The sequence below is a fragment of the Aythya marila genome, assembly GCF_965140915.1.
Source record: "Aythya marila genome assembly, chromosome: Z".
Taxonomy (NCBI): Eukaryota; Metazoa; Chordata; class Aves; order Anseriformes; family Anatidae; genus Aythya; species Aythya marila.
Window position 1 is genome coordinate 22,369,872 of NC_139080.1, and position 72,089 is coordinate 22,441,960.

General features: G+C 36.4%; 1 protein-coding gene across 1 annotated transcript; it reads left to right on the forward strand.

Annotated features, from left to right (window-relative positions):
- Nucleotides 1-19,746: 19,746 nt before the first annotated feature.
- Nucleotides 19,747-59,906, forward strand: LOC309889789 (spliceosome-associated protein CWC27 homolog; the record flags this gene model as incomplete). Its single annotated transcript, XM_082782817.1, has 5 exons — nt 19,747-19,766; nt 23,436-23,533; nt 36,429-36,538; nt 39,374-39,477; nt 59,497-59,906. 5 exons carry the CDS (start codon nt 19,747-19,749, stop codon nt 59,657-59,659), a joined length of 495 nt encoding a protein of 164 aa, XP_082638943.1. The 3' UTR covers nt 59,660-59,906.
- Nucleotides 59,907-72,089: the final 12,183 nt, after the last annotated feature.

Genomic DNA, 72,089 nt, shown 5'->3' on the forward strand with positions numbered 1-72,089 from the left:
TGTATGTATTGCTTGCTTTGTTGTTGAAGTTTTGTTTAACAGCTTGGTTTTACTAATTGTGAAATTTCCTGCAATATAAATCTCAGTAATATAAATCAATATTTATCTTTCCTTTCTATGTTTTGTTCTTTTAAGACTTACTTTAAACAAAATGTGCTGTGGTTCATGACTGTTTGGTCATTTCTGAGAATAGATATGCAAGTGAGATTATTCTTTTGTATATGGCATTTAGAAAATATATATAATATTTTACTGGTGAAACAATTATAGGCTTTTAAGTCTGTTTATTAACACAGTACTTCAGAATACCATGAGCACTACCCACTTTCCCCACCTAAATTATATGAAATACGAACACTAGGTTTGTTTTGGAAGTCAGGATTTTAAAGATGTGATGGGCGTAAATCATGAACTCATTTAAGAGTATGTTTTGAAAGGCTATGAAATATTCATATTTCATATTTTTTCATATTTTCATATGAAAATTAAACAGGTGCTCCCAGAGTACTAGACTTAAGGATATGTAACAGTCTTTTTACGGTCTTTGTCTTCCAATATGCAGAAGCAGCCAGTTGTAGATCATAAACGTTACTTTTTTATTCTTTAGAAATATTAATCACTTCATAATCTCATGAAAATAGCTATCTAACTTTTCTTTGCAAAGTGCATTTTTAATTGATTTTTTTTCCTTCTTTAAAATTACCTTCTAAAGGATGAGGAAACCTCAAAAGGAGACAGTTGTCCGTTAGAATTTTTGAGAGTATTTGAGTGCTAATCTAAAAATGGGTTTGGAAAGTGCTTATGTATCTTTTGTATCTCTTAGATTCCACTATGGTCAGAAATACAATTGAATGTAATATTAACCAAACACATTTTATATATCTTGGCATACAAAAAAAATATTAAGTAAATTAATATGGTGCAACTACAAGATTAATTACTGCTGAGCAGCTATAGTTGACATTTTAATTGCATTTTAATCTAATACACTTTATTTTGTATTTGTCATTGCCTGGGACTGTATACAGTTCTGATTGGTCTGTGGATACACCATCACTTCAAAAGATTTAGTATCTACTCATGTCTGAGGGTATAAATAGCATGTTATTTATCAGAGTTTTTAAAGAACAAGAGCAGAAGGAACAGAAGAGATTTAGGGTGGTAAAAAGAGAGGGGAATCAAAGTATTTGAAATGGATATCAGAAATATTTTCCAAATTATGAAACATAAGGAAATGATTGTTTCAGATGCTTAACCTAAGGGTACCAAAAAAAAAAAGGCACTATATATCTTGTAGAAACAAGGAAGCAGATAAACTGAATAACCTACTACATCTTTTCCATTTTCTTCTAGTTTAGAAAATTGCTTCCACAAATTTTGAAGTATTCTTTTTTAGCTATTCCAAAAATCAGTTGAACATTTGTCATATCATTCTTTACAGTGAAATTTCAGCCAAGACTGTTATGACCAGAATATTAATTTCACAAAAAATTTAAAGGGAACTGTGAATATAGCCACAATGCTGGCTTTAATTAGGTTTGTTTGCATTGTCTGTGGGTTTCATATTACTACTTGGTTCTTCCCATTGACTATCTGTACTTTTAACTATTTTTCCCAGATGTTTTTTCTTACACTTTTCAAGACGGACTTCATTTCTGCCCATATTTTAATTTTTATAAGTCTGTTAATGCATTTCTGTTTTCTTACTGGAGATGACAACTATTTAGTGTCTGCAGATTTTATTAATGTGCTGTTTACTGTCTGATTCATAATTTAGCCAAGTCAGTTCACCCATTTCTAATAGCTAATAAAGAAAGAGAGTGATGAGCAATTGTAACAAATTCAAAATACGGATTATTACTGAAAGGTATGATTTGTGATACTAAAAGCATGGCAAACTGTGTAAAAAAGCGGGGGGAAGGGTGGGCGGGGGGCAAAACCAAATATTTCTGAAGTGATCTGGCCACATGGAACAAGCTTATCTCATGTGTGTTGCATCAGTATAACTCCAGCTCAGTCATAATGTGAAATGAAACACTTTTTACATGAATAGTATTTAGTCTGAGCATAAATGTAATTCAGTTTGTGGAAGTGCAATGCATCTGTATTAACAGACACACAATGATTTAAAAAAAAAAAAAAAAACAAAAAACCTTCTGCTAGCAGATGGTGTCCAACAAAGACCACTATTGTTTCAGCATGAGATGCTTCAAATGTTCTGGGCATTTAGCCCAGACATAGTCATTTTCCTATAGTATGTGACCAGGCAATAACAAAAAGAATGAAAATAGAGGTGTCAGTCCATATAAAAATATTTTTATAACTTAATATATCTAACAAGTCAGTGGCAATGATTAAACCAAGTTAAATTAACAAAACTGATAAGATCATTCATTTTACATTTTCATGTCTGTCCAAACAGTTATTTGGCATTCTACCTTCTAGGAAAAATGAGTTTGGAAAGTTAAGCTACCTGCTGGTACAGTTTAAATGCCCACAGATAACATAACTCAAGCTGCCTGGTGCCTGAAAGTGAGTGTTAGGGCAATCAACAGGAACAATAAAAATCTGTTCAAACAGAAAATCCACAAATCCCAAGGATTTGGAGCCTCCCTATGGATTTTCCACAAATTTTGCTGTTTTCAGCAGAATCTAAGCTTTTATTTTAAAGGTGAACTGCAAAGCTGAAAAGAAAATTGAGTTAATAAAATATGTGCTGAATCCCTTGCTCTCCTTTTGCAGCCTGCTAACTGGGGCCCTCTACCACATATGTTTTAAGTTTTTCTTAAAAAAAAAAAAAAAAAAATTCCCTTTTTGACTATCATCTAATACTTACTGGTTAACTTCAGGAATAAACTACCATTATTCTCAATAGTCTATTAACTCTGAAGTGAGCATTTCTTAAATTCATAATCCTTTTCTTCAAGTCAAGCGATTGCCCTCAATTTTCTTTAGTCTTACTCACTTTCTCTGTCTGTGTTTAGGTCTGTAGGATGTGAACTCATGTCCATACATTCTGATTACTGGCATCCTTTTTAAAAAACAAATTAATTGTGTTCTTGGGAAAATGCATGGATATTACAGATAGAAAATATATTTAGGATGATATTTTGTTACAGATAGATGGCTGTCATTCCTAATTCCAACTATTTTTAAACAGATGAACTCTCTATTCATCATTTAAAAATAGATGAACTGTCACATCTGTTTTGTGAGAATTTGACTTATGGTGACTTAAAGCCATGAGAAAAAGCTTTACATAAAATTTCAACTGACATTCCTTATTTCACAATATTAAATTATCATCGTTAGTAGTAGAGTGAAAATAGGAATATGATTTTACTGACTAATCAACAAATGAAAACCAGACATCAGAATGCTAACAGTGATAAAGGAAAAGTAACTAATATTCCTAATATTAACTAATAGCTATGAATCTTAAAGGAAAAAAAAAATCTGTATATTTATTATTTATTGTTTTATTATGTGTGCATTTTATGCTAAAAAGGAGAGCTGCTGTTTAAATACTTATCTTTTGTTTATTTGTTTTGCATAAAGAAGTATTGTTGAAGACTATGGGACCCCTTTGCTGTGTTCCAGTAATCTTTGTTTATTCTAGCAGCAAATAACAGGTGTATTATTAAAAATATGACAATCTAAAACTAAATTCTAAAAATTTAGTATTCTAAATTCTATATATATAAATTCTACACTAGAAGACACACCCTAGTAAAAAGTATTGACAAACTTGTTATTACACACTGTTATAGTAGGACTACTCTTTGCTATGATCTCTTGATCATTTTTTCTTCATTGTATTATTTTTCTTCATTAGTGTTGGCCAGCAATAAAAGTTCTCTGCCAGTAATTTTAGTAAGAAAAAGAAAACTTACAGAATTACATGCAAAGCAAAGTAGAAAAAATCAGGTCTGGAGTCTGTACTTATAAGGGAAATGATTAATTGGTTAATTATGCCAATCAGCTCTGTATATAGTAAGTAGAATAAAAGATAATGATGAATATCATAAAACATGTTTGAAACAAGTAATATTCAGTATTATTCAATTACCTGCTTTGCTCTTTAAATTGGAAAAAGTGTTTTAAATTACATCTGGGAGTAAGATGATCATCTGAAGTGGCGTTTTATTAGATCATATGATTCAGGTCAGTTTGAGATCTGCAGCAAAAATAAAACATCTTTTCAATTTTATTTGAATTTTTTTAAGACTTTCTTTAGCTCAATTTGAAAATACTTTTTATTCAGTCTAAAGAGATGCCAAAATGTTTGTTCTGGCTCTCATGTGCTCCATGCTTAATTGATGTGCAGATGTGAGATAATAATGTGAGAGGCATTTTGGAGCCATTCTTTCTTCAGGTGAGAGGGGAATGAGTAAAGGAAGAGATTAGAGTTGGAGCTACTTCATAAGAATGTGAAATCCATCTGGTGTAAGGAGCAGATCAGCTCAAATATTCTACCATAAAATAAGCTAGAGGTCAGGTTGTGTTTCTTACTTAAGAATAAAAAATCTTCCTGTGAAATATTTTTTTATTCATTTATATCTCTGAGTTAATGAACCTTACTTTTTGTTCTTCACCGATGTCATAGATTTTAGTAGCTGCTATAGGGAATGATCACTTTAATTTGCTGAATTCTTTTTTACTAGTCTGCTAGTGTGAAGCTGATAGTTTGGTGATTCTTGTGATTAATTTAATAGTTGAAATAAATACACTAGATGCACACACCAGAATATGCTAGGCACACTGGAATACATGGTTGATGCACTGTGGGAGTCTGGGGCAGTTTTTCTGACTGTGACTGCATCAGTGTAATTAATTCTGTTGTCCAGGCATTCACTGGAGAGCTCTGCATCAGCTATGGCATAACTGTCACATGTTAACTGCTCAGTGGAAGAGCTCCACAGGCGCTAATACTGGGTCAGGTACTGATTGTGTTTGAAAATACACCTAGTGTCTATTAAATTCCTTCCTTATTTAACCATCCATGCATTACATAATTAGAAATTTATTTTTGTTTTTATTTTAACTTTACATATCCCACAGCTGTTGCTTCAAAGTTTTACCAAGGTTTTCCAGTTACATTAAAAAGACACCCTTTTTTAGAGCTGTGCAAATGCCTACTTTCTCACCCTTCAAAAACATAAAATGCCATGTAATTTTCTCTGAGAAATATTTTTGCATAAGAGATATTTCACCCAAAAATAAATTAAGAAAAAAAAAGTATTCGTACACCTATAGAAAAGGATCTCTCCAATACGGAAAATCACTCCAAGCTTATGTGCTGCTAATAATAAGTAAAAAAAAAAGTCAGAGTTTTAGAATTCATCACTGATTTAAGAATAAACTGTGCTGGATTAGATCAAAGATCCATTTAACCAAATATTCTGTCTCTGATAGTGATCAGAAACAGGGTAGGTCTAGGATTCCTTAGTAGGAGGGTTGGAATTAGGTGATCTTCAAGGTCTCTTCCAACCCAAACCATTCTACTAGGATACTACTAGGGAGCTTTCCCTGTTTCCAGAATCTAAAGTTTAAGCCTTATTTAGTCAAAAAAAAAAAAAAAAAAAAAAAAAAAATGTCTGTTGCTAATGGTCTTTGTTGCATTTTAATTCTGTGAATATATCTAGCTGCTCTGAACCCAGTCTTTTGGGCTCTGTAATCATGTGGCATTCCTGAATTTAATTTTAAATAGTGTGGACAATATTTGCTTTTGCTTATTTTAAATCTGCTGTCTTACAGTTTCATTTAACACCTTCAGGTGCTTTTCATATGAAAAATAGTGAGTAACTTCCGTGGCTTATCACAGAATTGTAGGGGTTGAAAGGGACCTCGAGAGATCATCGGGTCCAATCCCCCTGCCAAAGCAGGTTTATTGAAGCATGTTTAAAGCAGGTTTATTGTTCTGTTGAAGACATTTCTGTCCCATATTTGATTCGGTATCATTTTCAGTCTGTTGCAAATCCCTTTTTAAGTTCTGATTTGCCTTCCATGTGATATTTCCATATCCAGCATCTCTAATTGCTGGATTCTGAATCATGAACACACTTTGGAATTGATGAAATATGAGGGATCTCCTCTTTCACAGGACAGCCGGAGGGGCTTGATTGCCCATTCTCAGTTGGGCAATCTCAATAGGATATGGTCTACTCCTGTCAACGTGTTTAGATAGAAGTGATCATAAAAATAATTCAAGGGGTTCTTAAAATGTCCTCTTAATCACTTTTGGGTTCTGAGATGTATGCAATTGGAGACTGAGCTATGGTGCTTGACTGGAAAGTAAGCAACAAAGTTTTAACAGAGATAGAGAATGACTATAGACAGTAATCCTTTTCTGTGATATTACTTGGCCTATTGTGAATGTGTTGTAGAGTACATTTTTGAAGATTAATTCTCTGAAGTGCTGCATTTCCTGTGCGTGCCTACATTTTCCTGCCATAAACAGGAAAAGGAAAACAAAGAATAGGTTTCTGCTACCAGAGCATATCATGCAGCACACACGTAGCACTCTCTGTCTTAGGGAACCCCTCATACCTGGACAAGACCTATAATGTGGGCCAGAAAAAATTGTTCTGACAACGGAACTCCTAGCTTTTGACTTTCTCTGACAGTTCTGCATCCTTCCCCCATCGCATCATGTGCATGTGGTCCCTTCATGTGACAAAAGAGGGCTTGGGGAAGGCAGTGCTCCAGCTAGGTTCTTTTCTTGCTGCCAGAAAAATTCTTTCCAGTCTGCTCTCCCTTGTCTGGATCAGAGGAGCCCCTAGGAGAAGGGGCAGCCAGGAAGGATCCTCAGGCTGGATGAATCACCCTGTTGGATCCTTTGAGACTAAAATTGTAAGGAAAGAGGCAGTTTTTGCTAACTGGAGGCTCAGTGATTGCTTCTAGAATTGAAACATTCTGCAAATCAGTCCTTAAACTGACATTAAATTGATGACACTTTTATATACAGAAAAGTAATTTTATATAATGTTGAGGTTTTAGAAGAATTAAGTTACATTGTTTCTCTTCAGCGATCTGTTCATTTTGAGCCTATATCTGTATTTACTTCAGGAAGTGAATAGGTAGATCCAGTAGAATGTTTAACTGATATTCCAGTCAATATGGCACAGATCTTGCAAGTACTTCAGCATGTGCTTAACTTTGAGCCTTTTCTAAAGTTAGTAGAACTACTGTATACTCAGACCTAGCTCTCAGTAGTAGTTTGCAGTAGCAGAGCATTTGAATATGATTTGTTTAAAGTATGCATTATATAGAGATTGCAGAGCAGACTCATTTGGGAATACTGTTGTAGTTTCATAATAGGGAAGGATGCTAAAATCTAAAAATGTCTAGGCCAGCTTACTATGAAATATTTTTGGCAAGATTTTCTTTTTTGAATCTGCCTTTTGAATATAATTACAAATTAAGTAAAGCTGACCATTTGTTTTATTTGAGGCTGCTTGCATGGCAGAACTTAGGATTTTGTGTAGACAGGTGATACAGCAGGTCAGAAAAGGATTCTGTATGTCTGTGGTTGACTGTATTTTACAGTGTCTGATAGGTTTTTATGGAAGCCATTTGGTGATCTCATCAACAACAAGTCTATTGTTTCATTACTATCAGATTCAGTGTGTTTGTGATTAAATCAGCAGAATAGAGAACATGAAGGGAGTGCTGTTCACTTTGCAATCATTTCCATCTGTTATAAATTTTTATCAGATGTTGGGTAACAGCAGGCAAGAGTCAGAGCAAGTGTTTTATCCAGTTTCCAAGAAACAGTGATATGTAATTGGCATCTATTGTGCTCTTAGTTTAATCTGTCCATTTAGATATTTAAAACGTCCTAGAGTATACAGGTATTACAAAGCAAATAAAAACTTATTTCCATCTTTCCTCACATTTATTTTCTTTTGAAGGCTCTGATGCTGATATAAATGTTTTGGTACTTGGTAATTATGACCACTGATGACACTTTCATAAAATGGTGGGTCAGAGTGAGACTTGGAGAGGAGAATCTCCATTAGGCATATGCTGCTGTCCTATGTGGTTTTCGATTGATGATGTAGAAATTGGCAAGTAGAATTGGCTGGCCAGTGGCCAGCATCATTTGCCTTACAGAAGTGGGAGAGGGATCTATCAGCAATAGGCGTAAGCTGACGTGTAATTAGATGGTCCCAAGGAATGAAATCGTACATTTCTTATGAAATTAATTTTTAGCATTAATTATTCTAAAAAGATGTTCCAGTTTTCAATTTAAATGTCTGAGATGCTTTTCATCATCTGAAGAGTTTTGGTGCAAAGTAATAATGTGCAAAAGAGTTGTCTGGTCTCATCTGAAAAGATGGAAAATATTTTATTAATATAATTTACTGAGATTTTATCGAATGTATCCTTGACTCAGATATTAGACCTCTGCAGTATTTGTTTACCCCTTTTTATGTAGAAAAGTCTCACTTTCTTTCTGAAATTAATAATTCCATTCTTTAGGTCAGAGGAAATTTTTAATGGTGGGAATAATCTTTGTCATCCTTTCTGGAACGTTTTATATGACCATGTTGACCATTGTGATGTGGGTTGTCCAATGTTTTATATAGTATTCTCAAATGAGCCATATTGTTGTTTCTTTTAGAGCCACTGTAATACTTGTTGCATTATTCTCCTTAAAAGTATATTTTAACACTTAATGCATTTTATGGTTTTATTTTCCACAACTACATAACTGTTCTTCACTGAGTCTGTTGCTCAGAGTCTTTTCATGACACTGTTCTGAAATATTAGAGCTTTGTAAGGCATAAAAACAGCCTCTGGAGAGTTTCCTTCAATTTTGTAAGGGAATTTCATAAGAATTTCTGAGAAGCTGATTGTGACCATTTATTCCATTCTCTATTCGTCAGCTAAAACAGTAGGAAATCAGCATATTTTTTCTAGGCTTGATTGGCCTCCTGGTTGGATATCCCAGATATGTTGCTATCAAGTACCTCATTCCAGTTTTACAGTATTTACCTTGAATTATTACCTTTTGCCATATTGAAAAGTATCTGCTTATTCTTGTCTAAGATTAGCTGTTGTTTTTTTTTTTTACTGTGTAAATCTATTCCTATTTTCAATCTATTTCCTACCATTTGTCTTCTCTAATAGTACTTCAATAGACCCTTGTTAAAAGATTTTTTGAATATCTAAAGCTCTTCATGTTGTTGTCCATTACTCTGTTCATCCACACTTTCATTTTGATGCAACTACTAGAGTAGTGAAACAGCATACAGACTCCCTATTTCAGATGGTGTTTTTTATTTATTGTTATTTGAAACTATTCACAAGAAATTTTTACTGTGCTTTCCTGGGCTTAAGTTGCAGCAAGGGTGTTTTAGGTTGGATCTTAGGAAGAACTTCTTTACCGAAAGGGTTGTTAGACATTGGAACGGGCTGCCCAGGGAAGTGGTGGAATCACCATCCCTGGAGGTCTTTAAAAGACATTTAGATGTAGAGCTTAGGGATATGGTTTAGTGGGGACTGTTAGCGTTAAGTCAGAGGTTGGACTCGATGATCTTGAGGTCTCTTCCAACCTAGAAATTCTGTTATTCTGTGATTCCTTGGTCATCTCTTTTGTTGTAAAGGTATGGTATTTGTAATTATCAGATCATTTGATAGAACATTGTTTTTAAGGTGAGTATAGGTGTTCTTGAGTTCCTTCCAGAGGATGTTCTCTGAATCTTTATCATGTTTTAATTGGTTGATAACTCTTCTTCTGATACCTCTGGCTCTGGTAGTGTCTCATCTTTATCTCCGTATCAGATCAAGTTCTTAGAGAGTTATCTCCCTAGCATCTTCTCTTGAGAAAGCTGACACAAATAAGTCTTATCAGCAGTGGTTTTGTTTTGCTTTATTATTCCCTTTAATCCCATGTGACCTAGTGACCTCTTATTTCTTTTATGTTTTGTTGTTTTAGTTAATTCAATCATTTTAGCATTAATACCTTCATCTGTTTTCTCTTTAAATCTCATCATAGGCCCTTTTATACATCTTCTAATATATGACCTTCCACAATTTATTCTGACAGGCATAGGTTTAAGTTTACAGATATAAAATTATTTGGTTTAAATAACCTCTTAAACTTTGTTGTTTAGTCATACTAATTCCTTGCCTTTTTTTTATGAGCTTTGCATTACATCTAAGACTTCTGTTGTTTTTACAGGAAGCATGTGTGTTATTTCTAAAGCATTTAGTACTTTTATCTAAGATATTAGGACTTCTCTGACTCATCTGTGGAAACCATCCTAAATTTTCAGAATGAATGATGAATTTGGTTTGCTTTTTCCAAGACCGAACAATATAATATAATGTTCTAGAGTTGTCAGTAAGAATAACTAAATACAAAGATTAGTGGCTAATAGAAAAATATGCTGAATTGGTTTGCTAAAGGAGATTATACCAGACTAATTTGTTTCTAGGACCTTTCTGATCAAAAGTAGTATTTTGTTTCTTTTTTCCTTTTTTTTTTTTCCTGTAGGCTAAGTATTTGATAAAACTTATCTCTAGATTAAGAGGAAATTATTAAAATGAGGGAGAAAAAAAAAATAGAAAAAGAACTGTAAAACAGGTAAGGAGCTAGTTTAAGAAGAAAAGCAGCTATTGTTTAAAGTCAGATTTATTAGTATAGTCCCTAATTTATGTTTTCAGTAACAGTCTAAATGTGGGGGACAGGAACCAACAATTTTGGCTAAATGAAACTTCTAGATAGCATAAGGCTGGAAATTAACGTTAATAATGTAGAAGTAAGTTAGATGTGAATGCCCTAATGGAAGAATGAATTATCTCAAAAGGTTGATTGATAGAAATAGGGTGAAGTTTAACAGTTTTAAGATTATACCATAGGGGACTAAAACAAGAATTCTTAATGGGAGCCATCATTTAGAAGTGACAGATGAGGGCAATATCCTGTTAATCACAACTGTGAGTGACCAATGTGTCACTGTGTGACAACAAAGAAAAAAAGGCAAATGCAATTTTATCACACATGAAGCTATGCATTTGCAATAGACATAGATATACCGTTGTTCTGGATGAGTGATGTTGGCAGTCTCCTCCAGTTTTTTTGCTTATTCTTTTTAGTTTAACAATGTTACGTTGGCCTATCCTACATTAGCCAAAGGTAGGATCTTCTTTTACATTGGGAAAAGATAGGTTCTTATGTCTGTTCCAGAATCTGCTGTGAAAATTGAAGTAGAGATAGTGTACAAAATCAGCCTTAAGATAAAACTATGATAAATGCTTCTATACATGCCTTAATGTATATATTTGTAGTTTCTGGCAGCATAACTGGTGGCTGAACAATACAAGTGAAGCAAGCCTTGTAGGGAAAACTAATACCTTTTATTAAGCTAACTGTGAAAGAAAAATAAACTAGCTGAAGAAGAGTTCGTGTGCTCTGAAACTTGTGTGTTTTTTTTTTTCCTCCCCAGCTGTCTTAGTTGCCCTAATGAAATATATTGCTGTTCCCTTAATACCTTTCTTCTTGCACATGTTTATACTTCATGCTCAGTTTGTAGGCCTGGCTGTTCTGTTAAGCTTCTTCCAACAGAGTAAAATGATAACGTTCTTCATCAATCTCAGCCTATGAGAATTCATTGCTCAGTACCGAGACTACTAACATAAAAAGCAGTTTATAGTCCAGCATGCATAATTACATTAAAATAAAGGTTCAGACAATGTGTATTCTAATTATGTGATCCACTTATTTATACTCAGGTTTATGGGAATGTAAAGACAGCAATGTTTGCCAGTGTAGCCTCTAATAAACAAGCCAATCATATCAGACTTCAGTTTTGAAATTATTCAATAGTCCTACGTAAAATACATATAAATACTGGTAATTCATCCATAAACTCTTTCAGTGAAGAAGTTTTTTAAACAAAGAGTTATAGTGCTAATTGCAAACTGTAATATAGCAAGTATTGTTAAAGTCAAGAAACAACATAAACTGTTAGCATTAGTGTTAGCACAGGTGTCCATGCACGGCCCAGCACTTACATCAAAATATTTAGTTTACAGGTTTCTAATGTCAAGACCTGCTGAATGTCTTCTGCTATTTTTATATCACCTTGTTATGCGAGATATGACTGTGATGTACCATCTGCAGAAGACAGATAGACATCTGTCTGACTCCTGCAGCAAAACCAGGCTGGCAAAAAGACAAGGTGTATATTCCAAACCCATAATTTTCAATTTTCATTCTCATTTTTCAGTTGTAAAATTCTTGCAGCGCCAGAGATGAACCGTAACATAATCCATATAAAACAGGATTCTTGAACCCTAGAAAAGCCTTAGATCTGTATGCCAAATGGGGAATTTGCTGTGCATTCCAAGAATTGAATGTTCTGCAGGTACCCCAAAGGGCAGAAAAGGGAGTATCAGAAAAGACTAAAGTTGTGACATTATAGAATAGTCATTTCCCTTGATCCTTCCTCACGTGCTACCTATCAGTTAGTTGTACAAACATGATATTTTATATTGCTTTCATTTGTCATTAGAGATCTCAATTTGGAAACTCTATTTGTATTTTAAGTTAGAGTTGAAATTCTTAAACAGGAAGTTATGCATTTTTTAAGAGTATGTAGCAGAAATCAAAAGCTAACACCTTAACAGGGATTCTGCTTCATTGTCCCTGATATTACTGAGATGTCAGTTCTAGAGTGACCTTTCATGGCTACTATTGCTATAATAAGCATTGAAAATTATCATTAATAAATATAAGAGCTTATGGAATTTTGGAAATTTTGGAAAAGGAATGTGGCTGCCTGTAAGAGGATGGAATTTAATCCAGAACCTCTTTCCAGATTGTTAGCTTACATTAGAATCATTTAAGTTGGAAATGAAGAGTTAATATTGTACTACTGCTTAATTTTGTTTTTGTCTAAGCAAAATTAACATAATTATTCCTGCTATGAAATTCACATGAGCAGTGTTAGAGTACTTTAGTATTGATTTTATTATATAGGTATGCTTACATAATTTCTAGAATAGCTTGCTTTGGAAATCAGTGTAAGGAAAAATTTAAACTGACAGAAGATGTTAAAGAATGGTGTTCATGCAAACACTACACTTTTATGTTACAATCTCCACATGCCTATATTATTTATAACATTTTAAAAGGACTTTTTAAACATATTTTTTTTCTTGTTGTGGTATGTTTACTTTGAGCAGCAGTTACTAAATAATTTTATCATTTATGTATAGCCAGTTAGTAATTGTCCTCTGCTGCTACTGAATGAAAAGCTAGCACAAACACGTGACAGGAAATGGACTTTAAAAAATAAAAACAATGTGATTATAATATCATAAGAATAGGAAAGGAACATCTTATGTCATCAAACATAATAATTTAATACTGATTACTACAAAAAACAGCACTTACCCAAATTCATGCTTCAGCTAAAGCACACCTTTTAGAGAAATACCAAATCCATCAATGGAAAATACACCATCATCTTGTTTCAGTTGTTCAGTCACTAAGTATTTACGTCACTATAAATTCACAAATTTCTGAGTGAATCCTGACTGTAAGACTATTTATATATTTTCAACACCAGCTGAGCACTTGAGTTTTGAAAGAAAGTGGCCTCATTTAATGTTGTACCAAGATCAGTGAATGGCTGTGTGCTAAACTAACCTCAAGCAATTGGGGGCCCTCTGGGAACTTAGGTGGAATTTAGAGCGTCCCCCACGGGTGGGCGGCAGCTCCCCCCAGACCCCTGCTCCTGCGTGGGCTCCTCTCCACGGGCTGCAGCTCCGGCCCGGGGCCTGCTCCTGCGGGGGCTCTCCATGGGCCGCAGCCTCCTCCAGGCCACATCCACCTGCTCCACCGGGGGCTCCTCCACCCGTGGGGGGGCTGCAGCGTGGAGATCTGCTCCATGTGGGACCCATGGGCTGCAGGGGGACAGCCTGCTCCACCAGGGGCCCCTCCACAGGCCACAGGGGAGCTGCTGCTGCCTCCCTGGAGCACCTCCTGCCCTCCTGCTGCACTCACCTGGGGGCTGCAGGGCTGCTTCTCCACTCTCCCTGCTGCTATAGCACAGCAGGCTTATTACCCCTTTCTTCAATCTGCTGTCCCAGCAGCCCAGCCAGCACTGCTGCCTGGCTCAGCTCTGGCCAGCAGTGGGTCTCTTTTGGAGCTGGCTCTGATCTGACATGGGGCAGCTGCTGGGCTCTGCTCACAGAGGCCACCCCTACAGCACCCCTGCTACCAAAACTTTGCCATGTAAACCTAATACAGTGTACCAAATATATTTTATTTGTTACAGATTTTATATAGTCAGTTATTATAATTTATATACATGTCTGCATGAGCATACAAGTACAAATAGATACACACATATATAGAAAGAGAGGTCGTTTTGTATTTGTGCTTAGCAAGTATAATCCAATGGTTACACCAATATCACAATTATTTACTTCTGTAATCAGTTGCCTTTTCTTATGCCGAAGTGAAGTTGAATATATAACTTGGTTTTGATTTAGGAAGTTGATCAGTAAGGTCAGAAGACACCTTAGTATTTTTTGCAAGACACCTTCAGTATTTGACACTTAGAAACAAGTTTATTCATTTAACTTACAATATTTAGGTAAATTCCCAATTGGTTATATTCCTTATTAATGAAATGTTTATCCCTAGCATTATAAAATACAAAAGAAAAAGATAGATTTATTAGAAAGCAGAAGCATGGACTGTATCATGATTTAAAGATAACTGTATAAAACCCTGTTATTGAGATAAAAGTTCATTGAAATATAAAGCTTTAATACTAATTCAGCTTTAATACAGCTGAATGCTCAGAGATGGAAGATGTCATATGTAAGCAATACAAGTGAGGCTTTTAACCAAGCCAGAAAACAACTACGATTGAAATGAAAGGGCTAAGGTACCAAAACTCCATACCACTGCCATAACATCATGAGTTTTTGGAGCTGCGCTTGGTCACAGCTCTTCAGCTAAGGGCGTGGTATAGCAAGTGTGTATTTACCATTTGGGGGGCAGATCCTTTGTGCAGAAGCAAGTTATGTTTTTAACTTTTAGTCTGGTGTTCAGTCTGCTGGTTCTTGTTGCATTTCATGAGGATGGAATCTTGATCCAACAAAATACAGCAAAATTTCTTTCAAATTCAGTGGGAGGATTACAGGAGGTCAGACAATATCCATTCAGTTGTTCATGGATTCTATCCAGACATATGGATGATTAAGTTTGTAGGGTATTCTTAATTCATGTGACTTGTGACACAAATCTCTGAAACAATCTTAGACTTGGAGTCGAGAAACTTATGCAATTTTTGTATTAAGACAGTCAATGAAAAGAATCTTTTCACCTTGCAATCATAGAATACAGAGGAACATTGAAAGATTTTCCAGTATTCCTGCACGTACATGGCCTGCTTCGCTACACAGTATATAGAACTGCAAGGCGCTTCTGCTGTGCTGAAGCACAAAAAGCTACTTAGTAATTAGGTGCAAACTGAATTGTTCAAAATAAGTTGATCTTCTTTATTGCTGGCTTAGAGGTTAGCAGTCCAATTGAGTTCATGATTGGATTTCATTTAATTTATACAACACAGTTGGAAAATTAAAGACAGAATAGTGTTACCGAAATATAACAATTGTTCAGAGATGCCCAATTTGGTTGTGGAATAAAGTCACACTGGGGAAGAAACAATCTGGTTTAAAAGAAATACGAAATCAGTGAAAAAGCAAAAGGATATAGCAAAGAATGTTTCAAATTAAAACCAACTAAAAAGGCCAAAAGAGTCGGGGGAATATTGATGAAATCACCATCAGTCTTAAAGCAAGCAAACAGGTATTTGTGAAACAGTTTATATTAAAAGGGCAGGGAAAAAAATTTGAGGTAGGTTATGTATAGTCATCTGCTATACAGAATCATAGAATTGTCTAGGTTCAAAAAGACTTTTAAGGTCATAAAGTCCAGATATCAACCTTACCTAAGTCCCATCACTAAATCTTTTCCCTTACCACCATGTCTCTTAAATACCTCCAGGGATGGGGTATATCTCCACTTCCCTGGGCAGACTGTTCCAATGCTTGACCACCATCTCCATGAAGAAATGCTTCCTAAGTCACACTTGGCACAATTTGAGGCCATTTCCTCATGTCATATCACTTGTCATGCAAGAAAAGACACCTACACCCTACTCACTTCAACATCATCTTAGTTGTAGAAAGTGATGAGGTCTCCCTTAAGCCTCCTCTTCTCCAGACTAAACAATGCCGATTCTTTTGTCTGCTCCTCATAAGTCTTGTTTTCTAGTCCATTCACCAATTTTGTTGCTGTTTTCTTAAAACATTCCACCATCTCAACATCCTTCTTGTAGTGAGGGTCCTAAAACACAATATTCAAGGTGCGGTCTTACCACTGCCTTGTACAAGGAGGCAATCCCTTCCCTAGGTCACAGCAGTGTAGCTGGCCACACTATTTCTGGTGCAGGCCAGGATGGCATTGACTTTCTTGGCCACCTGGGCACACTGCTGGATCAAGTTCAGCTGGCCATTAAAGTGGCAAAATCATTATATAGAAAACTAAAAAGATATTCAATAAGTGTTTATGTTCTAGGTGTGGAAAGTAGTGCATGCATTATGTGAGTAGAATAAAAAGTTCAGGTACACTGTCAAGGGAGAAGATGGGCAACATCTTTTAAAATTAAACATTTACAGACAAGAGGCCTAGCTAACTTAAATGCAAGGACTTTGGTGAAAAATTGAATGCTTTCTGTTCTACAAATGTTAGTTTTTAGTAAATACAGGAAAATTAAAGAGATTACAAAGAATTGGAGAACAGCCATTTCATAATCTAAAAATGGCAAAAGGTATGCTGTGACAGGGTTACAGCACTGGTGGATAGGGGAAGAGCAACTGTCATCATCTAACTGGACTTGTACAAAGTGTTTGACACTGTCCTCCGTAATATCCTTGTCTTTAAATTGGAGAGACATAGATTTGACGTATGGACCACTCAGTGGGTAAGGAATTAGCTGGATGGTCACACTCAAAGAGTTGCAGTCAATGGCTCAATGTCCAGATGGTGTTCTTCAGAGGTCAGTATTGGGATGGGCGCTGTTTAACATCTTTGTCAGTGACATGGACAGTGGAATAGAGTACACCCGTACACCCTCAGCAAGTTTGCTAATGACACTAAGCTGTGTGGTGCGGTTGACATGCTGGAAGGAAGGGATGCCATCCAGAGGGACCAGGGCAGTCTTGAGAGGTGGGTCTCTGCAAACATCATGCAGTTCAACAAGGCTAAGTGCAAGGTCCTGCTCCTGGATCAGGGCAATCCCAAGCACCGATACAGGCTGGGCAGAGAATGGATTGAGAGCAGCCCTGAGGAAAAGGACCTGGGGGTGTTGGTTAATGAGAAGCTCAACATGAGCCAGTAGCGTGTGCTTGCAGCCCAGAAAGCCAACCACATATATGTACCCTGGGATGCATCAAGAGAAGCATGGCCAGCAGATGGAAGGAGGTGATTCTCCCTGTCTATTCTGCTCTCGTGAGACCATCTGGTGTGCTGCATTCAGTTCTGGGGGCAGCACAAGAAGGAAATGGGCTTATTAAAATAAGACCCACAAGAATGATCAAGGGGCTGGAGCACCTCTCCTGTGAAAGGCAGGGAGAGCTGGGGCCGTCCAGCCTACAGAAGAGAAGGCTCCAGGGTGACCTCATTGCAGCTTTTCAAAATCTAGAGGGGAACTTATAAAGAAGACGGAGATAAACTTTTTGCTCAGACAGACAATCTCAGTACAAGGCAGAATGGGTTTACATTACAAGAGTGTTGGTTTGGATTAGATATTAGGAAGAATTTATTTTCACAGAGGCACTAGAACAGGTTGCCCAGAGAACTTGTGGATCCTTGGAGGTGTTCAAGACCAAGTTGGATGGGGCTTTGAGCAACTTGGTCTGGTGTGTAGCATCCCTGCCCATGCAGAGGGGTTGGAACTGGATGATATTTAAGGACCCTTCCAACCCAAGCTGTTCTGTGATATGATCTATATGGGACAGAATGCTTTGTTCGGTACACTCATCAGGAAAAAAATAGACTAAAGTTATAAACAGTGCTGGTTAGTATAATTTTGTAATTAGTAGATTAACTATGTTGCCTTTTGGAGAAAGTGGAGGGATGGGACAATACTGTTTTAAAGAGTTGACCTTTTTTTTTTATTTATAAAAATAACTGAGTTAGTACAGTGTTTGTAGTACAGGCAGATTTGTACCAAGGATTACTTTACGATCCACTGCTGTTCTTGTGTTTATTTAAAAAGAGAAAAAGTCTTTATAAGAAAATATTAGGGTACAGGAGGACAAACTGTTGCAAATAATTTGAATCAAATTAATTGTGTTATAAACTGGCTGGGTAGCTGGGCCCAGAGTAGAATGGATTTAAATCCAGTTGGAGGCCAGTCACTATTGGAGTCCCCCAGGGCTCGGTGCTGGGGTCGGTCCTCTTTAATATCTTCATCGATGATCTGGACGAGGGCATCGAGTGCACCCTCAGTAAGTTCGCAGATGACACCAAGTTAGGTGCGTGTGTCGATCTGCTTGAGGGTAGGAAAGCTCTGCAGGAGGATCTGCATAGGCTGCACCGATGGGCTGAGGCCAACTGCATGAAGTTCAACAAGGCCAAGTGCCGGGTCCTGCACCTGGGGCACAACAACCCCAAGCAGAGCTACAGGCTGGGAGAGGAGTGGTTGGAAAGCTGCCAGGCAGAGAAGGACCTGGGAGTGATGGTGGATAGTCGGCTGAATATGAGCCAGCAGTGTGCTCAGGTGGCCAAGAAGGCCAACAGCAGCCTGGCTTGCATAAGAAACGGTGTGGCCAGCAGGGTGAGAGAAGTGATTGTTCCCCTGTACTCAGCTCTGGTGAGGCCGCACCTCGAGTACTGTGTTCAGTTTTGGGCCTCTTGCTACAAGAAGGACATCAAGGTGCTCAGAAGAGTCCAGAGAAGGGCAACAAAGCTGGTGAGGGGTCTGGAGCAGCTGAGGGAGCTGGGATTGTTCAGCCTGGAGGAGTCTCAGGGGCAACCTTATCTCACTCTACAGGTACCTTAAAGGAGGCTGTAGCGAGGTGGGGGTTGGTCTGTTCTCCCACGTGCCTGGTGACAGGACAGGGGGGAATGGGCTAAAGTTGCGCCAGGGAGGTTTAGGTTGTATATTATGAAGAACTTCTTTGCTGAGAGGGTTGTTAGGCATTATTGGAATGGGCTGCCTAGGGAAGTGATTGAGTCACCATCCCTGGAGGTCTTTAAAAGACGTTTAGATGTAGAGCTTAGTGATATGGTTTAGTGGAGGACTTGTTAGTGTTAGGTCAGAGGTTGGACTCGGTGATTTTGGAGGTCTCTTCCAACCTAGATGATTCTGTGTGATTCTGTGAATAGCAAGTGGTCAGAATGCAACAAAAATCTTAAAATGCAACTAAATGCCAGGTTATACAGTTGGAAATCATAAATGTATCTGCTGCATAGTAAAACCTCTGAGTGACATCTTGGAAATAATTGGATAAGAGATGGATTTAGAGTCACTTGGGGAAATAATGTGAGTGCTCAGTGAAGCCATGACATTGTATTCTTCTGTATTTCATTGTATTCCATTGTGAGTTAAAGCTAAGGTACCAAGTATGCGATTAGCAGAGCGCTACCGGAATGTTAGCACCCCTCGATGTGTCTAATTTTGAAGTCTGTGTTCCAACAGGATTCTGGAAATGGTGCAGGAAGTTCTGAGGTAAAGAGAAGTGATTAAAGTTAGGAAAATATCATTTCTTTTAACTTGAAGAAATATAAATTACTTAGCTTGCTGAAGAGAAACCTGAGTAGTGACTGAGGTAACTGTAGGAAAGATGATAGTTTCCCCATGCATGGTGTCTTAAAGGTGAAATAAGAGATCAACCTGCAGTGCCCCAAGTTTTCATAGTATCTAGATTGTGGAGTTCCCATCAGTCAAATTGATACGAATCCACAGTTGAGCCAAGAATTAAAATGAATTCCTAGACTTGATCCCTTTAAGATTTTCTAGATAAAACAATTTAATTCTTTTTCAGGAAGTCAACTAAGAATTCTGGAGTTACACATTTTCTTCTGAAACTGTTTTCCTTAATTTTCTGCAGATATTTTTTTTCTCATAGTGCTTCTTCGAGCTAACTTTCCTAGAGAGTTTTGGTAATGTTGGAGAAAATAAATACTGTCTATAATTCTTGTTTTCAGAAACATTCAATATATAATTTATTACACATATGCATGCATATATACACATGTACACATATACAGTTATTTTTTGCTTGATCTCGAATATGGAACAGATGGTTGAGATAGTTGATGACCATTATGCTTGGCCGTAGAATAGTATAAGCCTTTTGTAAAGTTGTTTAACAGCTGTTATCTTTCAGGACTTCAGTCAGAAAAAGATACTGAGGGTTATGTAGACAAGAGATTGTAGTAATTTGAGAAAAATACTTAGGCTAAGCAACTTCAGATAAAAGGTTAAAAGCTGTTGTTTACATATAAGCTAGTGCTAGCCAGTATTTCAGAAGTTATGGAAAGTTACGGCTTTTATTTACTGTAAAATGTACTTCACATCCAAAAGCAATAAAAATCACTGCTATTTGGAAATTTGCTCCATGTTTAGAAGGAGTATCTCCAAGCCAGAATCCAGCTTGGTACTTAAGCAATTTTATTGAACTGCTCTTTGCAAAATATGGAGATAAAAGATTAGAATTTTGAAAGAATGAGTTGCATTTCAAAATTTCAAAAAATGAAATTTGGGGAGGAAATGATTTGTATGTAACACTTGTACTGCCACTTAAGGAAGCAAAAATGAAGTTGTGTTTTATTTCGTTGCATTCCATTTGTGGATGAGGGGATGAGTAGGCTAGGGAAGTGATTGCACATGTTTTGGAAGTCTGTGCTGAGGGAGGGAGGAAACATTACAGACTACAGGAAGGGGAAAGAAGAGGAAGAAGAATGAGTGAGAGCAAGAGAAAAGTCTGTAGCATAACAGTGGGATCAAGAAGGCAGTGAGAAGAGCCTACACCAGACACAGCTATGCCTCTGCAGTGACAGAAACTTTCCAGTGACAAGAGGCAACAGTGCAGTGCCTACAAGCTGAGAAATGCGAAGGTATATAAAATGTCAGCAAATTTACTGCACAGAAAGACCTATGCTTCAAATATGAAGTGTGCAGGTACAGGCTGATTTGTAGTCCCTTATTTTGATTATGCTGTACTTCATCAATTTAATGGTTTTCCATTTCAAGAAGTTGGTTATTTCTCATTCTACACCAGTAAGTCTGGCTTCTGGCTTTCCTATTAATCAGTTCTTGGGGCTTCCTCCTTCGCATGTAGGTTTTTTGAATCGCCTCTCTCACCTACCTAACTTTGTGAAGTGACCCTAGAAATAAAAAATGTAGGAAGTTCAGAGTCTATACTCTTGAAGCCAAATATCAAAGTCGTATTTTGACCTAGTACTGATCATAGAGGGAGCTTGAAAAATTACTTTATAATTAGGCTGTAAAGGAATTAGGACCTTCTGTGTTCTGTACAGAAACCTCTTTCCACTGGAAAAACAAAAGGGAGATAGGAAGGCTGAATAGTTATCAAGACATAGGTTCTTCTTCTTCCACATACTTTAAGATAACTGAGAGTGTGTCCCTCTTACAGAAAGCCTTTTGATGTGCTGGACTGTTGTATTATAAGTGCCATTTGTAATGCACTCTTGCTGAGTTGCAAAGAAGAATTAGTTTCTTCCAGGAGGAAGAGAGAGAGCAGAGTTGTATTGTACCTGGCAGCATACTATATACATAGAAATACAGAGAAGAAATCCTATAGTTACCAGGCACCTGGGATATCTTCACAAGCTTTTTGCTGCCACTTTTAATGAGAACTGAATAATCTTTTTAATTTTTATTGCTATAAATATTTCAGATGTGTAATTTTAATTGATACGTATGTTATTTTGCCAGGATTCTGTAAGAAATACCTTCTTGTAATATACTAGATTGGTGTAGTGATACAGCTTGCTTACTGCATTATCCAAAATTTACATAAATGTTAGAGAGTAATTTGGGTTTACAAAGTCTCCTAACACTTCCCTTGTTTTTTGTTTTTGTTTTTTAAATCAGGATAGAAAAGTACAGCTGTATTCTCATGTAAAAGTTGTTAAACTTCCTCAGTATCATTTCTGCCAATTAAAAATTAAGATTTACTGCTGTGGTTGATTTTTTGAGTACCTTTGCAATGACAGACTTCTAGTACTTTTCACAAGCTCTGTCTTTGTACATACACAAATGAAAATAAAATTTGAAAGAAGTCATTATCCCATAGTACCAAGTCTTTGCTTAAGGAAAGTAACATTGTAATAACGGAGCTGCAGGAAGGTGCTTGCATGGCATATTCCTGCATTGTAGCTATTTTTGTTATGCACTGACTTTGAATACTAAATAAATGAAAACTTACATTTTGGAAAAAGTGGAAAATACAGGTTCTGACACAGAAAAACTTGAAGCAGTTACCAGTTCTTTCATACTGGTAACCAGTATGAACAGCATAAATAGACATGAACTGAAATTCAAGAAATTCCACTTAAATGTACAAAAAAAGCTTTTTCACACTGAGGGTGGTCAAGCAGTGGAACAGGTTACCCAGAGAGGTTGTGGAGACTCCATCTCTGGATATTTGAAGTCCTGACTGGACAGCGCCCTAAGCAATCTGCATTGATTGGCCCTGCTTTGAGAAGGTCACTTGGACTGGATGGTGTTCAGACATCCATTCCAACCTCAGCTATCTTGTGATTCAGTGAAGACAGACATTGTATTTGATGTTAATACACAGTCTTGCAAACTTTTGGTTTCTTCTTTCTAGTTATTTCTGGTTATTTGTTGTAACATTTTAAAACTAAATTAATTTTCATATATAATATTTTTTCCTGGCATACTTGTCATGTCTTTGGTATGTAGCAACTGCATTGTCTGTCCATCTAAGAAACCCAGGATGCTAGAATTTATTACTTCAGGAAACTGAATTAGAGAATACATGTAATATTTATTTGGCACTGCCTCTCTTTCAAAATCTCTTTGTGTGGTTCTTATAGCTTAATATTACAATATTAAATTAAAAATACAGATGGGAGTTCTTTGTTTTATTATTCATATCCTTGACATATTTCTAATGGGCTCTTAAAATAAGTCATCTGTTATGTTCTTTTGTTGTCTTTGCTGATGAAAATATGAACTTTTCTAGGTTCTAATTGATTTTTAAGCCATCTTCCTAGCATCAGTGAGTCAGTACATTCTCTTTGTTTATATCAGAGATTTACTGCCCATTAATTTTGATTCTGTTTCTCCTGAGTGGCTTTACATTCCTAAAAGATTAAATTCTTGTAAATATTTTTCCCTTTGCAGTGAGGAGCTACGGAAAGAAGCACGACAGCTGAAACGTGAACTGCTGGAGGCAAAGCAAAAAAAAGAAGAGCAAGCTTTAAAACCCAAAGAAAAGGAAGGTAAGATTATAATATAGCAGGTGTTGTGTGGATCTCCAGTTAACAATACAGTTTTAAAGTTGTTTAATAGTTTTGTGTTTCAGATGGATATATTGTTGAAATGTTGTGGTTTTTTTCCCCCATAAAATTAGTTTTCCTTAAGAATGAACGGATACTGGTATATAAATAAATTAGACAGGTAGCATTTGTTCTTTTCAAATGTTCTTCAGTTACATATGTATAGTTGGGCAGGCTTCTGTATTTGAAATAATTTTTTTCAGATAACTGATTTAATTCTTTAATGGGGACCTACCTATTCTGACCTCCAAAATGGAAAGTATTCCTGACTGTCCAACTTGGAAAGGTACTTAAAGGTACACACGATTAACTCTGAACTCAAAGATATTGACTTCAAACTTCTGTACCTCTTCCGAATGATAGCAAGGGAACTTAAAATCAAGTCAGTTACATGTTTGTTTTTCATAAACCTTAGCAAAATGGGATCTTCGGATGCCCACTTTTTATCAGAATAATTTTACATTCCATTTCTTACTAAATGCACACAGATTGTTAAGTATATAATGGGTAAATTGCATTTTTAGTGAATAAGGATTTAACACTTCGTTAGCTGAACTGAAAAAAAAAACAAAAAAAACAGGCAACTCTGGAGTTGCTATACACATTTCTGGAGTGGGTTCTTAGTCCAGTTCTCAAACAACATAAAAAATCTGAAAGAAAATGTGAAGTCATTGCCAGAAAAATTTCCATTACTCTACTCTGTATCGTTTATCATATCATTTTTTATACAAATTCGAAAGTAGGAAGCATAACAATTGTTAGGAAATGTTATGGATTCTCTTGAATCTCTGAGCTTGATCAATAACCAGTTTGGCAAATTAAAAAATACAGTATCTGGAACTTGTATATGAAATCTGTCACCATATTATACAAAGTAGTGGCTCTGAAAAGCTTCTAGGAATCATACTGTCACTAAATAAATATAAGCTCTTGTTGGCAAGACACTGAATGCAGTCATTGGACACGTTAAAAAAGGAACTGCAAGTGGAAGTGTAGAAAAGAGAGTAGTTCTTATGTACATATATGATAAATGATAAAGAGTAGTGCCATGTATGGCAATTGTAATACCATTGCTTAAACATTATCCCTGTTCTGGTGCCAGTTACGTCAGAGGACTTACTGTAGAATAATTTGAGGAAATCCACTTTACGGTGACAGACTAAATTAATACTTGGATACCACTGGTAGATACAACTGTGGCACAATATTGAATGATACCTTTTATTCAAGGACAGGTATGGGATGGGGAAAGAAGGAATGGGGGCTTTATGTATCAGCTGTTTGGCGGGGGTTGTTGTGTGTGTATGTGTGTGTGTTTTTTTTATTTCATTGAATTAAATAGCAGGTACGAGATTAACCTGTTGAAGAACTGTAGGTAAGAATTAATGGTAAAAATAGTCCTTGTTTTCCTTTTTGTGAGTACTGTCAGAGCATAAGTATTTGTCTGTTTCAGTACCTGTTGAAAAAGATATATGGCAGGAAAGAAACTATTCAGAGGGTTCTTGGAGTACCTAAGTGAAAATTATGAAAATAAACATATTCTAAAATTGAAGACAAAATGAAGAAGATGTTAAATGAGATGCAAATAGTGAAGGGCAAAATGATTAATGAAAATACAGTAACAAGAGAAGAATAAGCAAGAAAAGAGTTGGTTTTCTTTGGCAAAACAAGAAGGAACTGAGCTTGAATGCTTCTTTTAATTCAGTCCTTAGCATAGCAGTCAGCTTTGTTCGTATGCTTACATACGATCAGTGACATAAAGGAAGTATTTGGGTACAGAAAAAGCAAACTAGAGACTACTTAGATAAATCAGATGCATTAAAATCATTCAAACTTGATGGAATTCAGTGAAGCATACCAGAATTGGCTCAAGCAGTCCCGGAGACATTAACATTAATAAAATATTAAAAGAATTCTTTAAGAGAATTGTTTGTAATCAAACTGGAAAGCAGGATTCCCAGGAATCTGTTTATCAGTGGTCTGGAGAAGACAGCAGATTACCTTTATTCAATTTTCTGGACTAAAAAAACATATTGGTCAGGGAAGGGGAAGACAAAAGGAAAATAAGAAAAAATGCAAATTTAAGCACTAACTATGTATTTTCACATGCAGTTGTCAAAATGAAGAGCTGGATGGCTGTCTTCCCTTGCACTAGCCCTGGTCTGTGTTGAAGCTTTTACTGACATGATTTGGTTTGTTAAGTTGGAAGAAAGCTGTTCCTTTTTTGTTCCAATTTTGTATTGGATTAGTAGATTGAATTAGTTCATAGAAGATTAAAACCACGTAAAGGTAAATGGAATATGTGCTTAAGAAAGGGGGAGGTCTGGTGGAAAAAAATGATAGTAAGTGGCTTGTGTCTCTCTTAGAAATGATCAGTTGTATAAATTCAAGATGTTAGGTAGCACTTATGCAACTTATAAACTAATAAATATAGTGCCATGCTATTGAAAAAGACTCAAAAAACAACATAAAATGTGTAAAGTAGCATGTTGTATGCCAGAGAGACTCGTTCAATCTGAGCAAGTCTTCATCTCTAATATATTGCTCAGTTTTGGCCATTCCACTTGGAAAAAAAAGATATTGAGATTTATTAAAGGAACAAAGAAGAGAGTAACATCAGTGACGATCTGGAAAGCATAACATTTGAACACTGTAGGAAGAGTGGCTGTTTAGTTTAGAGCAGAGATGACTTTGTAAAGGAAGCCATGTTAAATACCTTCAAGAATGTTAAAGGCTACCATGGAGAGGAAATTATTCTTTGTAATTCCAGTGGAGAAGACAAGAGATAATAGGTTTCAATTACAGCTAAAGGGATTTAGGTTAAATGTTAGGGAAAACTTCTATTGGACTTGATGACCTACAGAGTGGAACTCTGCAACAGAAGATTAGGCAAATACTTCTTAAGACTAGTTTAAAAAAGGTTGAGCCTGTCTTGTGGGTGGGATGGGCTTAGATGTTGTGTTTCTAGATTCTGTGAAGAACAACTTCTTAATAAATCAAAAGAAATATAAGATGTGACTTGGAAGAAGGTTTTGTGGGGGAGGAGAAGCTAAGCATCTTGCTAACAGTGATGGTAGTTAGGTGGAAGCACTAGGGAAGGTATTGTGTTTAGCATCACTGTTTAAATCATGCAGTTAAAATAAACTCTTGGTTGTAGGTCTGCCAAAATTATTGAGTAAGGTATTACTGTCCTTGTTTTGTTGCTTGTACTGGTACTCAATATAAACTCAATACTCAATATACTCATAGCTTATACTGATACTCAAGTGAGTTATCTACATCCTGAAACAAGCAGGTCAAGATCCTAATACTGTTTTCTTTTTTGATGAAGTGTTACACAAAGAAGTGTAATTCATCATATGATCAAAGGAAGTAAATATTCCTGATGGTAGAGAAACTGCTGTTACAAGATGCACACCAAAAGAGTAAATGAGATTCATTAGAGACTCATAATGAGACTCAAACGAGACTGATTAGACATGCTTGATATGGTCTTGCAGAGGAGTTTAAAATGGCCAATTTTCACTTCCATAGTCTACCCACTGCTTTTTCAAAATCCTTCTTTAAATGTCATTCACATGCCTAGCAATTTGTTGTCACTTGAATCATACAAAACTTATAATCTGCATGGAAAGAGCAAGTACAGTTGTGTGATAGCTAAGTTTCTGGTAATAGGTGAAAGAGCTTGTGTACTTCAAGAACAGCAGGGAAGAGTTGAAATTTTAATAGGAATATTAGCTAAAACACAGATCTACACAGTGTCTTTACCACAGACCAGATGTGTGCTTTTGGATGATGCCACAGTGGAAGCTGTGTTCCAGGAGCACACCTGATGAGTTCCAACTGGTAGTCCAAAATGAAACAGTCCAAAGAGTATGTATTGAGCTGATCAGGGTCTCAGCAAAACTGTTTTGTTCCTGTTTCACAGTGTTATTTGCTAAAATTGAAATACCCAAGGTTTTACTGTCTTTCATGAGTTTCATCATTACAACAACAGGTGACCTAAAGACACAAAGTGATTCAGATCTAACTCTCTGAATTAAAAAAAAATGTTTTTAATGTCTTTAAATGTCTTTACTCAAAAGAAAACTTCTGTTTCCATCCTGGAGCGAAAAGCAGTTTTTCTGAAGTTTCCCATTTCCACTCTAGCCAAATACTCGCATTATCTCTAAAGTCTTTTAGAACATTTGAGTTCTAAAGCATCCGTTTTAAACAAGATGCTGGTTAAAATTTTGAATTTATGTTAGAAATCTAAGTACCAGCCTGTGACTGCAAACCTAATGCTACTGCCTTGCAGTAATATTGTAATAGAAATTTAAGAAGTGTGATATCATTGAGCAAAGACCTCTAAACTTGCTTAATTATATTAATTGTGGAAACACTTGGAGTTGTTTGTAAGGTTTTATAATACTAGCATGATGTAATATCTTAAAATAAAACTTTGTTCTGTGTAACATCATCTCAGTCATAATTTATGGATGGTATGTATTAAATTAAAACAGGATTGAGTATTCACACTGGATCCTATGACTATTGGGAAAGCATTATTAGAAAACTGAATTTGTTAATCATCAACAAACAAAAGTGAATGTCACTAATGATTTTAGTACAGGAAGTACTAGATTAGGGAAGGGGAAAAAGATGTGAAAAATGACACTGAAAATTGAGAGTCATATTGAAGTTTTAATATTTCTTTAAAGAAAAATAATTTCACAAGTTTAATAAATTGGGAGAACCATGGTGGTGTAAACTGTTTCAGGTTTATACTAGAAAAAAATGGGCATGAATTTGTATGTGATGCAGCTGTGATCTTGTTGCTACAAAGGTGTTAATTGTAAAAGAACAGTTATATTACTGCACTTGGTTCCAAGTATCATACCACCAAAAAAATGTGGAGCAATTAGATACAAACAGAAAAAGAAGACAGCGGAAGGCAAGATTAACTCATTAGGAGTTATTCAAAGATGTATGGAGTTTAGGTAGGCTGTTGTGGAATCTTAAGTATTTACAATGGTAAATACAAGGAATTAAGAAAGATACTTTACTGTATACAACCATTTACAATTTAAGGATAGCACAAAAGAATCGTGAAACACTTAGCTTGAATAAAATCTAAGAGCAGTAAAACACAGTGTAGTACCTGAGCAAATAATTTTGCCCCCAAATTTTGGGGGGACGTTTATCTCATTAAAAGCATTTATCTTAGTTCACTTGGTGAATTTTTAATCAACCTGAGCTTTCATCAGCAAAGTAGAGCTCTCAAGAGCAAGATTATTTACCAAATGTGTAAAAGTTTACCTATTCTGCATTAGTTTACATTCAAGAAATTGCATATATTTAAAACAGTCTACTGTCAAGCAGTGACTGAGCGAATGATTGGTCCTTTGGCGACCCAGGAGTTGGACTCGATCCTTGTGGTTCCCTTCCAACTTGGGATGCTCTATGATTCTGTGACCATAGCAAGAGATTTTTCCACTGTTTCTTTCCCTGTCCTCTTGGGGGAGTGTGGAATGGAGAATGAGTTGTGACATGCTGGATCAGGTATGTCTATGCAGATGATGCAGACACTTACGCAGTGTCTGCTTATGTTCTGAGCTGGCTTCTTTAGGAAAAAAATACTAGTTCAGAAGCTATGCAACTGCATTAATATGGTATTCTGCTTGATTAATAAACACTGCATCTCAGCCAAAATTTGCAAGCGTACGGATAGAAATTAACTGAAGAGCACAAAACAGGATGAGAGTGAGGCCTAGGTCATACTGGACCTTTTACAGGATCAGGGCTAAAACTGAGGTTAAGGTACTGGCTGATGAATGGATCGAGAAAAGACACATCCACTGGCAGATTAGTATTGGTATCACATCTTTAAATTGTTCTTTTTACATACTATGTTTTGTTCTTTTTTTTTTTTTCCAAATTCAGAGCATTAGACTAATTAAGGAGGATTGTGGGGTGAAAATTTAAGTGTTTACATTGTTTCAAGAGGATAGAGATTTAAAAAAAAAAAAAAAAAAACTAATTCCCCCCTTACATGTTTGATTATAACCAGCCTTCCAGTCTGTGAATAAGATTGTTGACTATGCCAGACTGCTGTCAAGACCTTAGTTTAAATAAGATATTTTTCTTTTATGTGACATTTGCTGCATTGATGCCAGAAATTACATCAAACATTTTAATTTGAGTGCTGAATTACTTCAGCATTTTGAAGTACTTAATCAAGTATTTGAAAAAAGATATACTTAAAAGTTATATTGTGTAAACCTGTGAATATACTTGAAATTTGCTTTAGAGAAATACCATCTGTTTTTTAACTACATGTTGGTTTTAAATAGTTTTAAAGTAGTATTTTAATTTTTCTTATTAGAATATTTTTTGTAAACTCTGTGATAATCTTTAGATGAAAAAATTTAATTATCACATATGAGAAAACAAAAAAGTCACAGAATAATACCCTAACAACTAATATAAAAAAACAACACTTAAATGTAAGAATCCTACTGGGGCACAAAATATTTTCTACTTTGTTTTTAATTGTAGTAGTTGAATTGAATGCTTGAAGTGTTCAGAAAACTCTACAAAGCTAGCAAGGATACCAGTTTAAGATTATGTTTTATTTCTGTTTTATTATTAACTTTGGGTAATGTCAGTGGTACTTAAAGAATTGTTTTAAGTCCTGTCAAGATGCTTTCTTGAGGTCTGAGACTTTAAGAGAGTCATGCACCCTTAAAAACACTGTGAAAACTGCAAATTTTTTTGGTTTGGCAATTCTGTGGCATAAATGTGTTAGATATTAAGATTTCATGGTATATACATGTACAGTGTATCTGCATTATATCAAAGTGTACATCCTGAGTATGTCACTACTGCAAACGTTTTTGTTTTCTTTCACTATTTCCATTTCTATTTTTTCTCATTTTATCTGTCCTAAAATAATACGCAGCATCCATATTCTGTCTCTTGTCTGCCAAAGTAAATGCTTCTCCCTCTTCTTTCGCTGCTTGCTAAAGAAAAGAGGACAAAAATCTCACTGTAAGCCAACTTTGACTTCAGTAGTAATCTTCAGTGGCTCTTCAGGATTTTAACAAGGCCAGAACTGTAATGACAATAACTGAATAACAGTTTAAGGTGTGAAGGAAACCACAAGTAAAATCAGACAGTTATTATCAGAAACATACCGTAGAGTATGTTATAAATACTTTCAAGCATAATAATATTAATTCACATTGTATATTCCAGAATATTTATTTTTATGTTACTTTACAATAAATTAATGTTATTTTTCTCATAGACACTATTTAATGCTGGAAGAAAAATTCTTCCTGGGTTCTGGAAGAAGTGTATTATCCCTCTTAGGTCTTAATTATAGAAGTGGGCTTTGTGTTCTGCATCCATCACTTCTGGTAGGAATTCCATTTGAATTCCTGAAATATTAAGAAATATCAGATTTTTTGATTTTTTTATATATATTTTTTTTTTTTTTTGTAATTTGTAAGGATTTTTTTTTGTAAGTCCTATTTTCTGGAAGAAAAAATATCAAGATTTAACTCTCATTCATTATTTTTTAAAATCAACACTTCATGCCTCTATCATTTCAGAAGAATGCAATGTAAGTTGACTTCTGAAAAGCTGAAATTTCAGTGCTGTAAAACCAATGTGTTTTAGGCCTTGTATTTTAAGGCACAAAAACATTCAGTCATAACTTTCAGTTCAAACAAGAAATTGGCCAGGGTTTTTCAGTTTTCTCTTCTCCCATTTAGTGTTTAGTCTAGCTATACCATGCATTCATTGTATTTACATCCAATTGGTCTTCTAAAAAACAAAATGTTTTATCCAAGTTAAATGTGAATACAGCTGAGATGCTGTCAAATGTTAACTGATTTGCCTCTGATTGTTTTGTGCACTTTCCTTGTTATCTTACCTTGGTTATGCATGAACTAATAATTCTAAATGCTAAATGCATCACAAGAGTTAATGGGATTAGTTTTGTCAGAAATGTTTTGTAATGTAAGATACTTATGCCTAGTTGTCTAAAAATCTTCATATTAGCTGTACCTTATCAAGCGAAAAACATCAAAATTCTTTCATTGGCTCTCGTCAGCATGGAAGGTGTTTTTTTGTGAGTTGGTGTGCTGACATTAAACCTTAAGAAACAGCATGCATTTTTCTCTGTCACAATACATCATTTCTTCCCTTCTGAAGATCAGTGTGTTTCTGGTAATACTTGCAGCAAATGAAACTGATTTTCATTCCAACAAATGTTTTATGCATAGCTTCATTATCTCTCCCTTAATAAGGGAATAAAATCTCTGGGTCTTACATGGGTTCTGCTTCCTTTATTACAAGGACAGATGTTTTTACAAGTTGTTTTTCTAACACTGATACAAATAACAAAATTGTAAAGAACCGAAGTACTGTGGACATTTGTATGCATACGGTCAGTAAAGGATTTGGCTGAAAAATACTGGTACCTTACCATGCACATCAGCAACTGTTGTGCATGTAAAGACAATGTTTCCTACGTTAACGACAGAATTTGAATCTTGGTAAGTGAACATCAAGCTGAGAAATGAATGTCAGCTTAAAAAAGGATCATATTTTTCTGATCTACCACAGTTAGCAGGCCTAGAACTAATATTTACTGTTTATTGTAAAGTGGAAGGTAAAATTCAGTTACAGTTTGTGAAATTGAAGTTGTCTGATGCAACTTCTGTTGAGTGTTTACTACACTATTTGATTTACCAGGTGCTGTAGGAATGAATTTTAAAACTTTTTTATCAAGCTTTGTCTTTTGCTCCACTTCCTGTTCTGAACTGACTGGCATTCAGTTCACCACCCTTAGAACAAGTTCTCAGGTCTTTGTTATACTTTTGCAATTTTGTATTTAGAAACTGACATCATTTGAACTGTTCCTAATTTAAATGTGATAAAAATAAACCCTTCTGTATTTTTTTTTAAATCAATCTCGTCATTTCTGGTTTAAAAACTTATGAATCTCATCTTTAGTTTCAGGCTATCATTGGAAACCATGGCTTAAAAACAAACTATGAGGATAGATTACATCATCATGTTGGCATCTGTTATTCCCTAAAGGAATATTTCGGGATAGAAGCATCTACCTGAAAAAAATATAAATTACACAAATGCTGAAGTTTATGTCACAGGAGAATGAAGGGTTTCTTGGTGGTAATTCAGGCTAGCTAAGAGACAGTAGCAATATACTTAGAAATTATATATATATTTTTTTACTATTAATATATATATGGTATGCATTTTATGTGTAATATACTTAGAAATATACCTAAGAATGAAGTGTATTTTCAGTAAAGAAAGTGTTGTGGGTTTTTTTCTTTTTGTTTTCCCTAACTTTCCCTAGAATCATAGAATCATTAAGGTTGGAAAAGATCTCCAAGATCATCTGGTCCAACCATCCTACTACCAATGTCACCCACAAAACCATGTCCTAAGCACCATGTCCAAACTTTCCTTAAACACCCCCGGGGACAGTGACTCCACCATCTCCCTGGGCAACCCATTCCAATTCCTGACTACTCCTTCTGAGAAGAAATGTCTCCTCATTTCCAACCTCAACTTCCCCTGGCACAACTTAAGACCATTCCCTTGTGTCCTATCACTCGTTATCTGCAAGAAGAGGCCAGCCCACAGCTCCCAACTCCTTCATTCCCCCATTGAAGCTACCTTCATTTCAGGTAGTTGTAGAGAGCCGTAAGGTCTCCCCTGAGCCTTCTCTTCTCCACACTAAACACCCCCAGTACCCTCAGCTGCTCCCCATGGGACTTGTGTTCCAGGCCCTTCACCAGCTTCATAGCCCTGCTCTGGACACACTACAGGGCCTTGATGCCCTTCTTGCAGTGAGGGGCCCAAAGCTGAACACAGCACTGAAGGTGCGGTCTCACCAGAGCAGAGCACAGGGGGACGATCACCTCCCTGGTCCCGCTGGCTGCACTATTCCTGACACAAGCCAGGATGCCGCTGGCCTTCTTGGCCACCTGGGCACACTGACGGCTCGTGTTCAGGTGAGCTTTGATTAACACCCCCAGATCCCTTTTCTCTGCAGAGCTTTCCAGCCACTCTGCCCCAAACCTGTAGCACTGCATGGGGTTGTTGTGGTCAAAGTGTAGGACTTGGCACATAGCCAAGTTGAACCTCATCCCATTGGCTCTGTCCATTGACCCATCTTGTCCAGGTCCCACTGCAGGGACTTCCTACCCTCCAGCAGAGCAACCTAATGATGTAATATACACATAATTTTATTTAAACTAAAGAAAAAAATCTTTCTTTGCCTGATGCAATTTACACATCCTGATTTGATGGCTGTAAGGCACATGTGCAAATTCTCTCTAACTTAAACTACTATTTTCTGCATCCTACACTACTTAAATAAGACATTTTTATGTTATTTCATCACAGTGCCTTCATGTCGTTGTTTCATTCAGTTTTATCTGAATAAATGCTCTTAGATTAAGGAGTTTGAAGCTTAAATATATTAAAGCTAATGTAATGATCTTTATACTTTGGATCAACAAGCTGGTCCTAAATTTACCCTGCTCAATGTGAAGGTGTAGTCCATCTATAACGCTGTGGTTCCTCTTTTTTCAACTCAAATATGAAAGATTTGGATTGGCTGTGGGATGCTGACTAGCAGAAATGAAATAGTAGCTGTGCAATCTGCTTTTGCATTTTGAAACCGTATTTTACACTTTAAAATGGTACTTTCAACCAACAACTCTCTTCCAGACACTTTCTTTTCTTTGGTAGTTACCTGAGTTTGTTCATGCAGACACAAAATATTTTTTTCAAAGACTCACTACTTATGAAAGCTGAATATTTTGTTTATATTAACAAATAGACAGTGTTTATGGTTGTGAGTTGTTTTAAAATGTGTTAGAAACCCGTTGTTTTAACAGCTATTGAAAATCCTTCCTGTTATGTTACTTGCTTTTAATGTGGAGTAATAAGTTCTAAGGCCTCATGGAAAAATGCAAGCATATCTTTAAGTTTTTGTAACAAAAGGTACAAAAATATGATGCATACAAGTGCATAACAGTTTTGGTTGACTCACTCTGAAGTTAGTAGTTAGTTCAGGTGGATCTGATTATTGTTCGTCTGACTTGTGAAAAGGCTTTCCTAGGAGGCAGAGTAAATGAAATTGAGGATTATAAAAATTATGACAGACAAAGACCCAAGAAACAATCATCTTAAGAGAAAGCTTAAACTGAAATTTAAATCATTTGTGTTAACAGTAAGTGACAACCATATGAGGGTGATAAAAATACACAAACACATACTTCAGGGGAATTTAACCTATATGTATGAGAATTATATTTGAGCTCTACTAGATTAAATTAAAATCTTATTCAAAAGACATGTGTGACTAAGAATCGTGACTTTAATTTCAGCATATGTATACTAAAATTTGGATCACAGCACTATAATGTTTATTGCCAGGTTGAGACTGGTATTTTCAAGAACACTCTTCCCATATTTTTCACTTGTCATAACTGAACAATTATAATTACTATGGGGTAGACAGGATTCTTTTCAAAACACCCCTTTAGGTAAATGTCACCTGAAAGGTTGTTTTCTATAGGAAATCTCATGGATTTTAGGTATCTAGCTAATATTTTCACTAATATTTAGTCTCTATTTATGTAGCAATATAGTATATGTATATATAAGGCAGTATATTGTTTTCCCACAGTCAACAAGTTTGATTTGATACACACATCTATGCATAAACTAGTGTTCACAAGGGGTTGGTCTTGAATTAAGAATATATTTTAGTAATTAGTAGAAAAGTTTGACACAAAGGGGGTAAAGATGAATCTGAGCCATTATGACTTGTAGTTTTATACTGTACTTTGTTATCCTCTTTAGTTCCTCCAATATTATGCTGCATGAGATTTTACAGTAGATTTTATTTCATTCATTCAGCTGTTTAACCATCCCCAAACGTCTGTGTATATGCATTTGTCTTGTTTGGTCCTTATAGAAGATGACATTTCTTTCTTTCTTCACTAATTCTCTGTCTGCTCCTCATTATATCCAAGCTGTCAAGAGGAAAACGGGGAAAAAGCAGTTTTTTGTATATTTGATGGAAATGTTTTGCCAGTTACTCTTCAAATATATGCATGCAACATACAAATTAGGATAACAAAGAAATAAGAGATTCTATTTATAGGGATATGTAAACAAATATATTTGATATGTAGATACAACTACTACAAATTTATTCCCTCTTATTATGACATGCTGCATTTAGACTTTATAGAAAACTTATAGAGACTTTATAGAAAACTTTAGAAGTGAGAGGGAAATTTATTATGGAAATAGAAATCATCTCTGTGTAGCTGTCAGCTATCATCTAAATATCAAGGGTTTGATTTATAGATTTTTCAACCTACAAAACAGAAAAACTAGCAATTTTTCCATAGCTCCAGAACATTAATACAACATACCAGTTTGGCTGCTCCGTGAAAAGTGTTCAGAAACAATGGTAAATTTGTTAAAGGAATTTCAGCAAGTTCTTATTTCTCATCTTACCATCAGAGTATTTATTTTTGTTACCCTCCTTTCCCTGGCTCGGTGGTAAAATAAAATTGAAACAAAAATTTTTGGACTCATTCTCTGCCCAATACAGTGTTTTGTTTTTCATTTCAGCAAGTAGCAAATCATTCTATTTGCTGAGAAAGCAATACAGCTGAAACATTTTATGGAAGTGTTGTGCTTGGTATTTCAGAAGTCACAAATGTTCTCCAAAATGCTACTAAATTATAAACGTAAATTTATTTTGTTTAACCATATATGTTTCCTTATTCAGAAGAGGAACCTGCTCCAAATAGTGTTGTTGAAGAATACCTTCAGGAGAAGAGAAAATATGAAGACAAGCGGAAGCAGCAGCCAAAGAAAGGCGTTTCTCGTGAAGATCAGGTAATTGTTTGAAAAACTACGGAATAAGATTCCAGAAAGAGTTCTGAAAACTATTATTTCTTCACTTGTGTAAAAATGAAGATTAAAAATCCCATGTTTCTTTTTCTATAAAAAGAATTTGTCTATTCCCAAACAATAATAAGTATACCTGTATGAGTGTGTACTCTGATCACCTATAGATTACCCAGATACACTGATAAACGAAGTTTTTATGTATTTTTGAAAGTATAATCAGTTTAGTCACTAAAATATTCCAGAAGGAAAAGCTACCCACACAGAGGTATCTTTGATGATGTTTACGAGAGTTTGCATTTCTCTACAATGCTTTCCTTGGCTCTGTAGCTTGCTGTAAGATAGGACTGGGACAGAAGTTTGCTTATTTGGCATCTCTCCAAAGTGCTGTTTTTTTTTACAGTTTATATAATGTTTTATAGATCAAATTCATCCATCACATTAGGCATTTTGAAGTGAAAAAAAAAAGTTTTTAACTGAACTATAAAAAGAAAACCATTTTTAAATATAATTAAAAATATTTTGCAGTCAACATGTATATAGACTTCAGTATGCAAATGTAATCAACTTAAAGTTTGACATAAATATTTGTGTTTATTTTTCTAAAATAGACAAGTTTGAAACGGTTAAATATATGAAAATACCTCTGAAGATTTTACATTAATGTAAAATCTATGCGGTGCGTCAGATGCATGGGTCTTTAAGTGCGTGTCAATTCAGTTACAAAGATGTTCGTATTCAATTGTTGAAGCCAGAGAGATTGGAAACTTGAGGCTTAAAAACTTCAAAGCAGTGGCTGGCAAATCTTTATATTTGCAGCAAGCTGATTTAGCTCTAAACTAAGAACTTTGTGGAAACTTTGTACATTTAGAAGTCTGTTCACTTCATTAAAGAGTACTAAAGATCGGTTGGCAAAGTGGATCAAGGAATTTAAAACCACTTCTAGTGAATTTGGATCAGCCCTTTCCTGGACATCCTAGGAAAACAAGATAAGTTGACAAGATATTTTAGTCATCTTAATTTTTATTTATGTAGCCTTGTTAGAAACTATTCATCAATAATCAGTCATCTGGTCATCAACATCATTGACTCTTCAATAATTAATAATCAAGTTCTCGTATGCCATTTCATTTGTGGTGGGCCTCTTCTAGCCTTGCAAACCTCCTACCTGGTCCTACAATGCAGTTCTATCTTCTGTCTTCTGTACAAGAGTAGGAGAAGATAGGGAAAGTATGTGTCTCTTTAAAATAGCAGACATTGCACATCCTGACCTTATAATTTTGCAAGGGTCAATTTATGAAGTTACATGATCCACCTTATGGCATCTAATCATTCACTGCAAAAAATGCCTTCTAAGACACTTTGAAATTATTTTTATTGACAGGTCTACTTACAAAAATGCTGGCACCAGAGTAAATTAGGCAAGACACAAGGAATGTGGTTTTGATTGGTCACAATTTCATGTAAAAAGGGTTAGTTTGTTTTCATCTGATGGCCTGAGCAGAGATTTGCTCTTTCAGATGTTGTAAGCATTTGTCTGCAGTAACGTGTAAAACTGCAGAACTTGAATGATTCACAGACTCAAGTATTTTATAAATTTTCCTCTCTCCTATCTTAAACAGAAGATTAAACAGAAAATAAAGAAAACAAATGCAAACAAAAAAAAAAATCCAAAACCTGCCTTTGGCAGTGTTAAAATGTGTTTTTGAAAGAATTCAAAAGCCAGGAAACTCCTAAAGTTAAGATTGCTCCCAGAAGGAAATTTGATTCCAGTGAACACTTCTGGTATTTCCTATTTCTGTTTTCTATTCTTGTTTAGTTTTTATTCTTTTAAATTTGAAAAACTTGACCAAACAAAACTAAATAGCCATACAGAGGTGTTTTACAACATAGGTGGCCAACCTATCACCTACAGATCAAATGTAGTTTACCACATAAATTCAGTCAAGCACTTATTCCCTGACGCTTTCCTTTCCAGGAATGTCTCAAATATCAGCAAGAAATAAGCTGCGGATTGTGCAAATTATTCTTATGGTCTGCCCTTTTTATGAAGAGCCCTGTGACCCCTCTACCACTGCAAAGCTTAGGCACACAATTCTTGTGTAATCGACATCTCTCAAGTGATCAGAAACAAGACCTGTGATACGATCTTCAGATGTCACCTGAACGTCAGTGACATTTTGTAGCTGAAAGACTGGGCAATGTCAGCTGGAGAATAAAATACCAAATATAAATCAGTACGAGCTTAATGTATGTAGCATAAGGATCTGTATCTGTAGAAGAAGTTAAGGTGGTTCATTGTATTCAAGTCTAAAGCTTTGAATTTTTTTTATGTCAGTACAAAATTATAAAGATCAGCAATGTAAAAGTATGTAAGTATCGACCAAGCTAGGTCTTCAATACATAAGTCATCTGTAATTTATGCAATGTTTTGCTTTACTAGATTAAAATGGCAGGTTCAAGCAGTAAAATTTGTTGTCAGTGGTTAGTGTTGTTTAATCAGAGGTTTGTATTCTGTAAGTATAACCACAATATTTTTTTTCCTTAAATATGCATGTTGATTTCATTAGATGGCCATGCAAGTGCTCTCAAATATGTATCCCCAGCACTGCACACTCTCTCACCGTTGGTGCTCTCACTTGTGGTGTCTCTGACTCTCTCGCTTGTCTCTGTCTGCAGTGTTTGTTTTCAGTTCATAGAACAGTTCTTTCTTCCATCTTATTGTACTGTGTCTCAAAATGATAATAGTTTGAAGATGTTTTATATACCTATTGTTATTTATAGATCTATGTAACTTCCTTAAAACTATGTATTTAATTTCAGACACTGGCACTATTGGACCGGTTCAAATCAAAGTTAACCCAGGCAATTGAAGAAACTCCTGAAAATGAGATTTCTGAACCTGAAGTAGATAATGATGAAGGCTGGTAAGTTTTATGGATTTGGATTTCTGTGTTTATTACTGGTTGGATCTGAGTGAGGAATAATCACACTCTTCGTTTTTCAATTGTTTTACAAACCAGTCTCTTCTTTCGATTTAATGAATCCTTTTTCTTTCATATCCCTCTTACTACCATTTTACTTTTTAGTGGTACATTTAGTTACTTGTTTCTTTGCCTTATTTCTTCTTCATTACATCATTATGAGGAAAGAAGATAGCATGCTTTCTGTGCCAGTTATCTCCAGCAGGAATAAGTTATGAAAGGAGTTAGCACCATCTCCCACCTTTGAATTTACTCAGTTTATCACCTCTAGCTAAACTTCTCTATGTGTTCTGAAACCCTACTGCACTAGCATGGTCTTACTGTTAAGCCTAAATTTAAGGAGTAGCAGAAACACCAGATGTGTTTCTGCATCAAAGAGTTGATGCATCAGGAGTCAGCTAAAACATACTGGTTTAGTACTCTGGAAAATAATGCAGGACAGTAGGAAACGTTTTGCCTTGTACAGTCTTAAGTCCTAGAAAACTGTGGAGTGGTAAGTATTTTAAAGACTGATGGATAAGATAGACTCACCTGAAATGGAGGGTGACCCCAACAAAGCAGGGTAGCACTGGAGTTGATGAAGTGCTGCAGAAGTTGTGACCTCCACAGTCAAAGAAGCAACCTGTACCATGTTTACTCATGTTAATCTTTCATCCAAAGAACCCACATTAAGTAGGGAATGGGAAAAATCCTTATGATTTGAATTGTGATCCTGCAATCTTAGACAGGAAGCTTTTCAATGATAATAAAAAATGCTTTCATGGAATAGTTATAAAGAAGTTTTTTTTTAGAAAATGTTTTATACAAACTGGTCGTGTTTTTTATAAGCCTGGCAATACAGTTGGTCCAATATAATATCTCTGCCTACAACATTTTCCTTAGTTGTACACATAAGCTATCACAGCCACAACAGAACTACCACTAAAATAGAAAATTGAACAATGATCCTGGCGAGTGTTTTAAAACACCCAGAATTTCTATATCTCAAATAACTTGAAATGAGTAAGTGAAAATATGTCATATGTCCATTTATGATCTTCGTAAAGCTTCCCATCTTGGGAGTAGGAAACCAATCAGATACCTACATCTTCCAAACCCCAAACTAGTACCAGTAACTAGAAAACAAAATTGAATTACTGTAAGACAAACTAAAATGTACAAAGATGTTCTAAAGTACATTAGAAATCCTTTTTAAATAGGAAATAAATGATATAACTAATTGTTATTAAAGGACCCTATGTATGTTTGAGAAGACTTACACAAAACAGAAAGATAAGCATGCTAATGAAGTGCTTTTTAAGCATTGGGAGGAAATGCAGACCGTCTAAATAAGTTAGATTTACTGCCATTTTGTGAATGAAAAAGATGTGCATACTGATCTGAGAAAAGACAACATAAAAAAGAGTGGGAGGGAATATAATGTATGGGAGGCAAAATGTTTTTGTTTTGTTTTGTTTTGTTTTTACATTTTATTTCATATTTTTTGTTCTACGTGTTAATAAATGAAAATAAATTTTTCATCTGGAAGTAACAGGTCAAATTACAATAATCTATAATATAAAAATGGTAATTTTTATACATTAAATCAGAAAATCTTAGACTATCTGTTTAAAGATACATTCCAAAGAAATTTAACAGAAAAAAAAAAAAAAAGACGGTAGGTAATAAAAAGCTGAATTGCAAATTATGAGGCCTAAATGGTCTCATAATGGATGATACTAAAATTTTAGATAAGTCAGCTCACTTCTTCATTTTTATTTCTATCATATGAATGAATCATTGCTTATTTTTAATTTAGTAAGATAAATAAAAGCTGCACAGATTCTGCAGCTTTACAGTCACACCTTCTTGCTTTTCACTGAGTAGAGCTGAGACCTCACAGGGGAAATACTAGGATTTTATTTTTTTCAGAATACTTTAGACATTTACTAGCAGAAACACTAAAACTAGTAGTACAGCACTTAGCATAGAATTCTTGCAGTCATAAAACAACATATTTACATATGTAGTGCATAGTGAGTACAATATTATCTCATATTTTTCTCAGTGAAATTTCATTTGAGTTACTGCATAGGTTATTAAAAATCCTGTTATTCTTTCAAAGCAATAGCTATTCAAACATCAGCAGCAATCTTTTTTGCTTTTTATTTCATTGATTATATTTTTTGCTTATGTTCTTTTTTTTCGAAGAAAAACCGAGAATTTCTCTTAGCTTTATAATCTAAACAGAACTACAGAATATGGTAGTTTAAAAATTCGGACTCTTTTTCTTAAATTTTCTTTCTACTTTTAATGTTAACTCTTCTGTCTGGAATGAAAAGAAGAAATACAACCTTGCTTTATTTGCTTTTATTCATTGGCAATTTTAACAGGTAAAGCAGAAAAAAAAAATTGCTTTGGTTTCTTGTTTTTGAAAATAGAGAAATTAATTTCCCAAATCTTGCCCCTTTCAGGATAAGTTTCATTACCGCTTGTTACTTTAAGTTTCTCTTGTCATCTTCTATTTGGTAAATTCTTTAAATTACATAATCTTCCTTCATTATGTCTTTTCTATCTTGGGCATTATGTAGCTCTTTGAGGATGAGGTATAACATATGGCATAAATTTTTTGTCCCTTGGACTTCAGGATTTCACTAATACTTTGAGATTCTTCAGACATACCAATGTGCTTTTAAATTCTACAGAAAGTATGCAGCCTTTCCTTTACCTCTGAACACCTGAACAACTGATCTTTCTTTTCACAGTAATATAACCAGTCATTTAAGGACTTGCAAAGTCTAGTCATCATCGTTTGTGTTCCCGTCTGAGTAACTACTGACATCTAATTGGTGATAATGCTTCTCCCTGTTGGCAATTTAAACTGAAGGATTGTTGTAATTTCAGATTATCAAATTGTGTGTTTTTTTTTTTGTTCAGAAAATAACATTGGATTCAAAATGGCACTATAATGAAAATTTAGAATAATATGATGCTAAGCAATAGACTAATAATTAACATTATATTATTAGTTTTGCAGTTCAGTAAATTATAGACTGGAGTCTTGTTCCATTTTCAAAGAATTTACTTCGAAGCTAAATAATTTGTAAAATATTTTTATTTCACAAATTGGCTAGATCCACATACAACATTAGCAAAGCAATGAAGTCTTCTAAAAGGTATTCATGACTGAATGGCTTGGAGAGTTGAATTTCGTATTTTGGGATAAAGACTTAGTGTTTTCATTTCTTCATTGGATTGGATGAATTGAGGTAAGTATAGTGACTTCACATTAAAAAAAAATATCTTAATTTCAATATACTCCTCCAAACACGACAATTCTACTCAAAAACAATAATAGTACTTTATAAGATTCATAGTAAATATAATTAGTGTATGGCATACACATATATGATATGCACAAATTATGTGATTCCTCCAGGCTATTTTGTAGATCATGGCTGCTCTTTTTATGGGAAGTGAAAGCCAGCCACTATGCTTCGCTCTACTGTCAGGGTGTGTTATCTGAGGTAGAATGATTGCCTCTAAGACATTTTTATGTGTCCACAGGAGTGGCCACACATTGAGGTATAATTTTCATTTTCTGTCAAGATAGAAACCATTACCAATTTGTTATGTTTTCTTTTATTTGGCAAACTTTTCTCTGCATATTTGGCTGAGCTGCTGTATTGGCATGAAGCATAGCAGACGTTTGGGTACTTTTCAGCAGCATTCTACTTTTTATGCAGGAAAAAAAGAAGAAAGAAATATGACTCTATTGTAAACAGTGTGTATGGTGTTTGATAATTATTACCAGATTTTACTGTCTAAGAAGGCATCTGAGGAAGTGTAGTGAAGAGATCTGAAGAGAAATGAATAATACTAAGTTTTAACATGAAATAGCAGGATCTTTGCTGGGATTGCAAACTGATGCTAAGTGAGAATGACTATATGTATATGTCTGCGGCAAACAAAACTTAATTTCACCTGCAGAAATCAAAAATATTGAAATAAACATGTTGTGTACTGCCAGAAAGGGTGCTCGTAACAATAAAAGTATCTCCAAAGAAGTAGACGTACATTTTCATGGCATCTAGGTACATCAAGAAAATATGCTGATCATCCTGGTGCACACATTATTGTCCTTGCAGCTCCATGTGAAGAACTATTGTTTATGCTTTTTTTAAGATTTGCTGGACTACTTTAGTACTATTTCATCATTATTTTGTATTTATGTACTCTTAGTCCATCTAAGAAAACATCAGATGTAGGACTTCATCCTTTACTTTCACAAAGGTTGTGCAGAGTGCAGCAGAGGTAGATTTGACAGAACATGGTTACTCATTCTGAGCTGAAAGTCTTACCCGGGACTTCACATGACAGACTTCTCCCCAAAATTTAGTGAGGTGTCTTCTGCTTGGAGACTGAAAACTAAACGTGTGACAGCAAAAGACCCATCTGGAAGTAGTGTCTACTTGGTACTTCCACTCTAGATTACTGGATATGCCTGAATTTGGAAGTGAAAACACTGCACAGGTTACACTTTATAAAGAACACTGCTACTCACCTTCTTTAGCATTTGGACTTCTACATATATTTTATTGCATACATCTGGCACCTAGTCAGGTTGTAGTGCCAATTTGGGACCATGATTATAACATCAAATAGTTACACCTTTAGTAAAAATCAAGTTTCAGTCCAAAAAATATTATGGCAACTGTATATAATGAAATTGCTGATGCAGATCCTGTGAACATGACATAAAATATCTTCCACAGAGATAATCCAGCTGTGAGGATAAAAAAATCCAATGCAGTCAAGTATATTCAAGGATTGACTGCTTTAGTCAATTTAGGCAAAATCTTCCTCTTCAGATAGGATAAAAATGATATTTAGAACTCTGAATTATTTTCCTATTAAGTCATTCTCCACTTAAAAATACATATAGTAACCGTATCCTAATCCAACTATGCATCCAGGAATAAATACTAGAAAGTTTGTAATGCTGTCTATGTATTCTTATAATTGCCACTAATTTATGGAAAAGGAACACTGACAGACAGACTGCACTGACAGACAGTGATACATAATCTCCCTGACAGAAAGGTAGCTGATTTGGGGCTATTGCACTTTCCGCTCTAGGGTTCTTTTAGGATTCTAGCTTGTCATTCCTGTTATGAAGTGTATGGGTCAATTTAATGATGGTTCACTCTACTTTGTTATCTGTTTCCAAGAAAGGTAGAATTAGATCTTCTGCTGCTAAGAAATGAAACATTTTCCCAGGTAACTCATCCTTCTAAGAAATGTCTGTTTATTCTCATTATCAAAAATACTGCTGTTCAGTTGGTAAGAGATTTCATTTCTGAAGCCACCAAGAATACTGATTAATCACAGAGTTAACATCAGAAAAGGGCCAGAAGGGGACCTCCAAACGTAATTACACTATTTCCATAACCCAATGGACAATGTATCGGCAGTGCATTTTTCTTACTGTTAGTCACATTTATTCACTGGAAGTCCAATGACAGAGATTCCTCAGGCAATCTCTTGTAGTGTTTAAATGTGCCTACTGGTACAGAATATTTGTATGTAATCCACTCTTCCATGTGATATGAGTGGATTCTAGAAAACTGTTCACTGTCTCTTTTTCAAGATGCTTTTTAGCACACTTGAAAATAATCACAAGGTCATCTCTTTCAGTTGGACAAAAAAAGAAAACTTTTTAGTCTTTCTGCAGAGATTATTCTTTCTCAATTTGTGATCGTTCTTCCTGAGTGGTTCATCTCTCTTTCAAAGCATGAAATTCAAGACTAGATACAAGTCTTTGTCAGTGTTGAGTGAAAAGACCACTTTATTTGTCATTGTTTCTTTTATGCCTGGTTTCCAACCCATTCCAAGCCACAGATCTTTTTCTGCTGAATGGTTGCCTAATCTGTCTCTGTCCTGTACCCATGCTGTTAATTGTCCTTGTTGAAATTCAGCCAGTGCGCTTTCTGAATTGTATCCTATTTTTCGTACTATAACTAGTTTGCCAAAATCACGTAAATTGTAAATACTCCAATAAACTTTAATAGAATCATAGAATCATTAAGGTTGGAAAAGACATTCAGGATCATCTGGTCCAGCCATCCCCCTACCAACAATATCACCCACTCAACTATGTCCTTAAGCGCCAGGTCCAACCTTTCTTTGAACACCCCCAGGGACAGCAACTCCATCACCTCTCTGGGCAACCCATCCCAATTCCTGACTACTCCTTCTGAGAAGAAATGTCTCCTCATTTCAAACCTAAACTTCCCCTGGCGCAACTTGAGGCCATTCCCTTGTGTCCTGTCACTGGTTATCTGCAAGAAGAGGCTGAACCCCAGCTCCCCACACCTTCCTTTCAGGTAGTTGTAGAAAGCAATAAGGTCTCCCCTGAGCCTTCTCTTCTCCAGACTAAACAGCCCCAGTGCCCTCAGCCGCTCCCCATAGCACTTGTGCTCCAGGCCCTTCACCAGCGTCGTAGCCCTGCTCTGGACACGCTTGAGCACCTCAATGTCCTTCTTATAGCGAGGGACCCAAATCTGAACACAGTACTCAAGGTGCAGCCTCAACAGAGCAGAGCACAGGGGGACAATCACCTGCCTGGACCTGCTGGCTACACTATTCCTGATACAAGCCAGGATGCCGTTGGCCTTCCTGTCCACCTGGGCACACTGCTGCCTCCTGTTCATGCAACCAGATCCCTTTCCTCTGCAGAGCTTTCCATCCACTCTGCCCCATTCCTGTAGCACTGCATGGGGTTGTGACAAAAATGTAGTACCAGGCACTTAGCCATGTTGAACCTCATCCCACTGGCTTCCACCCATCGAGACTCTTCTTCAAGACCCTTCTTTCAAGACCCTTCTTCAGAAAACTTCATATTGCACATGCATTCTATAAACACATTCTTCTTTGTTAAAGTCATAAATAGAAGTGAAGTAAACAACCCCACCAAATTTATTATTTCATGCTTGACACATGAAGCTTGACACAACAGTGGCCATCTACTTCTAAACATAGGGCTCTCTAGCTGATTTTCCACCAGCTTTATATCCTTATGAAATAGGTGTTTGTTTGTTTGTTTGTGGTTTTTGTTTTTTGTTTTAATCTATACTTTTCCAGATGGAATACCAGTGTTTGTGGACGTTACAAGTTCTCTGCTACAGAAATTCACTTGTAATATACCTAACCAAAATTCTGGACTATTTTCCACTGTTCTCACTCTGATCTTTGAAAACTAGTGTAGACTTCCTGAAACTATTAACATCCCTACATATATTTGTGTTCTCATGAGAGCTTAACAATCCTGACAATTTCTGAGCTGGTAGAACTTTCTGTAGAAAACAACCCACCATTTTCTCTCTTTAATGTTCACCTGATTGCCACAATGAGCTTACCATGTATCTGTGAAGGTTTCCAACTGTTTGTGCATTCTCACAGATAAAATGCATGAGAAGTTTTATGAACAAGATACTGTAGCATTCTTGAATACAAAGCTTAGTTGTTAAGATCAAGAAACCTAAAACTCACAAGGAACAGCACTCCATACAACCCAAAAATATATATTTATATGTATATCATACACTAAAACAGTCAAAATTTAGAATTTTGTATTTCCTGGGTGAAATCTTAGGTGTTGGATGTGAACTTGATCTTTCAAAGAGAGAGATCAGCTTTTTCCTTCCACATAGAACACTGTTATAGCTGTAACTATAAGAAACTAATGTAAATGAGGCAGTCACTTAAGTATTTTAGGGATGAAGTCTAGGCTCTGAAATTTACTCTTTTCTTTTGATATGAAATAACTAAAAATAACTAAATAATAACTAAATAAATCTCTTCAGCTTTCAGATAGACTGTGGGACAAGAAAGAATAAACAAGGTGGGAATTTGGAAAAAAATTATGTTTTTTTTTTTTCACATTTTCTCAGTTTGAAATTATTGTATGCTTAGTTACCTTTGTTGAGTCTGAACTTAGTGAAGAAGTCAGATCAAGTGATGTTCACTTGATCATTAATAATTTGATCGTTATTCTGAATGTTTCTTAATTTAAGGGGTAGGGGGAAAAAAGGAATATTTTTAAATCAAAGTGAGTAAGTTAATGCTTGAAAATACTTTTCCAAGTTACAGTGAAAAGGATATTGTGAAAATTATGTGAGTATAGGTCTTGCATTTCAAACAAGGCATTCAATATCTTGCTTTATAGATAGTGTTTCATATGCAGGTTGTTTACTGATGTTGGCTTGGCCATTGTCAGTTATTTGTGACAAATCTCATTTAAAATAGTAAAGACTAAAAATTAATTTAATGGAACTGTTCATTTAAACAAACTGTTTAAAATCTTGTAGCTCTTAGAGGGCTTTTAAAGATACCTCCTTGGTCACAAAATGCTATTTTGATTTGCACAGTGCAAATCAAATGCTATTCATAAATCTGATCACCTGATTATAGCCAATAATAAAGGGCAGGGGTCTGTTTAATTGTTTTTATTACTGCTTCTTTGGACAAAAATCTCAGTGAAGGTCAGTGCTAACTATTTAAAGTGCAGCCCAGTTTATACACATCAAATCCTATAATCTTTTCCCAGTTCTGAATTTTACAAAACTACCCCTGACGCCAGTTAAATGTTTTAACAACATTGGGTGCAAATGTTAAGTTCCTTCTGCCAGGACATTCACTGCAATTTAACTGTAAAATTTTTTACCTGGTTTGTACAGAAACTTTTTTTTTTGTACAGAAATTGTTTTACTCTAGAACAAACAAACAAAATCTGTACATTCAGTAAAGGCATTCTCTATCCAGAATCAATAGTTATGTCCTTTACTTCAGAAATGTTTTCATTTATAGTACAAGGAAAAATTCTCTCAAAATATTTAATATCAGTGTCAAGGAGAAATCTGTTGCAATCAGGAGTAGGAACACAGTATTTCATTTCTTTCATACTCTTCCAGTAAAAGGTTTTGTCTCTGAAAAAGATGTGTGTCTAAAAAAAAAATAAGTATCAAGACACCATTTCTCCAGTGTCTGCTCTAGAAAGTAGGCTAGAATAGGTTTGGTTTGGTTTCCTTTTTTTATCAGAATAGGAATTTCAGAATCAGGAAAATGTTGAAGCCAGCCAGACTGTTTTTATATTACAAAATTTCATTTGTATTAAGAACTAAATCAATGATGCACACTGTTAATATCTACTCCACATAAATCTGTTAATGTCTTCCACATTTTATTTCCAGTACTTCTTATTGTATACATCTGCTATTAAACTTTGCATTGTGAAATCCTTCTGGATAAACACCTAAAAAAAATGGTTATATTTCTTTCATAAACCTAACCTTTTTATATGTATTTTCTAGAATGCTGTCTCTTTCTTTGCCATAATACCTTACAGATGATTATGAAATATGGCTTCCTCAAGATTATCACCAGTCTCTGCAGATTCAGCTGCAGAAGCTTAACTGTGACAAACACAGTAAGCTCCTGAAAACTAAGCAGCAGTCTTTTTCACATGCCGATGCTAGCTTGGGGAACGAAAGAAAAAGTGCTGCTGTAATTTATGCCAGTGAGGCACAAAGATGGATTAAAGCCATGTTAGCTCCCCTCCTCCCATACAGATTTGAGCCAACGTTCCTCCACTAGTCTGGAAAAACTGGCTCTATGTTAGGGCTCTCCTGCTAAGGCCATTGATTTACTCAACTACATTTAAGAAAAAAAAAAAAAAAAAGTTGACAAAATACTTACTTGATTGTTACAAAGAATAAGTGCATGCCAGAGGTCTGTATTAGAAACACATTGGAAAGAGGGGTTTCTTTTCTGTTTAGCAAAAAGATTAGTGTTTGTTTGGGGTTTAGCATTGTCAGTAACTTTTAAAGGGAGAAAGAAAAAAAATCCTCCTGTTCTAAATTGTTTTTCTCCAATTTTCTCTCCACCTTCTTCACCCTTCTACTGCTAGAATGTGGTCAAACCTTGGTATGTAAATGCTAGCTGCTAGCCCACTGCTGAGCAGTCAGTAATTTTGTATTAACGGATTGTTCTTCTGCTGAAGTTATATATTTGTTGCTTCTAGCTGTTTAGCATGCCTGAAAAACTCAGGGCCTTTGGGGTGGGCTTTTTGTTTGTTTATTTTTTGTTAATTCCTCCATGTTTTAAGTTTATTTGGATTAGGCATCTGGGCCTGGATTCGACTACTGTTTGACTTAAATTCAGAGATGATCCATGCTTTACTCAAGGGATATCTAGTATTTCATTTACTGTCTGGAAACCTTACATTTTATTTATTGCCAGCAAACCTAGTGAAGAATGAAGAAATAATCGTCTAACTCTTTAATAGCCTAGCTTAAGCTTCCTGGATATTTACACACCTTTATAAGCACCCCAACTTCATCTTGTTCAATGACATGATTAAATCGTGTGGATGTGGACATATTCAGAATGGGAAGAGGGAAGGACAAAAGAGAAGGGAGGGCATCCAGAAAATGTTGAATGTTAAGTTATGAAAATCAGAATATTCTTATGTTAGATACACTCTTCTCTCTTTCCCCTCCCTCCTACCTTCTGCTCTGGTGATACAATACTGCCTGACTGTTTGTGTCAACCTGGGGAGGCAATTTGCCAACTTCTGGAGTATCAGATACTGTACAAGCTACTGCCAGAGACAGGATGCTAGACTGGATGGATCATTGGTCAGTTCCGGTATGGCGGTTCCCATGTCCTTGTAGTAAAAGCTGTGTAAAGTTTTTCTACCCTGGTACACTGTCTGGAACAACATCTGGAATTTACATTACTGTCTCCCATACCAACCTACTCTACCAGGAGCAGTTGTCTATTTAAAAGCACCCAGCTTCTTTCATCAGACTACTTAATATTTTTGTGAAGGGCATAAAGATGTACTGTAAATATTCTATATAGAAATCGTTACCAAATAGATACTAAATAATAACTGGATAATTGAGTATTATTTTTTTAGTAGAAAAAATGCTTTAAATCAGAAGTCATCATGGTTTTACATATTTCTAATTATTTCTTACCATGAGAAAGCCAATCCAATTTTCCCCCAGTGATTTTATTATCTTTTGAATTGGATTATCTTTTTTGTAGTTACGTTGATTTCCCCCTAGAAGGTTACTTACAATTAAATCTTCTTTCAAGAGAAAAAAAAAATGCTTAGCAACATCTTGAAAACTGGAAAAGGATGCTCCATTACATTAGTCTTTATCAAGAATTGCTTAGTTTGTTGGTAGCTTTGCAAATACTGAAGGGTTTGTTTTTTATTTTAGAACTTGGATATCCCACACTTAGTGAAATTACTGCTTTTTTATTATTTTCACAGTGGATGTTTTGGGCAAAAATGAGGATGTAGCATTTGAATAGTATCTCAAGAAAACGGTATGTTAGAAATATCTGCAAAAGTTTCATTTCATTCTATGTGGTAGGCCTAACAGAAGAGTACAGTCTGACTTTGTAGAATATGTTTATTTATTTATAATATTTATAAATCATATTTTTATCAGTTTTGCTTGCTTAGAATTGAGGAGATTGTGCAATAACAGCAATAGTATGTCACCTCCATTGTTAACATCCAAGTGCTGAAATACTGGAGGCAAGTAGTACTCCATTGATACAAAAGTTAGAAAATACTCCTTTCAGCTCTTTCAGAAATGACATTAACCTCAAAATAGCTTGGAGGGTGGGAGTTACGAGTGGTATTTATAACAGTGGTAAAAAAGGAGTATTGTCATGATCTTAAATTTCAGTATAAATTCAGTCTAATTTCAGTTTAAAATCTGTGAAATTACATATGAATATCAATACTGTATATACGAATGTAGGATAGTGCTTAGTGGTGCAGAGACCATTTGCTAGCGGTGTCCACCAGGGACCAGTACTGGGTCCAGTGTTGTTCAACTTACATGTATTCCTCAGCGGCCTGGATGATGGAGCAGAGTGCACCCTCAGCAAGTTTGCTGACAAAACAAAGCCGGGAGGAGTGGCTGATACCCCAGAGGGCTGTGCTGCCATTCAGAGGGAACTCGACAGTCTGGAGGGTTGGACTGAAAGGAACCTCATGAAGTTCAACAAGGGAAAGTGCAGGGTCCTGCACCTAGGGAGGAATAACCCCAAGCATCAGCACAGGCTGGGGGGTGTCCTGCTGGAGAACAGCTCTGCAGAGAGGGACCTCGGGGTTCTGGTGGACAGCAGGCTGACCATGAGCCAGCACTGTGCCCTTGTGGCCAACAAGGCCAATAGTATCTTGGGCTGCATTCAGAAAAGTGTTGCCAGCAGGTCAAGGGAGGTGATCCTCCCCCTCCCCACAGCCCTTGTGCAGCCACACCTGGAGTGCTGTGTCCAGCTCTGGGCTGCCCAGCACAAGAGGGACATGGAGCTACTGGAGTGAGTCCACAGGAGGGCTACGAAGATGACGAGAAGACTGGAGCAGCTGTTGTACAAGGACAGGCTGAGAGAGCTGGGCCTGTTTAGCCTGGAGAGGAGAAGACTGAGGGGAGATTTAATTAATGTGTATAAATATCTGAGGGGAAATTATCCCTTTTCAGTTGTGCCCAGCAACAGGACGAGAGGCAACAGGCACAAACTGAAGCAAAGGAGGTTCCAGCTGAATATGAGGGGGCACTTCTGTACTGTGAGGATGACAGAGCACTGACACAGGTTGCCCAGAGAGGTTGTGGAGTCTCCTTCTCTGGAAATACTCAAAATCTGCCTAATGTCATCCTGCACAACATGCTGTAGGTGATCCTGTTCAGCGGGGGGGTTGGACTAGATGATCTTCAGAGGTCCCTTCCAACCTTGGCCATCCTCTGATCCTGTGATTCTGTATATACGTGGTATATGTATACCATATACGTATATTTGGAATGGTATAGATATATGTATATGGTGTGTATATATATACCATATATGTGTTATATAAAAATATCTATACCATATTGATAGAATCACCTAGGTTGGAAAGGACTTCTAAGATTATCAAATCCAATTATTAACCTAGCACTGCCAAGTTTACCACTAAAACATTAGTTCCTAAAACATTAGTTCAAAAACTAATAGAAATTGATTGAAACAATCTTATCTTGACATATAAATACTTCTGAAATCAACTTAAATATAGCAAATTTCTTTATTTATAGCAATATTTTTTTCAATGTTTTTCTAATGATTTTTTAATATTTTTTTTTTATATTGGTATCTTCAGTAGAATAACCAATTGTGTGAATCTGGATAGATATGACTAACAAATCTTGCTAGAGAAACAAGATTTGAGAAACAGAAAATTTTATGAAGGCACAAAAAGCTTGAAGGACACATCGTCTGATTTTTGGCGTGGTCCTTTGGGGACCCAGAAGTTGGACTCGATGATCCTTATGGGTCCCTTCCTACTTGGATATTCTATGATTCTCTGACAAGTGATCTGATTACTTGGGAAAAGAAATGGGCAGACAAGAACATGGAATTGTGGAAACAAGCAGTGAAACAAGGAGAAGACAAATCTGTTAGTGGTGAAAATCACAGCAGAATCCTGGAGAACAGAGGTTTTTACTGGGGGGCGAATTTTGAAGTGAAATGAAACCAGGTTAGGCAAACTAGGTCCAAACTGGAACAGTATGTGTGATACAGTGGAAGGTTTAAGTATCAAGGACTACAGAAGGGTAGGGGCTTTCATAGATAATTTAGCACAGCTCAGACACTATGAATTAATGAGACAAAAAATACTCATGGAAGTTTGTTTCTTACACACATCTTTTTTGTAATAGCAGTGGCTGTGTGAAACATTGAGAATTAAAGAGAAGAATCTCTGTTTGAAACTGTTTCTATAGCACTACTTAAATTGTTAACACCCTTTAAGAATCAGAACCTGCTTCAAGTACTTGGGAAAAAAACTTCCTTTCATAATCAGTGAGAGAGAGCAATTTTCATTACAGAATTCCTTTTCATGAAAAGAGGGATGATGGGTTAATCTCTTATACTAAAATAACAAAGCTGGATAGTGAGATAGGACAGAAAAACTACGAACTTGCCTGCAAGATTTGTGTTACACAAAGCACTTAAGGGTGGTTGCAGGTTTCATTAGACGTACATGTATTTTCTCTGCCCTGCTGGACTATGTTTCCAAAATTATTTGTAAAGCTTTTGGACACTGTTATGCAAGGAGTGGTGACAGCAGGCTAAGCCAAAAAGCTTGTTTTGATTGTAGCATCTCAGTTCTGAAAAAAGTGAAAACCAGTTTAGATTTCAAGTTCTTTCCTCTTTTACAATTCTCATTGTTTTATGGTTTTAACCATAACTGTTTTTGTCCTGTTCTCTTGTTCTCTTGCCTTGGTTTAAAGTTTTTGCTTGTCAGCTTTTAATTGACATTTTTCTTCATTTTATTTACATTTTGGTCAGTCTCTTTTTCTCTGTTTTTGTTTCTCATTCCTACCTTTTTTTTTTTATTCTTTACCTTCCTCAGTTTATTTTTCTTTTTGTTCTCTGTTTCTCAACTGTCTCTCTTCCTGTGCCACCCACTACTTTGTTGGAAGTGAAGAGAGTGCCAGTGAGTTCATTCTTCCACAATATCTAACAAGTTTTTACCTTGGGAGCAAGATCTCATTTGCTTTGATTTGTGCATTCACTAATCTGTTTTCTCACCTACTCATATGAACTACATTTCTATCCACTGCCTATGTATCAAGTAATTAATGGGAGGAAAGTGTTATAATATTTCCTAAATTAATGTTTATGGTTTAACAAACACACAGTATTTGAAGGAAAATGTAAGTTGCAAATAGAGTATAATGTAAGGGAAGCTTGACTTTTGTTTTCTAAGTATATGGAACATTGGTCATAATTAAGAAAAGTAGGTAACATGTTACCTGTATGTGATGTTGAATTCAGAAATGGTAAGACTGATAATTATGGACTACAGTGGTAAAATTATTAATATTTACGATTTGAAAGGTCTGGCTAAGAACTTTATCCTTACTGAAAGAACATTCCTTTCAACTAAAAGCTAATCGTCTGCAATTGTTTCCAACACTCCCACTTCCAAGCTAAGATAACATTCTGTGTGCCGCTCTTATAGGCTCCACCAAGAGCCATCTCTCCACATGGTCACACGTTCACAGTTTGATTCCTTCTTAGAACTGTGGCAGCCAGCAAGCTAATTAAGGATCTGATCCCTCCCAGGGACAGGTACTTGGCTTTGTTAACATACAAGTGATCCTCTGGAGTCCATACCTCCCAAGGATGGGCACCTGGCTTTTCTAACATTTAAATGATTATTTTTATAGTAAAGGAATTATTTGTTTAATCAATTTAATCTGCATTTAGAAGCAATGTGTAATTTCTGCTTGTGTTACGTATACCAGTTTAGATGTACTATAAGTACATCTAAATTTTACATGTGTTACATTTTATGTAACACACAGTTCTGTATCTGAAAAGTGAAAAGCTATGCATTTCTTTTCTCTGTGCCTGTCAACTGCAGAAACAAAAAATCTGTCACCAGCTGCCATGCTTTTTGCAGGTATTTCTATATGAGCCCTGGCTGCAACTGCTTGAGAACTTACTGCCTCTCTGCCAAAGCTACTGGCTACTGTCCCCATAGCAGAGTTGGCAGAATTTAACTTTTGCCCACACCTGTTGATGATTTGCTGTAAAGTCCAGCTGCTTAAAATGCTGGCATAGGTAAGAAAATGTCCCAGGCTCTCCACTGAAGTGGCTGAGTTGTCAGAGGGAGTGCCAAGTACAGTAAGTTGTGAAAGGAAGGTGGGCAGGTAACAGCCAACAGCTCTGTCACATTGATAGTCAAGTGCAAAATTAAGCAGTGTGGCTTTGAGTTTTCATTCAGTTAAAGTCACTGATTCATGCAGTGCATTGTAGGTGGAGATCAGAGTTTCATCGCTAGTGTAAAAGCAGTTACATGTCTTCCTTGTTACTGCTGATATTGAAAATGATTCAGCTCACTGATTACCCCTTTGGTTTCTCCCAAAGGGCAGTTCTGGAAAGGTCAGAGCTGTTTTGATACCAGATTTCTGCTTATGCTACACTTAACATGACTGCCACCTGTCAGCAGCTGACATATGCTTCAGATCCAGTGCATGGCTCACACATCTCAAAATCTGTGTATCATATCTTTTCTTACAAGTACCATCTCACTATAGTAGTTCAAAAGAACATGTTCCATATCCTGAATAAACTGGTTGAGCCTGCCTGGAGAGCACCATGTAGGTGGGGTTCAGTCTTTGCTGCCCAGTTGGCAAGTACAGTTTTGTCTACACTAGGTTATTAGACACACAGTTTAATCATACTGTTTTAGTTCTTGATTGTTTTCTAGTCTGCTGAAGTGGTTTGTTTTTAGCCTTGGTTGCAGCCAACATTCTCCCACTTGTTACCTCCCAGAAAGCAATCAAACAGATCACTAAGGTAATGTGTTAGTTTAAGGACATCTAGGAGCTAGTCTGCTACTAACTGTGGAGTACTCTTGTTTGCCAGCTGTTGCAGAAATCATCTGAGAATGAGGCCAGGAGCGTATCTGTGTACCTTTTGAAATCTGTGCTGTCTCTGACACAAGCTTAAATGTGTTCAGGTATTTCAGTCTAAAGTACCAAGACATTGCATTTTTGGAATGAGAAGACAGCCAAGTACTGAATGTCATTCAAACATTGAAACATTGAAATGAAGAATTGCAGATAGTGGTATAGATGCTGCCCCAGTACATGGTATAGAACGATGCTTAAACTGTATGATGCTGTTGTCTGGCCAGGATAAAAATTAAACCTGTCCAATAATAAATGCATGCTAAGATAGCCAGCTCCCATTTGCTACACTCTTAATAAAAGAGGTTAAAGAAATGAATTTAAGTTTATTTTTTTCTTCTAAAGAAAGTCAACAGTTTGCACATCTAGGTACTTTAAGCCTAGAATCATCAATTTTGGTAAGCTTTTTTATTCAAACTATTTTTGAACAAAAAAGTACTAAGCTGCAAAACTTTGTTATTTGAGTTTAATTTAAGAGAATTTGAGTTTAGTTTAAGAGAAATTACACCTTTAATCCTTTACATTTAGAAGAAAAAATGTATTTCAAAGTTGTATGTCTTAACCAGCGTGTAAGATGAACTATCAAGAACTATCTGATGAACTATCAGCTGGTGATAAGCACAAGTTGGATGGTAGGTTCCCAAAGCCCAGAGATGAAGTTAGAGTTTTCATCACAGTCACTGCAGAAGCACAACTGAGCAGGCTGAACTCAGGAGCATGAGGTAGGGAAGAGAGCTATAAACTGAACAAGGAAAACTCTTAGGCAACATTTATTTGTGGACTTACAGCCCAAACACAGCAATTAGTAAGTCATGCAAGTGCAAGCTTTAGCTGTAGGAGCTTGAGTAGGATTACTTTAAATTCAATCAATTAATTTAGAAATAATTTATAAATAGTTCCCATGTTTCTGGAAAAAAAATAGTTTGAGGTATGATTTAGCATTTACATTGATGCAAAATATGTATGCCTGTGAAGATGTGTTTTGTAAAAATAAGCTGAAGTTAACATCAGAAAAATATTTTTAAAAATCTTCAGCATGGTCTTGTGTTTATTTTGCTTTACCTGTGAGATGTTGCATCTGAAATTCTTTCAAGATGCAACAAATTCTTTCAAAGATTATCAAAAAACATCTTAATATTGACTTATTTTTAATCACAGCTGGGAACCCTTCACTGGAAAGTTACGAATAGGAGTCAGAGACCATGACTTCTTTCAGCCCTTGGAAAGGAGTGAATGTTGCATAGTCTATATCTGCTGCATCTGATTTCCAAACTACCTGGCATACAATATGGTCTGACCCAAGAATTAGAGATGTATTTATTTTTAATTCCTATTAGATGTATCCTACAAGTGTGCTATGTCATTGTTTGAAAACCCAAGCTAATGAAATGGTAAAGTGAAAGTACACATCTATATGCATTCATTAACATCCTCTGAAACCACTTACTGAAGAATGACCCCATCTCTTTGGGACTGTATTTTAATTCAGTCTAGGATAGTCTGATTTGCTGTATAACTATACATATATATATATTTATGCGCATCTTTTATAAGTTGAGAAGAAATATGACAAATGCAGAAAGCATGTTAACTAAAATAAATTACTTCAGTCCCTCCAATGTGAGACAATGTTTTTATAATTAAACTGCAAATACGCAATCATGAGTCACTCTGATGGTACATTATGTTACTCTGAATTGCAGATATGACTAAGAAAATAAGTTTTGGTATTACTAGTACATACAGGGTTATAAACTACTGAAGTTCAACTCTTAAGTATTTTCAGAGGACGTGGTAATATGCAGGCATGCTCTCAGTGCTGTTCAGTGTGAGATTTATGGAGCTCTCATGTCAAGAATCGATTGTGTTGAAAAATCTGAATTATTGTTAAGATTTTTCCAGAACATTCAAACTCCTGTAGTCTGTAGTTTTGAATTTTGTCTGATTTTTGTCTGAATTCTTTAGCAATCTACAATAACTGATCTGGTTCTCCTCTCTCCCTTTATTCATGGAAATCTATACTAGAGCTCTTTGAAAAAACTGTTTTATTCAGGACCTCATAGATGTTGTGAGGGTCTGGTAATACTTCATCAGCAACAGAATTTTCATTCTGATACTGATTTGTTATTTGTGGATTTTCTATTTCACAAAGACTGTACCAGTATCTAATGCTGATATGCTTATATTCTCTTCAGTATTGTTGCTGTTAATAGTAGTTATCCCTCCAAAGTCAAAGAAATTTTTGTAATTGATTAATACAAAATCTAAACTTCAGTATTTTGTTTTGTTTTGTTGTTGCCTGGGCAAGTTTTTATGCATTGAAAAATTATAAATTCAGTTGTGGGGGAGTTAATTTAAAATTGATTTGAACAATTTGTTATCCTGCCCCTGGTTCATAAGTAGCAGCGTTAGTACAATTGTAATCTGAGGTCTTAGTTGAGTGGGTTTTTAATTTAAAATAGTGCAGCTGTGGTCAAAAGTGTTAGTTTTAAGCCAAGTTTTGATACTGAAAACCACATCCCATGATACACAAAAGTAGCTAGGTTGTCAGTAAAGATCAAGAGGTTTACAGTCGGTCAGCTTGTTATGAGCATCTGTAGTGTGATTTTCTTCTTTTCTCTTCGCCTTTCTTTGTGTTTAGGTAGAAATGATTTCTCTCTTCTTGAACAAAATGTTTAAGATTTTGTCCAACCTAAAACTTGTATTTTTCTAACATCTTCCATATTAATTCCCACTTCAGTGAGACTTACTAATAAGGCCAAAGATGATCAGCCTGAGGCTTTCCTGGCACTGAATACAGCTAACAAACAGATTATTTTGACTCTAGATTATGAAGATATGGTCAAACTACTGGGAATTTGCTGAAAAGGGGAAGTATCTAATGGGGAAGATTTCTAATCAACAGTTTAAAAAAAAAAAATCATTAGTTTAGTCTGCTACTCAAAAAAATAAAAAGCATGATCTGAATCAATTTAAGATGGAACAGTAGGACTTAAAGCATTCCCTTGTTGATCTTCTGTGTGCCTACTTTAAGCGTTTTCCATGCAAGCTCTTCCTTTTGCATAACTGTAATGGTGAAAGGAAGTCCAAAGTGACTAATAGGAAAACTTGAGAAACACTCCCTGTTCCTGGGAAAATTATTCAGTACATTTGGGAAGATATGTTAAATAGAAAAATACAAGACAAGACAGTTCAGTGCCTGAAATAAAATCCAGCAGAGCAAACTCTAGCCGTATTTTTCAAAATGGGTTTTCACAAAAGTGGTTTTCCTGTAATATTACAGTTTACCGATGGAAGGGGGGAAAAAGAAAACTTGGATCTTTTTTCTACACAAAAATAAATAAATCATGGGTACTCAAATCTTGCAATATGTATCATAGTTGCAAATCATAACTATGTTCTTTCACTGCATTTGAGCCATGTTGTACTTGTTTTGTAGGATGTCGCATGTACTTCAGTTTGAAGATAGAAGCAGAAAGGTAAAAGATGCAAGCATGCAGGATGAAGACACTTTTGAGATCTATGACCCACGGAATCCTGTAACTAAGAGGAGAAGAGAAGAAAGCAAGAAGATAATGAGAGAAAAAAAGGAAAGGAGATAAAATGTATGTAATCCTAGCCAGAGCTGCCTTGAAAAGTGACTGCAATAAAGCACTGGCTCTTTTGTAAGCTGTAGCTCCTAAAAATATCACTTGACAAGTGTGAAAAGGAATCTCTCAAGAACCTGTTGTGTGGTTTTGAATCTGAGCTATCATTTGTTTCTTAAGTTGTGCAGTAAACTGCTCTCAGTGCATTCATTATCCAAGCTTGCTAAAGTTTTTTATGTACTTAATAAAACAGCTGACTTCAGTTTGATCTGTACTTTAATTATGATAATCACCATCAAGAAGTTTTCAATATAATGAATGAGAATTTGTCTCAGTAAGGATGAAGTTTTCTCAGTAAGGATGAAAATTCCATCTGCAGGCTTTGGAGATATTCTGAAAGTATAATTTTATTTATTTTTATTATTTTTTGAGAAGGCATATAAACATTACGGCAGTAACCACTGATTTCCTGAGCCACTGTCATTGATTTAAAATGATGCAGTTGCAGGATTGCTTAGAATGTTTCCAGCTTTCTTAAACAAACTAAGTTTTATTTGAGGATTTGGTTAATTTTTCTTAATTTTGAAATACAGATTCCATTTCATATCACAGCTTGGGATACACAATTTGAGGAGTATTATTTCACTAACAGTACCACATTAAGCAACCATTATAAGTTTAGATTCTCTTTTCGTTAAACTGCTACAATACTAGAAACCTCCTATTGGGAGAATTTTCACTGTAAAGTAGCTGGTAATTAAGGTTGCTTTGTTAATTAGTCCAGTACAAAAATTAAAGATCTAATCAGTCTCATTAAAAATGTAACCCTGTTTTTAACAATTTTTTTACCATCTAAAAATGAACAGCTTTTGAGGTTTCCAGAAGATCGCATACCTCCCACAGATTTCCCCCTCCCTCCTCCTCTGGGTGCTAATACCTTTTGCAGAAAATAAGGATTTCCACTGCTACTTCTTTACAGAATTTTCTGATGCCACAGTAAGCTTGGAGAGAGACCATATGGGCAATAGCTAAAGAAGAGGGACACAAAGTGAGCAAGGTCATTAAAAAGTGTGACCAAAAGAGTGTTTTGCTGATGTTGTTTTTAGAACACATTCAGTAAGGTATGGTGTCTTTATCAAGCTGCCACTGCCAAATTTCTTGATAGGGTCTGAGGTGTGAGGTACATAAACCTGCATTGGTGGGTTAATATGGCCCAAATGTCAGAGGTTAGATTAATGCACACTATTGCTTTAATGTGCAGTGTAATCTGTGAGATAAAAAGAAAAGTTGGAGGTGTGACATGATATCCTTTATAAAGCTGTCATTATCCTCTTCTTAGGCTGAGTGAATTATACTGTACCATGGTGTAAAGAAGTCAAGAGGGGTTACATTCTTAAACACTGCCATTTACAACCTACAAAGTCAAAGCTATTTAATTGTTAAGTAATTTTCTACCAGGCTTTCACCATCTTCCAGGAATATCATACATGTACATGTATGTCACATGCCATGCTATCTCGATTCATTGCTTTGCTTGTAGAAAAAATGCAAGTTTTAAAATAATTGTTAGAGGAAATTAGTATATCAGATCCCCACTCTGATGGGATGGGGGAAGAGAGGGAGGATATGTGTATATAAGCATGCATGTTGGCAGAGGAGGTCAGGACAGGGAAAGTGAGGTCTAGATCCAGAAAGAAACTTGAGTGCCAGTTCCAGGAGATAGCAACTGCTCCTGTAATAGGAAAATGTTCTAATTAAATAATATTCCTGTAAGCTGAAGTAGGATGTGTGAGGCAATGAACAGACAAGTTGACTAACAACCCGTTTAGCTGAATGGTAGTTTTTTTGCCAACTCCTGTGGCAGGTCTGATTGTACTGTATTTGATGATTCACATTCTTAAACGCTATGCAAGCACAGGGTTTTAAAAGTTTAACTGAGGGTTTAGAGTAGGAAGAGGTCTGAAAGGCTAGTCCTTGCAGATGCAGGACTGTGATAACATCACAAGAACAATGAAGTAACTTAATGCCGACATCTTCTAGGTAGGTGAAGTGTGTATTGAAAATCAGTATACTTTTTTTCTAGAGGTACTTGACCTTATATTATTAATGGTACAGTTGAAACCAAATGTGTTATCCGTTAAAGCTAATTTTAAGCATTACTGTGTTACACTTTGTTCTAGAAGAACACAAAGGCCAGACACAGTGCAAGGATGCTTACCCAAGCAGCAGTCTTTCCTGTGCCTGAATTAATATTGCTTCAGGTGTAAAGGTCATTTACTGCATTAAGCCCAGGCTTGCAGAAGTAAGCTAACAACCACTGAGACTGGCTATCTGGATGCAAAAGAGAAAAGCCTTTTGGAAAGGCAATGGGTTTTAGTTTCAGTTTTGTTAAATAAGAGATGGGACCAACTTTCCTGGCAGTTTGCATTTTGCTCTGTACCAAACCCATATGTAAGGGTAAAGATTAAATCCTTCAGTTTTCTTGTGATTATGAATGGCAAAATCAAACTGAAACTGAATCTGTTTCAGTTCAACAAGACAATAGGGATTTGTAGTTATTCTTTCCCATGTATTTTTGCTTTCATTGATGATATTTGTAACCTTTGAAACTAGTTTGAGAAGCCTACAAGCAAAGCACTCCTTAGCTCATCACCATAATCTGCTGCAGGCAAAAACCAACATAGGTGCTACAGACTATTTGGAGCAAAATAGACAAACCAGGTATGTAGTCTACCATGGCAGTTCCTCAGTAAGCTTGCCTCTGAAAAGCAGACTTGTTTCTAGTCACTTAAGCTAATTTCTCAGATCATCTCTAGCAGGCTGACATTTAATACAGTCCATCAGAAGAAGAACAAATTAACTATGCTGACATCTTCTTGATAGGTGAAATGTGTATTGAAAATTACTATACATTAGTATATTAGCTGATAATAAGGATTTCTCATAGAAAATGTTATAGTGTTTTGGATCTCTGTGATCCCAAAGGATCCTCCATCATCCACATCGTGTGTCTTTTCAGTCATGGCTGTTATATATATACACAAGTTGTGTTATCAATACCTCCCTTTCTCCACTTGCAAACTTGCTAGACACCATCATTATATAACACCAGATGTACAGAATAAAAGGATAAATTGAGTGCAACAGAAGAATAGATATCTACTTGTTCGCTTTTTATTACCTTCTAGAATGTGACAGGGCAAGTAATAATGCATACATGTTAAGCACTTCAGGTGTCCTAAAATCACTTAAGGTGGCTGGATTAGCTAGTTCCAAAAGCATCAGAAGACCTGAAATGGGATCTCTTTACTCATAACTTCATGGAATGGAATGGAATGGAATGGAATGGAATGGAATGGAATGGAATGGAATGGAATGGAATGGAATGGAATGGAATGGAATGGAATTGAACAGTTCAGCTGGAAGAGTCCTTCAAAGGACTGACAGCTTGTTTCATTGCCCAGGTAACAACAAAAACCTACAAAACTGGTAGAGATGTTTTCAGCCAGTCGTGGAACCCAAGAATCTAGATCTTGTTCAACCAATTTCATCTCTGCTGTTTTATAAAGATGTCTCATGAGCATACCGAGCCACATTCTCCTTAATTGTGTGCTGTTATTCTAATGCTACCAGCCCAAATCAGCGCTGCATCATACTGTGCCACTTCCCAGTTGCACAGCTGGTACTAAGCCTCACACTAAAGTCTTCTTCCCAGCCCAACATTGGCATTGGAAAAACAGTTTGCCATGCCACAAGAACAGTCTACATTCAAGATTTTTCTACACTGAAAAGGTAAGTTTCATAGTCTTTTGCTCCTTTTAGGAAGACTTCACGTGTCAGTAGCTTCTCCAGGTCAAGATCAAAGTCTGCACAGAACTATTACCCTGGAGACATGGGTCCACCTTAAGTTGATGGAGGACAATTTAGAAATGCCAGTCCCTGGATGTTTAATGAAGATATTTGGACTACTTGTGCACTAGGCCACAGAGGTTGGGCATAGAATCTTTTGCAAGTAGAATTCATCATTAGGGAACACCAGAGAGAAATGCTACAAATAAATCAATTACAGCAGGTTTTATCATTTTCATGTGATAAAAATATTTTAAAATATTTATTTCCCAGAAATATCTAGTTTCTAACAGTAATTGCAAGGATTGTTTGAAGTGATACTAGTCTTGAGGGCTAATCATCTTTGCACAGTATTTCACAATGTTCATTTAATACACTTCTCAGCTAAATTGAAATTTCCATACATTTACTTTGCTACTAACACAGGTCCGTGTCAACAAACAGTAACTCAGACAAAGTTTATGAGACAAACAGACCTTCCAGTCCTGCCTACCTTCAGTACAATATGGCCTCTCATTTCATTAAAGGGAATTTAATAGTCCTAAATGTAAATAAAGGGGAGAAAAAAGGTCCTACACCTGCATGCAGACATTTTGCTGTAAACCTGAAGTTCTTGTTTCCAGACCAGCTGTATTTCAGGAAGATAATTGTCCTTCTAGGCCACATCTGTTAACAGCAAGATCTTAAAGCACAGCTTAAAGCCTTGCCTCAGGAATCCTGATGGTGAAGCCAACAGCTAGTACAACGTGCCCTTTCTGCTTTGGAGTGTACTGAAAAAAAAAGAAAAAAAAAAAAAAAAAGGGAAAAAAAAAAGGGGGGGGGGGTGAAAAAAGGGAAGAAAAAAAAAACACACAAATAAAAATGAAAGTGGTTTATTTCTGCCAAATATTCACCATACCTATGCTGTTATGCTGTCTACAATGTCACCTTATGTAGTTTTCCCTGCTGGCTTGCATCATGAGCAGGTCTGGGGAGAAGTTGTTCCCTTACTGTCTCCTTCCTGCAATAAAAAGGTGACTGAACTCTAATGGTTAAAAAAACTGCACACCAATGTCTGCTTTTGTCTAGAGGACCTCAAGTTTACAGGAGACAGAGTTATGTTCTGGCAACATAAAAACTAGCCTCAGACAGAATGGATAGCTCCAGACTCTGCCTCATTCTGGCGGATTTGTGTGTGTCTGTCGTTACTTAAATTATGACAGACAAATTGGGCTGTTAGAAGATGAGGGGACTCCTACATGTGCTTTCTTAGTACGAGATGTAGAGTCTTGCTTACGTCTTTCACTGTAACAAAACATGAGCTGATCAGACTGGCTACATATAAGATGTCCTGCTGAAGTATGTGTAGCACAGAGGATGTAAAGGGAAAAATGAGAACACATCTCTGTGTTTCTTCTCCTGGTGTAGAGCATTAGACCAACCAGAAATATCTACCAAATGTCACCAGAGGCTCGTCACCTTATACAGCTAGCACAAACGTTGAAAAGAGATCATAGAATGATAGGATATCTGAGTTGGAAGGGACCCACAAGGATCATCAAGTCCAACTGCTGGGTCCACAAAAGACCACTCAAAAAAAAAAAAAAATCACTTGCTGGCGAAAAATGTTTTGCTCCAAACTCCCTTGTCTCAGCTCCTCGCTGTTCCCATCTTTTCCTATCACTGGTCACCAGAGAGCAGAGCTCAGCGCCTGCCTCTCTGATACCCCTTGTGAGGAAGCTGCAGGCCACCATGAGGCCTCCGCTCAGTCTCCTCTTGTCCAGGCTGAACAATCGATGACTTCAGTCACTCCATATCTTCAGTTTCATATTCGATACCACTGAAGAGGTCCTAAAAGAGAGCCCCACGGAACCTCACTAATGACAGGTTGCAATCCTGATAAAACACCATTTACAAGAGCCCTTTGGGCCCAACCCATCACACAATTGTTCACCCATCTTATTATGCTTTTATCTAACTGTGTTCTGGTCATTTTGTCCAGAAGGATACTGAGAGACAATATAAAAAGCTTTACTGAAATCCAGAAAGAAACATCAACTGTCTTCCTTTGGTCAATTAGGTGAGTGATCTTATTGTAGAAGGAAATTAAGCTTTTTAGATAAGACCTTACCCTTGTGAACCCATGTTGAATCTCACCAATGTCTGCATTGTCCTTTAGGTGTTTTTCAGTAACTCCCAGAATAATCTCCATAAGTTTACCAGGCACTGAAGTGAGACTGACAGGCCTGTAATTGCCAGGATCTTCTTTCTTGCTTTTCTTGAAAATTCGACCACATTTGCCAGCTTCCAATCAACTGGGACCTCTCCATATTCCCAAGACTGTTGAAAAATAATTGAGAGAAGTCCCACAATGACATCAGCCAGCTCTTTGAGTATTCTGGGACGAATCCCATCAGGTCACATGGATTTATATGCACCCAGATGGAGCAGCAAATCCCGCACAAGTTCGGGGTTGACTGGGAGTTTATTGTTCCTGCAGTCACCATCCAACTCAGGGCTCTGGGAGTCCCAGAACCCATCACTGGTGTTGAAGACAGAGGCAATAAATGCATTAAACATTTCTGCTTTGTCTAAGTCCTTGATTGTTAGGTGACTGTCCTCCTCAAGTATCATCCTCATCAAGTATATGTTTGCTCTGTTTCTCCTTTTCCCATTAACATACCTAAAAAAGCTTTTTTTGTTGTTCCCCACAAAGCTGGCCAGCTTCAACTCCAACTAAGCTTTGGCCTCCCGGATTCTCTCCCTATAAAGCTGAGCAGCATCCCTGTCGTCCAACCTTGCTTCCAGCAAACATACACTTTCTTCTTCTGCCTAAGCTCTTGAAGGAGATCCCTGCTCGGACTAGACAGCCTTCTGCCCCTCCAGCTTGACTTCCAACACTTCGGAATTGCCTGTTGGTCTTAGGAGGTGGTGCTTAAAACCTGACCAGCACTGATGGACTCCAGTGTCTTCAATAGCAGTTTCCCAGGGGACCTTACTAACTAGTTCCCTGAGCAGTCTGAAGTCTGCTCTCCCTAAATCCAGGGTTGAAGCTTTAGTGTCAGTTTTCCTTTTGTCACTGATGGTTTTGAATTCAACTATCTCATGGTCACGATGGCCAAGGCGGCCACCTGTTGCCACTTCACCCACAAGCCCCGGCCTGTTTACAAGCAACAGGTCCAGGAAGGCACCCTTCCTAGTCAGCTCTCTTAGTATCTATACCAAGAAGTTATCATCAAGGTGCAGCAGGAATCTCGTGGACTTGTCTCAACTGTGTGATATTCCCAGCTGACATCTAGCAGGTTGAAGTCCCCCTTAAGGACAAGAGCAGCTGATCTAGAAGCGTCTCTCAGTTCTTTAAAGAATCAGTGTCATCATCATGGCCAGGTGGTCTATTGTAGACTCCCACAACAACATCCCCTCTATTTGCATGTGCCCAAAGGCTCTCAACCACATTGTCGCTGACTGCAAGCTCCATACAGTCCAGTGCCCCCATTACACTGCGCTGCCTGCCCTGCCTGTAACCATCCATTGCAACGCACCAGTCACAGGCCTCTTCCCACCAGGCTTCGCCTAGGCTGATGATGCCATAGCTCTGGGACTTGGCCCAGTTTTCTAGCTCCCTTTGCTTGTTTCTCATGCTGCATGAGTCTGCATAGAAACATTTCAGGTGTGTTTCATTGAACACAGCCCCTCATGGGGCAAGCTGAAGGGTCTTACTGGCATGCAGTCCCTCAATTATTAGTGTGCAGTCCCATAGCTTATCACTGGTAGGGCTGGTTTTGTCCCTTTCCCCCTTCAAATCTAATTTAAATTCAAACCTATCCTTTACAGCTCTTTAAATATAAATAGGTTGAAAAGAACTTTCTACTTATAAAACAGCTAAAAAAGAACAAAGACCCTAGCTTAATCATTTCAAATGTACAGACATGAGTGCAGACTACACACAAGATGGAGTCTTCTCAAAAACAAACAAACAAAAAAACCTGTCCTTAAGCCTCAATACATCAGAAAAAAAGAAATAATAAAATAAAATAAAATAAAATAAAATAAAATAAAATAAAATAAAATAAAATAAAATAAAATAAAATAAAATAAAATAAAATAAAATATAAAATGATGTGTTTTTATGAATTACCACTCTGAATTTATATCAAGGAATTTTGAGGTATGGTGAAGTTAGAGGGAAAATCTACCATTCTTGTCTTCCATGGAAAAGAACAGAATTTCTGATGAAAAGAGCTTCTACAACAGTCCCTATTTTTAGTTTTTCAAATGCATTGGCTACAGAACATAGCAAGGTAGGACACTCAGATTCCCCCGTCAATAGGAGTCATGAACTTGAAAATTCAGTCTAATATTCATAAGGTTCTTTAAGTTCTATGCTTGCTCCACTTTATTATTAGCTCATAGTAGTAAAAGGGAACAGTTAGAGAACAGCCCTTTAATTTTGGCAGCTTCACTTTGACAGTAAAAAAAGCATTAAAAGCTGGAGCTCTTTGTATTGAACATGGCCTGAAAGATCACATTTTTGCAGCAGCTATTTGCAGCAGAATAATTGGCTCTGAAATAGCATATGCTCTTCTTCAGAAATAATTTTTGAGTCAAACATGTTAATAGAGCATTACACTCAAAGGATATTTCTTTCACCTGCTTGTACTGAGTGCCTCTACATTCTTGGCAAGCAGTGAGAGGTATGGATTCACAAGCAAACTAGTATATTTCCCTTTTTTTTTCAGATTCACTATGTGAATAGCATCTATGATGTTAAACAGGTACTGTTGGTAACAGGTACTGATGGTAACAGGTACTGTTTCACTGGAATGGAGGAGAATAAGTCAGTATATGTATAGTCATTTCTTGAAAAATATTGCCATTACAGTTACGCTATACTCACTCTTACATTTACAGGATATACAAACCAAAAAAAAATTTCACTCTAAGCACTAGAATTATTTCAACCAATGGAGCATAGGTTGGTCTCATTTGTCCCTATGAACTGAAATAGTCTCAGCAACATAATACAGTAAGTATGAAAATGCAAATAATGATTCAGATGGATGAGAGGGCAAATGGCATATTTAACTATCATATCTCTCACTGCCATACAGACTACAAAGACATTTTTTAAGATGATCTTGAGGGGAAACAGAAACGAGGATGTTTTCATAGAGTGTAATCTGCTGTCTTATAACACAGAGAAATCAAGTTCTCCCTGATAATGAATGTCACAGAAAAATATTCGAGACATCTGGAAAGGAGAGAGAAAAAAAATAAATCTGACCCAACTATGCCAAGCTTATTTACATTTATAATACAGGCAGAAGAATCTAGTTCTTTCCAGTATTTTATATCATTTTATATCTTCATCGATGATCTGGACGAGGGCATTGAGTGCACCCTCAGTAAGTTTGCAGATGACACCAAGTTAGGTGCGTGTGTCGATCTGCTTGAGGGTAGGAAAGCTCTGCAGGAGGATCTGGATAGGCTGCACCGATGGGCTGAGGTCAACTGCATGAAGTTCAACAAGGCCAAGTGCCGGGTCCTGCACCTGGGGCGCAATAACCCCAAGCAGAGCTACAGGCTGGGAGAGGAATGGTTGGAAAGCTGCCAGGCAGAGAAGGACCTGGGAGTGATGGTGGATAGTCGGCTGAATATGAGCCAGCAGTGTGCTCAGGTGGCCAAGAAGGCCAACGGCATCCTGGCTTGTATCAGGAACAGTGTGACCAGCAGGGCTAGGGAGGTGATCGTCCCCCTGTACTCAACTCTGGTGAGGCCGCACCTCGAGTACTGTGTTCAGTTTTGGGCCCCTCGCTACAAGAAGGACATTGAGGTGCTTGAGCGGGTGCAGAGAAGGGCGACGAAGCTGGTGAGGGGCCTGGAGAACAAGTCCTACGAGGAGCGACTGAGGGAGCTGGGCTTGTTCAGCCTGGAGAAAAGGAGGCTCAGGGGCGACCTTATTGCTCTCTACAGATACCTTAAAGGAGGCTGTAGTGAGGTGGGGGTAGCCTGTTCTCCCGCGTGCCTGGTGACAGGACGAGGGGGAATGGGCTTAAGTTGAGCCAGGGGAGTTTTAGGTTGGATGTTAGGAAGAACTTCTTTACTGAAAGGGTTGTTAGACACTGGAACAGGCTGCCCAGGGAAGTGGTGGAGTCACCATCCCTGGAAGTCTTCAAAAGACGTTTAGATGTAGAGCTTAGGGATATGGTTTAGTGGGGATTGTTAGCGTTAGGTCAGAGGTTGGACTCGATGATCTTGAGGTCTCTTCCAACCTAGAAATTCTGTGATTCTGTGATTTTATTTTATGAAGACAAAATCATCAGACAGAAAAACCACAGTAAGCAATTCTTGGCTGTGGCAAACAAAGAATTTACATAAATGTCTGCAATGTCTGCAACCTAAAAAAAAAAAAAAAAAAAAGTTTATTTTAACCTCTAACTTTGATGCACACTACAGTTTTTTGTTTAATTTCATGTGGTTTCAGATGAGACCTTGTATTCCTGGGGGACCAGAATATACTACCTCACTGTCATATAATTTAGGCTCAGTCATACCTCAGACAATATTTTTACAAGGTCACTTTGCAAAAGTATGTCTAGCCTATCCAAATGACAATATTATTTATGCCAAAGGTTTCTCTTTAGGGATGGAAGTATTCCAACTACTGTTTAATAGGTTATATGGAGAAGCTAAAAAAAACATCATTTGTAGCACACACAGCTTATATATATAGCATAGAACTAAGGAGTACAGACTGATCATTGGAAATATGGCCTAAAACAGGCCTCAGCAAAAAAAGCCACAAAAGCAATGAGCTTTTGAGTTTTCCTCCCTGATATTATTTTTGGAATTCCTGAATGTAACCAGAAATATGACTGCACAACGGAGGAATACGTCTGAATTCTGTAACTACCTGAATGTTCAGAATGCAAAAGATATTTTTCAAAATAGTAACAGAGGCATATGGCTTTTTAAGCAAACAGGACAGTATATCCCCATATACAGTCTTAGAACAAGCAGCTGATGGAAAAGGAATAGCAGGAGCTCCAATAGAAAGCTTCTTAGAAATACTGTGGTGAAGACAATACTCTGTAGCTCCGAAGTAATCAGTACCAGACCAACTGTTTCAGAAAGCAATTAGAAGGTGAAGTAAAACAAGCACATTTCTTTCCTCTCAAGCTCTGTTATTAGAGACAAGCTTGGCCCATAGAATTTATTTATAGTCAATTTGTGACAGTTTTTCTGCTAACCTGCACTTCTTCAGAGGCTAAAACCTGCACTGGAAGTTCATCATTGTTACTGATTAAAATTACGGGAACACAATTATTTTTATGGCATAAAGTCTATTTAGATATCGATATTGATTCTAGTAACTTGTGCTATTCCAAAGTATAATTTATTCAGGAATTATGACATTTTATTTTAATAACAGGAGTTTTTATTGAAATCTTATCTATTCATAAAGCTCAATACTTCAAACTGGGAAAGGAGTTTGTTTCCGTGACTCTAACATTCTTACCAAGGTTGCTGATATTATTAAAGAAAGCCACTTGCCTGCTGTCAGAATCTCTTCACCAAGCCAAGAAGGATCCTGATTCTCACTCTGTGAGTGAGTAGCATTACAAATCCCACACCAGAAAAGCACTGCCATATGCACCAGAATATGACAGTACATGAAAACTCACTGGCATCCAAAACTTCCAGTGCAGAAGTGCAGACTGTTCTGGATACTGAAAGTAAGATTTGAAGGAACAGGCGAACAAGGGGAGACCTCACAAACTAAGGAAGGAGATGAAGAATGTAAACACCGTAGGTGGGCAACTGTGCTTCACAGGCATGGGAAAACCTAGCCAGGAGTTTTGAGTAATTGTGTATGGCATAAGTGGCTTCAGAATACATAATATGTCCACTTCTGCATTCAATATAGAAGATTAATGTTTATTTACCCTACAGAACTGTGGAATTGCTGCAATTTTTCCTTTGTTACTTTGCCATTTATGTTCATGCTTTTTGATTGCTCCAAAGCATGCAAAAATTTGGGGATTTTTACCATGTCAGGAAAACTAAAGACATAGGTTTTCTTTTGTTGTTGTTTTGGTTTTTAGGTTTTAAGAATGCTTTTTGTGAACTGTCAGTCAAAGCAGCTACATTTCAGAGGCTGGAAGCAGGCAATGGAGTGTTGCTCCCTCACATCTGGTTATTCTAGTGTTTAGGTCTGATCTATATTTACAGACGCTCTTTCAGTTTTGAGATCACAGGTTTAGTACAGATTCCAGACTGGAGGGGGAGAAAGCAGAAGAGAGGACCTCAATAGTGATAAACCATTTGCTACTGCCACCACAATGCCATTTGGCATTTTTGAGTGGCCACCTGTGACCAATGAAATACCAGGAGGACTCAGATAAACTTGAACAGGCAAGTATAATGTCGTGTAGCTGAATTCTGTAGCTACCTGAATGTTCAGAATGCAAAAGATACTGGAATGCTGTCTTAGAAGAAAATGTATTAAATAGCCTGGCTGAAGGGCAAGGGAAAGACATCTTGCACAGAGACTCAATGCCTCAAGTTCTCTATTGATTTCTACCATGAATACCTAAGAAGCACACTCTGTCTGATA